A 72,089-nucleotide genomic window follows, 5' to 3' on the forward strand; every position below is an offset into this window, starting at 1 on the left:
GCTGGTCTGGATGCATATCTGTCATTTCCAAGTATTGCCTATGACTGCCCCGCGACTGAAAACATGTATGGGCAGATCGCATTTTCCACAGACACCGCACCTGCTTGTGGTCGGTGCCGTGAAATGTCAAGTAAATCACTTAAACAAACATATACTATAAGGCCTCATGCACACGACCGTTTTTCGGGTCCGCATCCGAGTCGCAGTTTCACTTCAATGGGGCCGCAAAAGATGCGGACAAATATAGCATGTCCTATTCTTGTCCGTTTTGCGGACAAGAATAGGCATGTCTACAATGGGCCGCCCGTTCCGCAAACTGCGGAAGGCACACAGGCAGCTTCAGTTTTTTGCCGGATCCGCGGTCCGCAAAAAAACAGCACGGTCGTGTGCATGAGGCCTAAATGCTTGTCTATTCACTGACCACAAGCAGAGATCAGGAAAATGGGAAAAGACTGAAACACAAAGGGGGTCATTGTTTCCCCTCTGCACTGTCGGACGATTCAGCTTATTTATGATGAGACGTGCCCCTGACTGGAGTAGTTTGGGCTATTGTTTTACGCCTGTTTCCAAGTGTTTAAAAAACAACTCATATTTTTTAAGTAGCAAAACAGGGTCTTTTTTTTTTACGCTAAAATGTGGTGTGGCTCGCTTAGTACATGACCCCCAAAGTATATAAAGTGCTGGCCACAATGCACTGGTGCATTCCCCCCTTGCTTCAGTTCTGCAAATATCTCTTATCTGTCATTTAAAAAAAAAGCCTGTAAGATGCAACCAATTTACTTAGGCCTAGTTCACACGTCAGTGTTTGGTCAGTGATTTCCATCAGTGATTGTGAGCCAAAAATCAGGATTGGAGCCTCCACAGAGATAAGCTATATCGGAAAGATCTGCACCTGCTCTGTGTTTTTGATCTGCACCTGGTTTTGGCTCACAATCACCGATGGAAGTCACTGATCAAATCACTGAAGTGTGAACTAAGCCTAAGGCCTCATGCACACGGTTGGTTTTTTTTTGCGGTCCGCAAAACCGGTTTCCGTTGTTCCGTGATCCGTGTCCGTTTTTTCTTCTGTGGGTCTTCCTTGATTTTTGGAGGATCCACGGACATGAAAAATGAAAAAAAAAATGTCAAAGTCAAGTTTGCCTTTGAAATGATAGGAAAAAACAGACACGGATCACGGACGCGGATGACAATCTTGTGTGCAGCCGTGATTTTTCACGGACCCATTGACTTGATTGGGTCCGTGAACGGTTGTCCGTGAAAAAAATAGGACAGGTCATATTTTTTTCACGGACTGGAAACACGGATCACGGATGCGGATGCCAAACAGAGCATTTTCCGATTTTTCCACGGTCCCATTGAAAGTCAATGGGTCCGTGGAAAAAAACGGAGAACGGAACAACGAGTGTGCATGAGGCCTAAGGGTTCATTCACACGGCCGTTTTTTTCCCATTCACTTCAATGGCGATGCAAGAGATGCGGACAGTGTACTGACCGGATCCGTATGTCTGTTCTGAGGCACCGCCCAAAAAAATAGAACATGTCCTATTCTTGTCTGTATTACGGACAAGGGTAGGACAGTGCTATAGAGAATGCGGAATAATGCACACGTCCAAGAGGCAAAGTTTTCCAGATTAAGGCCTCATGTACATGTGGGTATTTTGCGGTCCGCAAAAAACGGATCTGCAAAAAAATATGGATGACATCCATGTGCATTCCGTATTTTGCGGAACAGAACAGCTGACCCCTAATAGAACAGTACTATCCTTGTCCGTAATGCAGACAATAATAGGACAAGTTCTATATTTTTGCGGAACGGAAATACGAAATGCACACGGAGTACCTTCCATTTTTTTTGCGGACCTATTGAAATGCATGGTTCCGTATACAGTCCGCAAAAAAAAACGGAACGGAAACAGAATGAAAATACATTCGTGTGCAAGAGGCCTAAGGCCTCTTTCACACGAGCGTGACGGATTAGGTCCAGATGCGTTCAGTGAAACTCGCACCATTTTGCAAGCAAGTTCAGTCAGTTTTGTCCGTGATTGCGTTCAGTTGTTCAGTTTTTTTCCGCGCGAGTGCAATGCGTTTTTCACTAAAGCCACATTCACTTCTATGGGGCCAGGGCTCATTAAAAACGCACAATATAGAACATGCTGCGTTTTTCACGCAACGCACAACTGATGAGTGAAAAAAAACGCTCATGTACAAAGACCCATTGAAATGAATGGGTCCGGATTCAGTGCAGGTGCTATGAGTTCACATCACGCATTGCACCCGCGCAGAAAACTCGATCGTGTGAAAGGGGCCTAAGGCCTTTTGCACACGACCGTAAGGGCTTTTTCAGTGTTTTGTGGTCCGCAAAAAACGGAACAGCTAGCCCCTGATAGAACAGTACTATCCTTGTCCGTTATGCGGACAATAAAAGGACATGTTCTATTTTTGAATGGAACGGAAAAACGGAAATACGGAAATGGAAGGCATACGGAGTACCTTCCGTTTTTCTTTTTTGCGGATCCATTGAAATGAATGGTTCGTATATGGAACACAAAAAACGGAAAAAAAAAACATTTGTGTGCAGGAGGCCTAAGTCATAGTAAGGGCTTGTTCACATGACCGTGAACGGACAAGAATAGCGCCCTAAACGTGTTGGGTGGTGGCCCAGTTCCTGTTCGCTGAGCTCTGCCCACATTTAAAGAATGTGTCGAGTGACGTAGAAACACTAAAAGTCACGCATTTGTGTGCAAAAAATTGACAGCGTTTGTACGCATAAATGTCTAGTAAATGATCCCCAAGGTGTTGTCCTTGTGTGCTAACACCGGCGAGTGTAGTAAACAGGAGCGAGGCGCAGAGTTTTCCTGTAGCGACTCTGATGTCTGTGCCTTCATTAGTGCGATAGTTAATAGACTTAGCGGATAAAACCCAGAATCTGTCAGACCGCGCTGATCAGATTAGTCTGGATCTAAAGACTGTCGCGTTCATTAGTGGTAAGTGACGTAAAATCAGTGGCTGCACAGACAGAGGACTGGGAAATTCAGTATAAGAGCTCGTTCACACCAACGTATTTTGCGTTCCGCATACGGTCCGGAAGTCACAAATTGCGGAAGGCACACGGGCGCCATCCGTATTTTGCAGATCCGAGTGAATGAGCCCTAAGACTGTATGTCATAGAATAAATCCCCTTAAAGGTATAGTCCCATCTGTAGCATGTGATGATAGGAACGAGTCCGAACAAGCACAACTACTTCTCCATTAAATCATCGAAACTGCGGCAGCGGCAAACTGATGAACGAGAGTACAGCATTTCCACTTAGAGGGGTTGGCTACCTTTTGGAGGGTTTTGCCCCCCCCCCCCCTCTTTGCCAGACCTGCAAATGGGAAGCATACTTACCTGCTCCCTGCCGCTGACTGCCTTATCCCTTAGGGCTCATGCACATGGCCGTATGTATTTTGCAGTCCGCAAAAAACGAATCAGCAAAAAATACGGATGATGTCCGTGTGCATTCCATATTTTGTGCAATGGAACAGCCGGCCCCTAATAGGACAGTACTAACCTTGTCCGTAACGTAGACAATAATAGGACATGTCCTTTTTTTTTTTGCGGAACGGACATAAGGACATACGGAAATGGAATGCACACGGAGTAACTTTTTTTGAAGACCCATTGAAATGAATAGTTCTGCATACAGTCCGCAAAAAACAAACAAAAACAGAACGGACATGGAAAGAAAAACGTCAGTGTTCGGTCAGTTTTTTACATCAGTGATTTTGAGCCCAAACCAGATGCGCATCTTAACGAAGGACAGGTACAGATCTTTCCCTTATACCTTATGTCTGTGTAGCCTTCACTCCTGGTTTTGGCTCACTGACAAAATCACTGATGTGTGAATAAGGCCTCATGCACAGGACCGTGCTTTTTTTTGCAGACCACAAACCGCAGATCCACAAAAAATGAAGGCCGTCCGTGTGCCTTTCGCAATTTGCGGAATGGAAATGCCTATTCTTGTCCGCAAAACGGACAAGAATAGGACATGCTATAATTTTTTGGCGGGGCCTCGGAACGGAGCAACGGATGTGGCAGCACACGGAGTGCTGTCTGCATCTTTTGCGGCCCCGTGAAAGTGAATGGGTCCGCACCCGAGCCGCAAAAACTGTGGCTCGGATGCGGACCCGAAAAATGGTTGCGTGCATGAGGCCTTAGGCTAGTCGATTCCCCCACTGTCAACATCTGCTTTGACACCAAATGTGCTCTTCATTCACCCTCTCTTAGGCCTTTCACACGAGCAACTTTTACGTATGGGTGCAATGCGTGAATTGAACGCATAGCACACGCACTGAATCTTGACCCATTCATTTCAATGGGTCTGTGCACATGAGCGGTTTTTTTTTTCACGCATCAGTTCTGCATTGTGTGAAAAACGCAGCATGTTCTATATTCTGTGTTTTTCACGCAGCCCTGGCCCAATAGAAGGGAATGGGGCTTCAGTGAAAAACGCATTGCATCCGGAAGCAGGTGCGTTTTTCCCTGATGGTTGCTAGGAGATGTTGTTTCTAAACCTTCAGTTTTATATCGCAGACATAGGCCTCATGCACACGACCGTTGTTGTGTTCCGTTCTGCAAAATGGGGTTCCGTTGTTCCGTGATCCGTTTCTGTTTCCGTGTGTCTTCCTTTTATTTTTGGAGGATCACCAGACATGAAGGAAAGTAAAAAAACAGTCTAAGTCAAGTTTGCCATGCAAATGATAGGAAAAAAATGGACGCGGATGACAATCTTGTGTGCCTCCGCGTTTTTTCACGGACCCATTGACTTGAATGGGTCCGCGAACCGTTTTCCGTGAAAAAAATAGGACAGGTTATATTTTTTTGACGTACTGGAACCACGGATCACAGACGCGGATGACAAACGGTGCATTAGCCGAGTTTTCAACGGACCCATTGAAAGTCAATGGGTCCGCAATAAATCACTAAAAACGGAACAACGGACACGGAATGAAACAACGGTCGTGTGCATGAGGCCATACATCAACTGACTGAACTTGCTTGCAGTTTCCCTGAACGCATCCGGACCTAATCCGTCACGCTCATGTGAAAGGGGCCTAAGGCTTATTCCGCACTTCCGGTAATAGTTCCGCAGACTCTTCCCGCAGAGAACAGACTGCCGGAACTCTCTGGATCCAGCATTGCCAGATGCTACCACGAATACCTGCCGGCCCCATAGACTATAATGGGGTCTGATGGCGATTTGGCCGCTACCTGGCAAATATGCCAGGATTTGGCCGTACAAAGACTGCTGGGTGCATACTGAGCTCATACAGTAGGACCCCTAGTAGGACCCCTCTTGCACTTGCCAGAACAGCGTCCAACATGGCTCAGCTCAAAACCACTGTCCATTGAAAGTAATGGATTCCACTGATTTCAGTGGTTTCTGTTTCCCTGCTGAGGGACCCCCGTCAATCAGTTGGACATCCACAATTGAAAATGGAGTGAACCTAAATTAGACATTGAGACCTACATCGAGACAAGTCTTCGGACGCTCTGAAAATACAAGTCTGGGCACGCGGCCCTGCATGAACAGGCATGTTCAGCACCCACCGGGCAGTCAAAGGGCCAACTCTGCTGCCCAAGCTAAAGGACAAGAGAGGAAATTACCATGTACTGTACGGACAAGGGGCTACTTGGCCCCCAGGGCAGTTACAGGGTTTATATACGTGTAATTGGAATGCGCTCTATTCACGGGGAGCCTTTGGTTCTATGTATGAAAACACAACTTACATTAGCAAATGTATCCCCAATACACAAACCTCCTATCGAGTGACCCTAAAACAAAATGTAATGAACCATTACTGGTGCAAGGAAGGGAAGTATGGGTCTACAGGCGATTTTACATACAATACATTGACCTAAGACCACCTTAAAACCCGTAATTTACACGTGATATATTGTAATTGTCTAGTATTATATATGGCAACTGTCATCTTACAACCATATTGATCGCTACGATCGATTGACTTTAGCTGCGTTTTTATTGTTAGTTCAGCCTCACATGATCTACACCGATCAGCCTTAGGCCTCATGCACACGGCCGTTGTTTTGGTCCGCATCCGAGCCGCGATTTGCGGACCGCAAACCACACCACGGTCGTGTGCATGAGGCCATACAGACGGGTGGGAAATATTAGGCTGAAAGTGAACAGTCAGTTCTTGAAGTTTATGTGGTGGAACAAGAAACATGGACACGCGTATGGATCTGGGCGACATGGACAAAGGCCAAATGTGATGGCAAGACAACTGGGTCATGCCATCTCCAAAAATGGCTGGTCTTGTGGGGTGTTCCCAGTATACAGTGGTAAGTACCTACCAAAAGTGATCTAAGGCTACTTTCACACTTGCAGCAGAGTGATCCGGCAAGCAGTTCCGTCGCCAGAACTGCCCGCCGGATCAGGCAATCGGCATGCAAACGGAGATGCATTGCAAGAACGGATCCGTCTCTCCGTTTGTCATACGGAAATACTGATCCATTTCAATTTTTTTACAAATTTTTACCGGTCTGCGCATGTACTTTTAATGCCGGATCCGGCACTAATACATTTCAATGTAAATTAATGGCGGATCCGGCATTCCGGCAACTGATCCGGAATTTTGGACGGAGAGAATACTGCAGCATGCTGCGGTATTTCCTCCGTCCAAAACGCCGTCCAGTGACTGAACTGAAGACATCGGATTACTCTCCATTCAGAATGCATGGGGATGAAACTGATCAGTTCTTTTCCGGTATTAAGCCCCTAGGACGGAACTCAGCGCCGGAAAAGAAAACCGCTAGTGTGAAAGTACCCTAAGGAAGGTCAACTAGTGAACTGACAACAAGGTCATGGTCACACGAGGCTCATCGATGGAGAGTGAAACCTACAGTAGATTGGTCCAACCCTACAGAGGAACTACTGTAGCACATATTGCTTTAAAAAGTTCCTGCTGGCCATGATAGAAAGGGCATCACAAGTTGCTGTAGACCAGCTAGAGTATAACTTATATATAAACAGGTGCTATGTCACAGTATGGGTATCTAAGACACATAAAGGCAGTCAGAGACACCGGATGGAAGTCAAATGTTCCAAAGGTTAGAAGATATTCTATGGCCATGCACAAGGGGATTCCTAACCAGGGCTCTCTGGAGTTCCTTGGAATCAGTAGCAGCATCAACTATTATACTTTTGTGAATAGGGTTTTCCTATTCTAGATTTTTTTTGTTTTTAGCGTCATTCACAAAACAGTGTGTTTGGCAGTGAGACAGACATCTCTTTATAGCCGTCACACCGCTGTTTTCAGAACCATTGCAGTCTATGGGGCTATGAACATGAGGAGCTAGTGGATAGCAGCTGTCAAAAAATAGGACATGTCCTACTCATGGGCGTTTTCGCTGTCAGACAGACCCCATTGAAATCACTTGGACTGCTTTTAACGTCCTTTCAGACAGGAGTGCAGTCATCTCACAGCCATTAAAAATGTGTACACTAAGGAAAAATGGTCTTTCAGGGTTTAACACAAAAAAAATAAAAAAAATGCTCACTTTATCCACCTGCACACACGAGGACACGCGCGCCTCACCGGATGCAGCAGGACCTGCACTCCCAACATGACGATGTCACATGATCACACTGGGAGTGCAGGTCCTGCTGCCTGCAGTGAAGAGCGAGAGTCCCCATGTGTGCAAGGGGTTGAGTTTTTTTTTTTTAATCAGGTGTGGGGCCATTATATATCTATGGGGGCATATATATATATACACTGAGGATACTATGGGGGCATATATATACACTGAGGACACTATGGGAGCATATATATATACACTGAGGACACTATGGGGCATATATATATACACTGAGGACACTATGGGGCATATATATATATATACACTGAGGATACTATGGGGCATATATATATATACACTGAGGATACTATGGGGGCATATATATACACTGAGGACACTATGGGGGCATATATATACACTGAGGACACTATGGGGCATATATATATACACTGAGGACACTATGGGGGCATATATATACACTGAGGACACTATGGGGGCATATATATACACTGAGGACACTATGGGGCATATACAGTCACCTAAAGAATTATTAGGAACACCATACTAATACGGTGTTGGACCCCCTTTTGCCTTCAGAACTGCCTTAATTCTACGTGGCATTGATACAACAAGGTGCTGATAGCATTCTTTAGAAATGTTGGCCCATATTGATAGGATGGCATCTTGCAGTTGATGGAGATTTGAGGGATGCACATCCAGGGCAGGAAGCTCCCGTTCCACCACATCCCAAAGATGCTCTATTGGGTTGAGATCTGGTGACTGTGGGGCAATTTTAGTAGAGTGAACTCATTGTCATGTTCAAGAAACCAATTTGAAATGATTCGAGCTTTGTGACATGGTGCATTATCCTGCTGGAAGTAGCCATCAGAGGATGGGTACATGGTGGTCATGAAGGGATGGACATGGTCAGAAACAATGCTCAGGTAGCCCGTGGCATTTAAACGATGGCCAATTGGCACTAAGGGGCCTAAAGTGTGCCCAGAAAACATCCCCCACACCATTACACCACCACCACCAGCCTGCACAGTGGTAACAAGGCATGATGGATACATGTTCTCATTCTGTTTACGCCAAATTCAGACTCTACCATTTGAATGTCTCAACAGAAATCGAGACTCATCAGACCAGGAAACATTTTTCCGGTCTTCAACAGTCCAATTTTGGTGAGCTTGTGCAAATTGTAGCCTCTTTTTCCTATTTGTAGTGGAGATGAGTGGTACCCGGTGGGGTCTTCTGCTGTTGTAGCCCACCTTTCTTTCCCATTCTGACATTCAGTTTGGAGTTCAGGAGATTGTCTTGACCAGGACCACAACCCTACATGCATTGAAGCAACTGCCATGTGATTGGTTGACTAGATAATCGCATTAATGAGAAATAGAGCAGGTGTTCCTAATAATTCTTTAGGTGAGTGTATATACACTGAGGACACTATAGGAGCATATATATATATATATATATATATACACACTGAGGACACTATGGGGCATATACATATACACTGAGGACACTATAGGATATATATATACACCGAGAACACTATGGGGCATATATATACACTCAGGACACTATGGGGCATATATATATATACACTGAGGACACTATAGGATATATATATACACCGAGAACACTATGGGGCATATATATACACTGAGGACACTATGGGGCATATATATACACTGAGGACACTATGGGGCATATATATATATACACTGAGGACACTATGGGGCCATATATACACACTGAGGACACTATAGGGGCATATATATACACTGAGGACACTATGGGGCATATATATATATATACACTGAGGACACTATAGGATATATATATACACCGAGAACACTATGGGGCATATATATACACTGAGGACACTATGGGGCATATATATACACTGAGGACACTATGGGGCATATATATATATACACTGAGGACACTATGGGGCCATATATACACACTGAGGACACTATAGGGGCATATATATACACTGAGGACACTATGGGGCATATATATATATACACTGAGGACACTATAGGATATATATATACACCGAGAACACTATGGGGCATATATATACACTGAGGACACTATGGGGCCATTTATATACACTGAGGACACTATGGGGAATATATATACACTGAGGACACTATGGGGCCATTTATATACACTGAGGACACTATGGGGCATATATATATATACTGAGGACACTATGGGGCATTTATATACACTGATGACACTATAGGGGCATTTATATACACTGATGACACTATGGGGGCATATATATATATATATATATATATACACTGAGGACACTATAGGGGCATATATATATATATACTGAGGACACTATGGGGCATTTATATACACTGATGACACTATAGGGGCATTTATATACACTGATGACACTATGGGGGCATATATATATATATATATATATATATACACTGAGGACACTATAGGGGCATATATGCCACTGGCAGCACAACAGGAGGCCATGTATAATACTTGGGGCACTATGGGGGTCATAGTACATACTTGGGGCACTATGGGGGTCGGGATAAAAAAAAAAAAAAAAAAAAAAAAAGTCAATGAAATCAATCCATTTTTAATGGCCAGAAAATGGATGTGCAAACTAGTGCAATATGCCATGAAAAACGGTATCTTTTATTAATTGTCATATAATTGTCGTGTGAATGTAGCCTTAGGGTTGGGAATCTCTGATCCATGGTGTCAACATAAAATACAGTCTAATATGTTGAGGGGTTTTCCGGGACACTTGGGGCATTAATGCATTTCAATGTAAAATAACGCTGGATCCGGCATTCCGACAAGTGTTCCGGAATTTTGGACGGAGAAAATACCGCAGCATGCTGCGGTATTTTCTCCATTCAAAAACCATACAGTGACTGAACTGAAGACATCCTGATGCATCCTGTACGGATTGCTCTCCATTCAGAATACATGGGGATAAAACTGATCAGTTATTTTCCGGTATTGAGCCCCCTAGGACGGAACTCAGCGCCGGAAAAGTTTAACGCAAGTGTGAAAGTACCCTTAATAGGAAGACATGGGTCCATGTAAGTTGCCTGATCTAAATAGAAGGGTATTAAATGGCTCTCACCTTCACGTGACCTTGGTGCATTTGGGTCTGTACAATAGTAAATGTCTAACCTGGAGATATCTGTCAGGACTCGGTCAATAGAAGAGTTTAAGCTACACACACCGACCTATCTGGGGCAGGTAAGGAGGTGGCTCTTCCCAGGCTTAGGGTGAATGGTAACAGCAAGGATCAGGACACTCTATTTTGGCACCAAAGGCAAGTATGAGCTCCCCAAATCTCTGAACCCATACAGTGTAAACCACGACCCCCAGTGATGAAGAAATGGGAGTCAAAATGGAAGACATGGAGAAGCAACGCACAATCCTGGAGCCAAATGTTACACAATAATAAGTATTATCAAGAACCAGATGGGTGACACCGCCGCCATGAAAACTGGACATACCAGGTAAGGATATTGCCCTAAAAACTGGAAGTACAGGATATGGGCTTTACCCTAAAACCTGAAATTGCAGCTTGAGGCTACTATGCTAAAGGGTAGCAATACAGGGTAGGAAATAAAAGGTGGGGTTAGGGTACTTTCGCACTAGCGTTAAAGTTTTCCGGTATTGAGTTCCGTCATAGGGGCTCAATACCGGAAAAAAACGCATCAGTTTTGTCCTAATGCATTCTGAATGGAGTGAAATCCGTTCAGTATGCATCAGGATGTCTTCCGTTCCGTCTCTTTTACGGTATTTGGCATGCTGCGATATTTTCTAAGGGCTAAATTCTGAAACACTTGCCGGATTGTCAATGGAAATTAATGCCGGATCCGGTACCAAGTGTTCAGGAAATTGCCGCATCGACAGATCGGGTTTTTCCGGCCTGCGCAGACCTTTAAAAATGTTTAAAAAAAATAAATACCGCATCCGTTTTTCCAGATGACATAGGAGAGACAGATCAGTTTTTTTTTTTTTATGCATTTGTCAGACGGATCCGGAAACAAATGATATCCGTTTGCATACAGATTTCCGGATCCAGCAGGCAGTTCTGGCAATGGAACTGCCTGCCGGAATCCAACAACGCAAGTGTGAAAGTAGCCTTAGTAGCCCTGGAGATCAGGCAAGCGCATTATCATGAGGTTTGGAAGTAGCAAGTGAAGTTTCTCCAAGGACCACAGGAGCCAGGTGAGACTGGAAGGACCACGGGAGCCAGGTGAGACTGGAAGGACCACAGGAGCCAGGTGAGACTGGAAGGACCACAGGAGCCAGGTGAGACTGGAAGGACCACAGGAGCCAGGTGAGACTGGAAGGACCACAGGAGCCAGGTGAGACTGGAAGGACCACAGGAGCCAGGTGAGACTGGAAGGACCACAGGACAGGAGCCAGGTGAGACTGGAAGGACCACAGGACAGGAGCCAGGTGAGACTGGAAGGACCACAGGAGCCAGGTGAGACTGGAAGGACCACAAGACAGGAGCCAGGTGAGACTGGAAGGACCACAGGAGCCAGGTGAGACTGGAAGGACCACAGGACAGGAGCCAGGTGAGACTGGAAGGACCACAAGACAGGAGCCAGGTGAGACTGGAAGGACCACAAGACAGGAGCCGGGTGAGACTGGAAGGACCACAAGACAGGAGCCGGGTGAGACTGGAAGGACCACAAGACAGGAGCCGGGTGAGACTGGAAGGACCACGGGAGCCAGGTGAGACTGGAAGGACCACGGGAGCCAGGTGAGACTGGAAGGACCACGGGAGCCAGGTGAGACTGGAAGGACCACGGGAGCCAGGTGAGACTGGAAGGACCACGGGAGCCAGGTGAGACTGGAAGGACCACGGGAGCCAGGTGAGACTGGAAGGACCACGGGAGCCAGGTGAGACTGGAAGGACCACGGGAGCCAGGTGAGACTGGAAGGACCACGGGAGCCAGGTGAGACTGGAAGGACCACGGGAGCCAGGTGAGACTGGAAGGACCACGGGAGCCAGGTGAGACTGGAAGGACCACGGGAGCCAGGTGAGAATGGAAGGACCACAGGACAGGAGACTGGAAGGACCACGGGAGCCAGGTGAGACTGGAAGGACCACAGGAGCCAGGTGAGACTGGAAGGACCACAGGAGCCAGGTGAGACTGGAAGGACCACAGGAGCCAGGTGAGACTGGAAGGACCACAGGAGCCAGGTGAGACTGGAAGGACCACAGGAGCCAGGTGAGACTGGAAGGACCACAGGAGGCTCTTCACTCAAAGACTGAAAGTAGCAAGGGGGCTTATTTCAATATCTAAGAATGGTGGGTTAGGCCGTTACCCTGAAAACAGGGGAAAAGTGAAAATTGTGGTTGAAGCTATTACCGCAAAGAGTGTTACTGACAGGGTGCGGCTAGTACCCCACTGTTGAAGAAGATTTTGGTGCTACCCACATGCAACATACTTTGTGTGTCCTCTAACCCCAAATCCAAGGCTTCAAATGACTTTGTGTATTAGGACCCCCCATAAAGTGTGCCACAGATACTGAGTCCTCCCTTCCTCTCATTTACATCACAATGCCATACAGGGGTCCGGGCACAAGCCCCCCCATTATCCCCGCTCTCGTTTTTTAAATACAGCAGTTTCACTCAGCACCACATGAGATACACATAGAATGGATTCTCTGCCTCATCACACATCTATAAGAATACAATAATGGCATCATTAATATCCTCAATGATACAAGCGACTTACAAGAAAGAGGAGACAGATCTGTCTGTATTCAGTGATCACATATGAGCTCAGTGTGTATTGGGGGAGGGGGTGCTCTCAGAATAATAGGCACAACATGGATGATTATTTTTTTACCTGCTGCCATCCATGTCACTGCACACCACACGTCTCACTGGAATATCAGCAGATAGGTTTGCAATTTGTTTACTATTATCTATATATCATTATTTTTAGTATTATTGTTGTTATTACTAATAATAACAATATTAAGCAAAAAAAAAAAAACCTTTGTCTCATTACAAGATACATGCAGTATTTTGTCCTATTTTTCAGGAAAATAAATCTAACATAATAAAATAAAATGACATAACAACAATAATAATAAAAATAAATGACAAAACATATTAGTCACCCAGATTATAATGGTTGGTGTGTTGTTATTATTATTATTTAATAATATTCTAAAATGTAATAATTCTTTAACCTACTGTCTTCTATTCTATGCGCTCCCATTTACGGTTTTCTGCTGCTGTGACTCAGGGTGCCACCATACCGGCTCTGCTATGTGAGTCCTAACAATAATATCTAAAAAATAAATCATTATCAGTCATAATAATAATAATAATAATAGTGATTGAACCATATTATTGTATGATTATTTGAATTTGGGCATTGTTAGTGTCTACAAAATAAAAGTTGCACATTTTATTGCACATTTGGACAATGCAAAAACATCCAGCTGTGCCCAGAACCAGCAAGACACCAAGCTCCTTCCACCCCCTATAGATATATTATAAGCTGCCTGTTTCCAGCTATATCCGACCACGACTCTACCCAGAGCCCAGTGCACGGACCCCTCCATTGCTCTGACATTTCTTGTGCTGTTGCTGCTGCTGACTTGTTTTGTAGCTGATGTTTTCTGCAGATGCTTATCTGAAAGACAAAGCCCCTGCCAGCTGCAGGATAAACAACAGGAGGTCCTGGAGCAGCACAATCAGCAGCTATTGTGAGCGCTGAGGGCACTGGATGGGCGGCCCATGGGTGGGCACTTATATATATAGCCCTGCATGCAGCAGTCAATTCATTCTCCGCTGAGTGAGTGCTGATCACTGAACCTAGGACTCCCTGAGAGAGTGCACACAGTCTGCAGCCAGACACTGTCCACCCTGGAAGCAGAGGGACACACAGACATGGAGCTTGTAAGTACACCGATCAGGGGGCTCGGACTCTTCACATTGCACTGCTTTTTTTTGGAGCATTTCACCCCAGCAGAGTGGGGGGCTCTGCATAGTGCCTCCATTTACTTTACCAGCAGTTTTGCAAACCTGGCAAATACAATGATAATGCATGTGTCTATTGGGTGGGAATCCGAGGACACTGAGTTGCAAGTTTGTTACAACTTTGCAGATTTGCGATGTGCTGCATTGAAGGGATTGCCATAGAATGACTTGGATCTGTATCTACCTAACCAGGGTGTAGAGCTACCTACCTCATCCAGGAGCTGTAGGTAGCCCATGGTGTCAAGGTGAATGGTCTACTGCTCAGCTTGGCACTTCTTCTGCTTGCTTGTGCTTTTTTACCAGCAGTTTTGGATTTGGACACAGTGCTCCTGTCTGACACCTATTCCTGTATAATGTCTACTGTATAAGAGGGGCATGCTGTTCTAATGAGATATTGGAAACCAGGGCAGTGATGCCAGTGTAAAAAGTCCCTCGATGCATGGAAGAGACATGTGCTCCAGAATCTGATACAAAATTTGCATTTTTGGAAACTACCAAAGGCTTTAGAAGTGGTTAGCACTGGTACCTTGCAGCGCTGGGGTCCTAGGTTCACATCTGACCAAGGAGAACATCTGCATGGAGTTTGTATGTTCTCCCCGTGTTTTCCTTTCCCATGCTGATAGAGAATTTAGATTGTGAGCCCCATTGGGGACAGCGAGTGATGTAAAGCGCTGCGGAATATGTCAGCGCTATATAAATGAGTAGTATACATAATGAATAGAACCTGCATGATTTAGGGCAGGGTGGTCCCAGGGGGTTATACGTACCTGCTGGTAGATAGCCCCATGATGCATTTGATCCATAGTGACCACAGGTCTGTAGTATCTAGTCCAGTTTAGTCTACAGTTACACCCACACTGTATCAGTTAAGTCTATCTCCTCAGTTTCTTTTTATTTTTGTTGCTTTGCCCCTTCATACATGCAATAAACAAAGCCTTTATCCACCTTTTCAAAAATCCCGCTTTGTCTTTAGGTCACTACCCTAAAATCGTTAGTTTGTGCTATAAACTTCCCCCTTTTTTTTTTAGCCTTTTCTCAGACAGATACTGCTGGTCATACCCACGGGTATTCTGGCTGATATCACCCTACTGAGCATGTAAAATGATCAGGACAAGCTCCTAATCAACCATCAAAAACATTAGGTCCGCTGGAAACTTATCAGTAAATGGCCATTATCACTGAATTGTGGGAAATGACAAATTAATAATAATTGTGGGTAACTCCATTGATACAATCTGCATATATATATATATTTAATAACAACCCAAAAAAATAGCATGAGAGGTTTTATATCTATTTCATATAAAAATGAATTATTGTCCAGTCAGCAGGAAATTTCACAGGGAATTGAGTTACAACTAGAAATTCTGTAAATCTCAGCTAGAGGGCGACATGACAATCGTATTGTCAGCTAACCGGTAACTGCTGCCTCAAGTTACATGAGCTGTGGCTTTAACAAAAAAAGAACCCTTCATAATAGTCACTGTAACTCTTAGTTTCAGTTTGGTTGCCCATTTGTTTTTTTAGTTTCAGCCACAGTATCTGGTTAACCTGTCGTAGAAGCAGAATGACCTTCTTGTTGCACAGTCCCCATTTGCTTACTCTTTGGTCTTATGTATTGAAGCTGTCGGCACTTGCTCCACACTTGGGTTTGTGTCCATCAATCGCCATCTGCCAGCTGAAGGTTAAATGCTGATGTGTTTGCATTTGGATTTTTTTAGGAACAAATCTCAGCTGCAGCGCAGGCGGAACCTTGTGTGTGCACCATGTATTGCACACTTAGCGGTGACACCAGCCACATTGTGTGTTGTCCGAGAAGGATTACAGGGCACAGTGCTGAGGTGCTATGTGACTCTGAGGCATTGCTTGTTTCTTTTACAAAGTGTCCCGAATGTATCACATCACACCCCTGCACTCCTGGGACTACAAGGAGATTTTGTAGATCATTTTTGGTATTGTATTTGGCCTTTAGACTTTGTACCAATAACTTATTTTTCTCTCTCTTTACAGTTCTCTGGGTCATTCGATATCTTTGACGATAACAGTACAGATCTAAATTCTACTGATGACTTCTTGGATCTTCTAGGTCCATGCTTCACCCAAGAGAACAATGATTTCAACCGAATATTCCTTCCCACCGTCTACTCCTTAATCTTCCTTCTTGGAATTATCGGCAATGGACTGGTGGTGCTCGTCATGGGCTATCAAAAGAAGTCCAGGACCATGACTGATAAGTACCGGTTGCACCTCTCTGTCGCAGACCTGCTGTTTGTGTTCACACTTCCGTTCTGGTCTGTGGACGCCGCCATTGGTTGGTACTTTAAAGAATTCTTGTGTAAAGCCGTCCATGTCATTTACACAGTCAACCTCTACAGCAGCGTCTTAATTTTGGCCTTTATCAGCTTGGATCGGTACTTGGCGATTGTCCATGCCACTAACAGCCAAGGATCTAGGAAACTGTTGGCAGAGAAAATTGTGTATGCTGGTGTGTGGCTTCCAGCTATTTTGTTGACCGTGCCCGACGTTGTATTTGCCAGCGTGTCGGACATTGAAGGCAACTTTGTGTGTGACCGCATCTACCCAGTGGAGAACAGAGCACACTGGACCATTGGCTTCCGTTTCCTCCACATCACAGTTGGACTTGTCTTGCCCGGACTCATCATTTTAACTTGCTACTGCGTCATCATTTCCAGGTTGTCCCATTCAAAGGGCCATCAAAAACGTAAAGCCTTGAAGACGACTGTGATTCTCATCCTGGCATTCTTCGCCTGTTGGCTCCCGTACTATATCTGCCTTACCATCGACACCTTTGGTTTACTTGGACTCTTGAAGTTTGATTGTTACATGGATAATATGCTTCACAAGTGGATCTCCATCACAGAAGCTTTGGCCTTCTTCCACTGCTGCCTCAACCCCATCTTATACGCCTTCCTTGGGGCCAAATTCAAGACCTCTGCCCAAAATGCCTTTACATCCGTCAGCAGAGGATCCAGTTTAAAAATACTTTCCAAAAAGCGTGCTGGACTTTCATCCGTCTCAACAGAGTCAGAATCCTCCAGTTTCCATTCAAGCTAACAGCGTCTGGATGACAAGGACTTTTTTTTTGTAATATGTGTATATAGATATTTCATATTGACCGAGAGGTGTATAAACCTTATTTATGCAAAAAATTTCCCTCTTTTTGTACCTTTATCGTAGGCCGGGCCTAAGGACTATTGACTGGTTCACAATAAACTTGCTGTATTTGTCCATTACATTGCCACATTTATTGTCTCTGTACAGAGACCCCTCCAGCATTTCATGAATATGACACTGATGCTTTTATAGTATTGTACTGAACAAAGGGCAAATCTGCCCGATACCCCCCTAAACTCCAATACCCACCCCTATATCTGTATATATGTACAGAGGCAACATTACTGTCTTGTGCTATTTATTATGTGTGTACGTAGGACATAAAGGACGTAGTACAAGGCAGTTAGAGTCTTGTTTTATTGTAAGCGGGCAACGAGGATCTGTGCCAATGTAAGATCTTATTTTAGGTTCCGTATAATAGTGTAGAGGAAAATGGGCATTATGAAATATTATGAGTTCACATAGGCATACATAAAAAAGGGGGTCCTGTAGCAAAAATCAAATTGGACTTCCTCTTCCCCATCACACCAACCATATCCAGGACAGCACTTGACACTATCTCCATTCCCTTGGACAAAGGAAACCTTAAGTTGCTTACCTCATCCCATGTTATGGTGCATACCGAGAGGGTAAACCCAGCTCAAGTTGACACCACCCATTAGGAAGCAGGTTAGGACGCTTGGGTTGGTCTTGGTCCCTTGAACCCCTTGTTGGGTGACAACCCTGTATAGTTCCATATACCTTGTTAAACCATCTAACCTCATAGATCTCCTCAGGAACTGTAACGTTGGACCAATTGGATGTCTCTCACATCAATAGCGTGGCCACCAAGTCCAAGACATAGTAATACTAATGTTACTGAACCCCCCTTACCCCCTCATTATTGGATATGGTGATCTCCTCCTATTGATACTGGTGGACTGTGCCGAAGGACCACTGTGGATGTACTGTGCCATGTTGTATGTCATTGCACTTACCCGATATGATATGACTGTTAACCTAGGTCTTCTTATGTTTCTGTTTCAGTACCGCCGTCCTTACAAGCCATATACTGAACAATGTACAGAGTGTTTCTTAATAAATTCTTAAGAAATGGAATCTCAGTTGTATTTGTTTTCTTTGAGATTAGATCATATTCACACCTTTTAAAAAATGCATCCGTTAAAGTGCCCCTCTTGTCATTGGGCTGGGTCTGGTATTGCAGCTTTACCCCTATTTAGGCCAAAACCATACACAACCATTGCACAAGAGGTCTTCTGGAAGACGGCAGCCATGTTTTTGCAATCTCATACAACCCCTTGAAACCTTTTATTCTCTATAGAGCATCATAATACACACCTCAGATGCTGCAGAACCTCATAATACACACCTCAGCTGCTGCAGAACCTCATAATACACACCTCAGATGCTGCAGAACCTCATAGTACACACCTCAGCTGCTGCAGAACCTCATAATACACACCTCAGCTGCTACAGAACCTCATAGTACACACCTCAGCTGCTACAAATCATTTTTGAAAAGAATGAGGACATCAATGATGGATGGGAATCTCACCCTTACTTTTCAAAAAGAGGTTCTGCAGCAGTTGAGGTATGTAGTACAAGGAGTAACGTAAGCTCCACTGTACAGACCTGCCCACAGGACCCTCTGTGTGTGATGTGTATGTGGCCACTCTCATTTCTATGAGGCCTCTTGCACACGACCATATGGCTTTTTAAAGTATTTTGCGGTCCCCAAAAACGGATCATTAAAAAATACGGATGACGTCCATGTGCATTCTGTTTTTTACGGAACAGCTGGCCCCTGATAGAACAGTACTATCCTTGTCCGTTATGCGGACAATAATAGGACATGTTCTATCTCTGAACGGAAAAAACGGAAACGGAATGCATACGGAGTACCTTCCGTTTTTTTTGCGGATCCATTGAAATGAATGGGTCCGTATACGGAACGCAAAAAACGGAATGTAAACGGGGAAAAAAAAATTCACACATCCGTAGCAAATTGCGGATCCGCAATACACCCGGCTGGCACCCCCATGGAAATGCCTATCCTTATCCGCAATTGTGGACAAGAATAGGACATGCTCTATTTTTCCGGAGCTGCAGACTGGAAGATCGGGGCAACGCTCCGGAAATGCAGGATGCGGAGAGAACATAGTGTGCTCTCCGCATCCATTCAGTCCCCATAGAGAATGAATGGGTGCGCACCCGTTCCGCAATTCTGTGGACGTGTGAATGGAGCCTTAGGGAAAGAAAGGCTCCCTGAAGTTTCTTATTCCCCTCCAACACGAGGCTCAATCGTCTGATTTTTGTTTAATTAAGTCTAAACAGGATAATTTATTTACCCGTAAAAACAAAAGCAAAAGGATAATGGAAAAGAGTGGTCTAGACTAGAGGAGTCCTACACCAGCTAATGAGCCTGTGAGTAATGGAGATTAATTAACAGGTAACCAACTGCATTTGCATTGATTATCTAGGGAAATGCTATACCCTGAACATATGCCAACGGAGCTTCCGGAGATGGGAATATTTACCCCCGAGTCAAACAATAACTCGCTCATTTTTATTATGTTAGTCAGTAAAGAGGCAATAATGAAAAACAACTGTTCAATTTCCCTGCAGCACCCCCACAGGAGAAATGAAGCATTACACAATGCCCACCTCAGGGGCAGCAAGCGTTCCTTCCAGGCAATTGCCCGCTTGTCAGTGGAGGAGACCGCAGCGATCTCCTCCACACTATGAAGAGCAGAGATCGCTCATCCCCATACAGACTCGTTGTATGCGGCAGCAGAGCATGTTTAGACAGCACGATCTACTGCCGGCCGTTAGATGCACCCAATTCCTGTCGCCTTGTTCGTCAAGCGATTGCCTTTTTCAAGAGGCACCCAAAACTCTATCGCTTGTCGCTAGCGCATCACTGTCTTTGCAAACGTAATAACGATCATTCGTCCCCCTTTCACTTTGCATTGAAAGACACTTTAAGTGAATGCTGATCAACTCTATCGGTGCTCGTTTATTGCCCGATATCGGCCCGTAAGACCCAAAGGGATGGCTGCTTAGAATCTATCCCACCAGAGCAGTACATGGGAGGCGATGATGGCGGCTGAGTTCACGGATGAAGATGTTCATTGGGGTCTTATCTGCGGAATTATCTGTATATCTGTGTCTAGCACTAAACAGGTTTATTGTGGCTGCTCCCTGCAATGACTTGCTAATATCTGTTTGCATATGTAAAGGGAAGCCACTTGCATATGAAGTCGTCTCATCACAGTGGGATTAAAGCCTCGAGATTGTGAAACAGGAATTTCCTCCGTTTATCAATTCTCGGGGTAAAAATCCAACTGCACCCGTTTTTATAGCCGTCGTTTGGTGTTATGGTGCCTCGTCAGACCAGTACGACCGGTACACGGAGTGTGTAATGGGGTGCAGCAGAAAATTACTTCCCTGGGAAAGCGGATTAGGCTACATGCACACGACTGTGGTGTTTTTTGCGGTCCGCAAACCACGGATCCACAAAAAAACGGAAGCCGCCCGTGTGCCTTCCGCAATTTGCGAAACGGAAGGCCCATTGTAGACATGCCTATTCTTGTCCGCAAAACGGACAAGAATAGGACATGCTATATTTTTTTTTGCGGGGCCACAGAACGGTGCAACGGATGCGGACAGCAATGGATGCGGAATGGGTCCGCGTCCGAGCCGCAAAAACGGCGGCTCGGATGCGGACCAAAACAATGGTCGTGTGCATGAGGCCTTACTGCCGCAATTTCATGGTAAGGCCGGGTTCACATCTGCGCTGTGAACTCCGGCAGTCTGTTCCAGCGAAGGAACAGACTGCCGGAGTTCACCGTATCCAGCATAGCCGGATATCACCGTTGGTCCCCTATTCACTGTAATGGGATCCGCCCGCTTTCCTGGCATATATGCCAGGTTTTCAGCCAGACAAAAAAAAATGATTTGCGTAGTATTTTTTTGTCCGTCTGAAAGCCGGCGTATACGCTGAATACATTGAGTGAATTTCAGCGTCGGAGTTCACAAGTACAAAAATTGAATAAAAAACCGTAGCACTCCAACTTCTCAATGTAATATCTGTGCATGCATGTTGGGTGAGGAATAAACACAGATATTACATTGAGAAGGTGGAGTGCTACGGTTTTTTCTTCAATTTTTGAACTTTGGGGACCCAAGGTCAGGATCCGACACCACCGGCACCGCCACTGAATGGACTGACGGGGAACATCTCAACAGGTAGTGCTGTCCTCCTTTTTTCTTTGCATGGAGAAGTAGATATGAAGCCGGTCTAATGGGAGTAAACCATGACGGCTCCATGTGCATGTACCGAGCATTTACTACAATTGTATCCAGTCCACACAATGTATCATATTATATTTATGTTTGCTGTCAGTGAATAGGAACATTTGTGATTACGCACAGTTAAAATTCCAACAGTAAGTCACAAAATTGAGGATTTGCTACAATTATATCTAGTCTATGCAATCCTCTTTGAACAAAGTACATCACGTAGCCTGTTAGTTGGCCACAATATGTCAGTGTATATCTCATAGGAAAATTCTTGCTTGCATAAGCAGAGAATCCCTATAGACCTAGTACTTCCCACAACTGAGGGTTTGCTACACTTGTACCCAGTCGAAAAATGTTAAATCATTTTGAGCTATATATCGTTTTCTTCTCCATTTATTCCCAAAGTGAAAGAAATTTGTCTGGGTCTCTCTTGTATGCAGTTTATCTGCTCTCTGTATACCAAGAGTCGGCAACCTTCGTCACTCCAGCAGCCGTGAGACTACAACTCCCAGCATGCACACTTGCACAAGCTGTTCTTGTAACTTCCATAGCAGCGAACAAGCATTTCTGGGAGTAGTAGTTTGGGCTGGAGGTTTCCGATCCCTGCTATATTTGTGCATAACCGGCTTAACTATAGGGGTGAGAACATTGTGGCTGCACCTAGGCCCTGGAGACCAGTGTTAGAAATTCCGCCTAATTAGGGGTCTCATTACGGATTTTGGAATGGGGCCCAGAAACGTCATGTTAGACCTCTGGGCACTGTCATCTGAGCTCCCACAATGCACTGCTCTTTGCTAACAGGAAAGCAGCCGAATTCTGAATTTAGCTTTCTGTGTGAATGGACAGTAAAACATCCTACAATGAAGAAAAAAAAGTATCTCCCAAGATAGTCAAGATTTTACATAGATTTGCACTGGGGAAATTGTGCAAAAGTGGAGATTCCCTTTAAGGCCTCTTTCACACGACCGTATGGCTTTTTCAGTGTTTTGCAGTCCGTTTTAAACGGATCCGTTGTTCCGTTTTTTGTTTCCGTTGTGTTTCCGTTTCCATTCCGTTTTTCCGTATGGCATATACAGTATACAGTAATTTCATAGAAAAAATTGGGCTGGGCATAACATTTTCAATAGATGGCTCCGCAAAAAAACGGAACGGATACGGAAGACATATGGATGCATTTCCGTATGTGTTCCGTTTTTTTTGCGGACCCATTGAAATGTATGGTTCCGTATACGGAACGCAAAAAACGGCCCGCAAAACGGAAAAAAAAAAACTGTCGTGTGAAAGAGGCCTAAGTGAGACATATGAGTCTATGGTCAGGGGGACGGTGCAGATTTCTGCCTATAATGAATTATTTCGCTCATGGAGAATACACACATTGAATATCCCCGCAGTGGGGGAGGGGGAAGTATGTCTGTCCTCATCATTTACATAAATCACATTCTGCAACAAAGTACAGAATCCTTCATCGTCAGGGGCACATTACATGGTCAGGGACAGGAATCCGCTGATTTATACGCTGTAATAAAGGAATTCGAGGGCTTCAGTCCGTGACCTGTGGAGTCGTCTTTTGTATGAATGGGCCTCAAACAATTAATTTCTATGCACATCATGGAATCTTTACAACACTGTGCCCGGTGCTGCCGACATGAGGCTTCAAGGACACGTCCTCCTAAAAATCTAAATATAAAAAACAGAGTCACCCCCGTTTTTGCTAAGTTTTTCAATCAGGTTATTTCACCTGGGTGACAACCCCAGGGGCAGGTGTAATACAGCCATATTGGTTGTCACCCAGCTTTTCTTCTACACATGGATATGACAGAAGAAGCTTGTAAGGCTCTAGGAAAGCTTTGTGACAACGCGTCCATGTGAGCTGTAATGGAGGCCATGTTGGAGGCCGTCCAGCTTTCCAAAGAAACATATGGGGGTTATTTATTACGCCCAGCATTTTAGACGCCGGTCTTAATAAGCCCCTGCGCTGGCGGTGGATCATCGAAGTAGCAGCGCTGGCCAGTTCACATTGTTCGCCCGCGAACACATGCGGGCCGCCATCTTTTTTCACAAGTCCGGCGAGGCACAGCTAAGCCCTTACCTGTGCCGGGAGCCGGTCTGAAATCAAACGCAGTCACCGGGAGCAGGCAGTTCCCAGAACAGCCCGATGAAGGCCCCCGGCGGCTGTTCTCGGAACTACCTGCTCCCGCTGACCGCACTTGTTTTCAGACCGGATCGCGCACAGGAACAGGTAAGGACTTATCTGTGCCTCGCCGGACTTGTGAAAAAAGATGGCAGCCCACATGTGTTCGCGGGCGAACAATGCAAACTGGCCATCACTGGTGCTGGCGTCTACATAAGTTTGGCGTATTCACCGCCAACTCTAAATATAAGACGGCTTCCGTGTCTTACATTTAGAGAATTTTGTACGCCTAAATCAGGCATAGAAAATTATGACCAGAGCGGACCTGCCTTCCCCGCCCCACGCCACACACCCTTTTTAAGACCTGGGGAAAGAAGTCGCAGATTCTGCCGCAATCTGCGCCAGATATACTCCACAAAAGTGGTATATATATATATCGGTTCGGAAATGACCTCCATAATATTTGGATGTAAAGTATTACAGAAGCCAATTCTTGTGTAGGATCTCAGCCAAGCAAACTTCAATGACCAACTGAGCCAATTCTATGGAAGGATGGAGATAAGCGGCGCCCTTATAGCTCTCTGACACCGCTTATCCCAGAAAAACAAATGGTGAAGGAAGGGGCAGAAAAACTCTACATTCAATATTCTCGGTGCACTTCTGCTAGATTGATTCTGTATTGGACTGCCGGGGACTGTATTTGGCTATTCCAAGAAGTCCCATAGAAATTAATGGAGCACCGCACATGCTCAACCAGCCACTCCATTCGTTTCATGGGCACGGGGCCACCGTCCACTTGATCCGTGGGAATCCCAGTTATCCCTTCTCCTTTGGACAGGGGAGTAACTCCTTCTAACTAGAATACCCCTTTAAGATCAGAAGATAAAATAAGAAGGACTTTCCCCCTGTCCAGCCTATAGGTTTCCTCCATGCCCCAATGAGGATTGACCAGAGAGTTTGTTTATATTCCAGTGACCCTAATGAACACCCCATTCCTTTATTGTCCTCATCCAAAAGGTAATTTTCCACTTGTCCAGTTTCCCTTGATTTTATTTGTCTTTAATTGAAGCTCCTTGGAAGGAAGTTGTCCAGGTAGAGGTCCTGGCTGTGCGCTGTCATGATCCGTCTTCCTTATCTGGCCGACTTGTTAGTTTATGGCCAGTTTCATTGATTAAATTAAAATGTCACTCTGCAAATGGTCACTGGGGCATCCATTTGCTTCAAGGCCGGGTTTAAAGGGCTCTTTGTCCTTGTGGACATTCATTAAATTCAAAGAAAAGCAAACAGGGAGATAAAGATGTGATTTTCCCTCTAGTGGGACATAACAGGATGAGCAGTATAACTTCAAGGCGATTTCCAGAGCGGCTTTTGTGTATTTTCTAGCGTCAGTGCTCCTACAGACGACTTAAAGGGGTTGTCCAGGACTAATGGGCTTAGGCGACTAAAGCTTATTACTCACAATATAAAGGAAAAGTTCTGCATCTTTCGAATAGACCTTATAGTATAATTCCTCACCATTTTCAAGATATGTGTTTGCCGTCAGTGAATGAGGACACTTGTTTCCATTCAGAGGCAGTAAACCTGTCCATGCCTAAGAGGAAGCATGGTGGATACATTTCTATCCAGTGTAGACTATGCTCTGTGAGCTAAACACATCCCTGCTTGTTTGCTACAATGTATCAGTCTGGAGGGCAGAGCATTTTCTAGACTGGATACAATTGTATCCACTTCTCGGCTATAGACAGGTTTACTGACAGCGGCGTTTTCATTCATTGACAGCAAACATTGAAAGCATGTTTTTCTAGTCTTGTACAACCCCTTTAAGAAGAAGATTGATCGCCGCCCAGAAGACGTGTGATAATAGATGTTTATCACGGATTTTCATTGTAATTGGCGGCACGCATGTCAATCCCACTTTCTTGCGAGCCGTGCGGTGGGCAGAATTAGCTTCATTGGCCAGTAGTGTTCCAGTATCAAGGATGAGCATGATGGAAATGCCCATCAGATACCAGATAGATGGGAGTTAGGGTTAGGGTAGAGATCCTCATCCTTACTCTTAACAAGTTAAAGGGGTCCTCTCACTTCAGCAAATAGCATTTATTATGTAGAAGAAGTTAATACAAGGCACTTACTAATGTATTGTGATTGTCCGTATTGCTTCCTTTGCTGGCTTGATTCATTTTTCCATCACATTATACACGGCTCATCTCCATGGTTACGACCACTCTGCAATCCAGCAGTGGTGGCCGTGCTTGCACACTATAGAAAAAAAGTGCCGGCCTCTTTGGTAGCAGGGACCATGGGAGCGCACATAGGCCAGCGGTTATTCCTATAGTGTGCAAGCACGGCCACCGCTGATGGATTGCAAGGTGGTCGCAAACGTGGAAATGAGAAGTGTATAATGTGATGGAAAAAGGAATCCAGCCAGCAAAGGAGGCAATATGGAGAATCACAATACATTAGTAACTGCCTTGTATTCACTTTCTCTACATAATAAATGCCATTTGCTGAAGTGAGAGGACCCCTTTAAGTGTACAACGGCAAGAAAATGCTTTTATCACGATAAATCACTATGACATATGTTATATGTCCAGTTCAAATCTGCTACATAGATAGACATAGGCGTTGCTACAGGAGAGAGGAGCACTTCCCCCCCTTCCCCCGATTCCCCTTTAAAACGCTGGCCGCTGCCACTAGTACAGCCACGGCCGTCTTTAACGCGGGGCAAAAGGGACAGCTGCCCCGAGCCCAGTTGCTCCTGGGGGGCCCAAGGCAGCTGCCTCTTGAGCCCCGCTGGCCACTGGTGACGTGGGACGTGGGGGGCGGCAGCAGGGCACAGGGAGATGAGCGCTTCCATTGCGCTCATCTCCATAGTCATCTGTATCGCCGTCCTCAGGACAGCAATACAGATGGAAGTGCTGCGGCAGGGGAGGGAGAGGCGTGTCCCTTCCCCTTCCTCTGATAGACTACAGGCCTAGTGCCTGCAGCCAATCAGAGGCCGGTGCAGGCGGCGCAATGATGTCATCGTGCTGCCTGAGCCGTACAGAGGAGGACACAGGCCGGAAGAGGCCTGCATCGCATCGCTGCCAGCCTGATGGAGGTAAGTATAAGTGTTTAATTTATTTTTATATGGTACTACTACTGGCACATGATTGGGGGGCATCTATGGCGGCACCTGTTACTGGTACATGATTGGGGGACATCTATAGGGGCACTTGTTACTGGAACATGATTGGGGGGCATCTATGGGGGCACTTGTTATTGGCACATGATTGGGGGGCATCTATGGGGGCGCCTGTTACTGGTACATGATTGGGGGGCATCTATGAGGGCACTTGTTACTGGCACATGACTGGGGGAATCTATGGGGGCACTTGATACTGGCACATGATTGAGGGCATCTATGGGGGCACTTGATACTGGCACATGATTGGGGGACATCTATGGGGGCACTTGTTACTGGCACATTATTGGGGGGCATCTATAGGGCCACATCTTACTGACACATTAGTGGGGGGCACCTATGGGGGCACCTGTTACTGGTACATGATTGGGGGCATCTATGGGGGCACCTGTTACTGGTACATGATTGGGGGCATCTATGGGGGGCACCTGTTACTGGTACATGATTGGGGGGCATCTATGGGGGCACCTGTTACTGGTACATGATTGGGGGGCATCTATGGGGGCACTTGTTACTGGCACATGATTGGGGGGCATCTATGGGGGCACTTGTTACTGGCACATTATTGGGGGCATCTATGGGGGCACTTGATACTGGCACATGATTGGGGAGCATCTATGGGGGCACTTGTTACTGGCACATGATTGGGGGGCATCTATGGGGGCACTTGTTACTGGCACATTATTGGGCGGCATCTATAGGGCCACATCTTACTGACACATTATTGGGGGGCACTGTGGGAGCATCTATGGGGGCACTTTTTACTGGCACATTATTGAGGGCACTATGGGGGCATCTACTGAGGCCACAAAGAAGGGGTATTTTATATGGGGGCACATTATGGTGGGTACTATGGGGAAGGGGGGAGAGAGGAGTACTATGGGCTTATCTATAGGGGGCACTAAGAAGGGGTATTTTATACTTTGAAATTATGGGGGACACTGAGGGCATCTACTGGGGCACTATATATGGGGCATTTTATACTGGTACATTATGGGGCACTAGGAAGAAGGGGGGATAAAAGCACTATGGGGCATTTACTGAGGGCACTATATAGGGGTATTTTATACTGGCACATTATGGGGGCACTATGGGGACATTAGCTCAACTGGGGGCATTAAAAGGGGGTATTTTTTGCACTGTCACATTATAAGGAGAATTATTACTACTGGGGGGCATTATGGTGGGCTTTATTGCTATTGGTGGTCTATGGGGAACATTATTACTGGTATGGGCACTATGGGAGCATTATTACTTCTGGGGCACAGTGGGGACATGTTAGGGGCACTGTAGGAGCACTATTACTACCATGTGTGCTCTAGCAGAGAATTATTCCTATTGGTGGGACTTTTGGGAGCACTATTACTGTGGGGGCACCTTGGCACAGGATCAGCTTACCACAATTATTTTTGGGGGACGTTATGTTTACACTATTAGTGTCAGGGGCACTATTTGCTGGGCGCAGTTATTTGTGCCAATAATTATTGAAGGGCACTATCTGCATGGTACTGCTATTATCAGGGGGTTTATCTGTTTCTGCAGTATAGTATTGGGGAGCACAGCGGCACAGTATTGAGGGTGGTAGGATGATTTGGTATTGGTTATACCACCACACAATGGTGAGTGTGTAGCAGTATATAGTCACACCCAAATTATAGCCGAAATTATATGTGAACTGGGTATCTTTAAAACATAGCTTTTACTAATTTATTTAAAATATGTAGAATACCACTGGGTGAGAGACAACGAAATTAACAACTCCACTGTTTCAAAAGTCACAATAAAGTGAAGAAAAAGGGTGGATCTTACCACGTCTTGTGGATTCCACATCCAGTGGAGGAAGGTCCTGGTAATCGGTTATACAGGAACCAAGGTGACCATGGTGCTTGTGTCTGATGGCATGACATAAACTCCTAGTATACCGTTACTGGGTTCCCTACCTGTAGGAGGGCTAGGAGCTGTTCTTTACACCTGCCTAACAGACACAGAGCACCCGCCCCGACAGGGGCGACCCCATACGGAACCTTACCCTCAGTATGGGCCTAGTACTGCACTTTACCCTGTTTACAAAGCCCTACATGTCATGTTTCGGTCTTGTTTCTCAGACATCATCAGGGGACTTCACACAGTATTTAGGGATAACTAGAGAAAAATTACAGAAATATACTAAGTATTGATCACTTATACTTCTGAGTGCCAGATGTAAATTAGCAAGAAGAAACTCAGAATATTTACTTACTAAAATTGAAGATGGAATTACTCCGTATTTTCAATATGGATCATAAGTGCATCACATCCATGCTGCATCAAGGGAAGTGTCCCCTGTCAGCCTTTGTCTCACCTCAAATAGTGGTGATTTGGGTGAGCAACTAATAATAGTCACCCCCCCCTCCTTATATACCTCCACTCCCGGTTGGTTTACGCCCCCCGATCAGCCGCCTCACCTATCTGTAGCGGTGTGAGTCGATGTTTCTGCCTGTGGAACGCACGCCGCTCGCGTGCGTTCCACCAGACCGGAAGCTGGGATCATCTGGTGCGGGCTAACCGGAAGTGAGGTAGGGACGTCACAGCTCACACACAATGGGCCCGTTGCTGCTGAAAATGACGATTTGCCTGCTATTAAACAATTGCTTAATCGCTACATAGGATTTCATTCGCCAGGATCGCCAAATACATTAAGAGACGCAGAATAGTTTGGCTCAAACAGAGTGTTCAAAGAGGCCTTTTATTATGGGGCTTATCTTACATATCCACCTATGGGAAACCCTAGATGAACATATACACTCACCTAAAGAATTATTAGGAACACCATACTAATACAGTGTTGGACCCCCTTTTGCCTTCAGAACTGCCTTAATTCTACGTGGCATTGATACAACAAGGTGCTGATAGCATTCTTTAGAAATGTTGGCCCATATTGATAGGATAGCATCTTGCAGTTGATGGAGATTTGAGGGATGCACATCCAGGGCACGAAGCTCCCGTTCCACCACATCCCAAAGATGCTCTATTGGGTTGAGATCTGGTGACTGTGGGGCCATTTTAGTACAGTGAACTCATTGTCATGTTCAAGAAACCAATTTGAAATGATTCAAGCTTTGTGACATGGTGCATTATCCTGCTGGAAGTAGCCATCAGAGGATGGGTACATGGTGGTCATGAAGGGATGGACATGGTCAGAAACAATGCTCAGGTAGCCCGTGGCATTTAAACGATGGCCAATTGGCACTAAGGGGCCTAAAGTGTGCCCAGAAAACATCCCCCACACCATTACACCACCACCTACCAGCCTGCACAGTGGTAACAAGGCATGATGGATACATGTTCTCATTCTGTTTACGCCAAATTCGGACTCTACCATTTGAATGTCTCAACAGAAATCGAGACTCATCAGACCAGGCAACATTTTTCCAGTCTTCAACAGTCCAATTTTGGTGAGCTCGTGCAAATTGTAGCCTCTTTTTCCTATTTGTAGTGGAGATGAGTGGTACCCGGTGGGGTCTTCTGCTGTTGTAGCCCATCCGCCTCAAGGTTGTGCGTGTGGCTTCACAAATACTTTGCTGCAGACCTCGGTTGTAACGAGTGGTTATTTCAGTCAATGTTGCTCTTCTATCAGCTTGAATCAGTCGGCCCATTCTCCTCTGACCTCCAGCATCAACAAGGCATTTTCCGCCCACAGGACTGCCGCATACTGGATGTTTTTCCCTTTTCACACAATTCTTTGTAAACCCTAGAAATGGTTGTGCGTGAAAATCCCAGTAACTGAGCAGATTGTGAAATACTCAGACCGGCCCGTCTGGCACCAACAACCATGCCACGCTCAAAATTGCTTAAATCACCTTTCTTTCCCATTCTGACATTCAGTTTGGAGTTCAGGAGATTGTCTTGACCAGGACCACAACCCTACATGCATCGAAGCAACTGCCATGTGATTGGTTGACTAGATAATCGCATTAATGAGAAATAGAGCAGGTGTTCCTAATAATTCTTTAGGTAAGTGTATATCAAACTCAGCAATTATTGATTATCTACCAAGGATGCTATACGGCAGTGTACCAATCCGTACCCCCTCTTGAATCATCATATCCCCCTGCCTGCATACCTCCTGGGGCAGAAAAGCATAAAGGGAAAATCTGCAAACAATGCACTCATACGTAAGGATGAACAATGTGACAATCGGTATATTGGTGCATTGGGGTGCATCACCGGGTCACCATGAAATTCTCTAAATAATTGTTCAACCTCTATAGGGTGCCGTCCTTTCTTCATATGAAGCAACTATAATTCTGTTGCTCATTTAGGCCACTGGGGTGGACGGTCTTAAGATAAAAAAATCAATTTCGCCTCACACTGGAGGATCCTCCTGTCTACATCCCCCCGTCTCCCCAGAAGATGGGAGGATGAAAGTAGTAAACTAAGATTTTGTTTGTCAAACTTTAGAGAAGAGAAATGGCTGAAAAATGGTGGTCTGGTCTGAGGAAAGAGAACATCTACATCAGAGAGACGTCACTGGATGTAAGAGGTATGGGGCTGTATTACCCTGTATGTAGGGGTGGATGGAGGGGTTAGTAGTAGTACAGAACTATCTGCACATTGTAAAAAAAAAAAAAAAAAAAAAATGTAATCTGCAAAATACTATATGTGTCAGAAGTTGAACTTTTTAAATTTTTGGAATAATGATACAGACATTTTATTTGATACTTTTGTGCCGATTCTTTTTTCTTCTTCTCTATAATAAGGGACACTCTAGTCACCAGAACCACAACAGCTAAACGTAGTAGTTCTGGAGTCTATAGCGCGTCTCTGCAAGCGTCTTAATGTAAACACTGCCAAGGAACACCTCTAGTGGCCGCTCATCATTATTAAAGTTTACTACTCTACGAGGTGTGTGGATTTGTTTGTGTGTGTGTTGTGGTGGAGGGCGTGATTGCATGCTAGGGTGTGGGAAGGCGGGATCCAGGGGGCCCAAGTAAATTCTTGCCCAGGGTCCAATCAATATTAAAGACGGCCCTGAGTGCAGCGGCGATCTGACAGTTTTGCCAAACTGAAAGTACTGCCCATGCTGCCCACCCGCTTCACTACGGGCTCCTCGGCAGTCGGCAGCCGAATGAATCTTCCCCCACCCACCTCAGCTGCTATTGGCTGGGAGGGAGAGGGCAGCACTGCCATTGGCTGCCTGTGTATTTCAGCCTAGCAGGGCCTGCAGAGGCAGAAAAGAATGCGGCTTGGGGATTTAACATCAGGAAACATTGTTGAGCGCCTCCCCTGCCACCACGCCTAGAGGAAGAAGGCACGAGGACAGAGCACATCAGAACTGTAAGTACCTTTTCTATCTGCGATGCACCCCTGACCAGCGCCCCCTGCGTTACATGCACCCCTGACCAGCGCCCCCTGTGTTACAAGCACCCCTGACCAGCGCCCCCTGTGTTACAAGCACCTCTGACCAGGCCCCCTGTGTTACAAGCACCTCTGACCAGCGCCCCCTGTGTTACAAGCACCTCTGACCAGCGCCCCCTGTGTTACAAGCACCTCTGACCAGCGCCCCCTGTGTTACAAGCACCCCTGACCAGCGCCCCCTGTGTTACAAGCACCCCTGACCAGCGCCCCCTGTGTTACAAGCACCCCTGACCAGCGCCCCCTGTGTTACAAGCACCCCTGACCAGCGCTCCCTGTGTTACAAGCACCCCTGACCAGTGCCCCCTGCGTTACATGCACCCCTGACCAGCGCCCCCTGCGTTACATGCACCCCTGACCAGCGCCCCCTGCGTTAAATGCACCCCTGACCAGCGCCCCGTGTTACAAGCACCCCTGACCAGCGCCCCCTGTGTTACAAGCACCCCTGACCAGCGCCCCCTGTGTTACAAGCACCCCTGACCAGCGCTCCCTGTGTTACAAGCACCCCTGACCAGTGCCCCCTGCGTTACATGCACCCCTGACCAGCGCCCCCTGTGTTACAAGCACCCCTGACCAGCGCCCCCTGTGTTACAAGCACCCCTGACCAGCGCTCCCTGTGTTACAAGCACCCCTGACCAGTGCCCCCTGCGTTACATGCACCCCTGACCAGCGCCCCCTGCGTTACAAGCACCCCTGACCAGCGCCCCCTGCGTTACATGCACCCCTGACCAGCGCCCCCTGCGTTACAAGCACCCCTGACCAGCGCCCCCTGCGTTAAATGCACCCCTGACCAGCGCCCCCTGTGTTACAAGCACCCCTGACCAGCGCCCCCTGTGTTACAAGCACCCCTGACCAGCGCCCCCTGTGTTACAAGTACCCCTGACCAGCCCGCCGCATTCTGCATTACAAGCGGAATAAGTAGTATTAGTTGCACACACCAACAGCACCCACAGGGTTAGGCTACTTTCACACTCGCGTTTGGTGCGGATCCGTTCAGATAATACAACAGTCTGCATCCGTTCAGAACGGATCCGTTTGTATTATCTTTAACATAGCCAAGAGGGATTCGTCTTGAACACCATTGAAAGTCAATGGAGGACGGATCCGTTTTCTATTGGGTCATAGAAAACTGATCCGTCCCCATTGACTTACATTGTGTGCCAGAACGGATCCGTTTTGGTGTCCGCCTCCAAAGCGGAATGGAGGTGGAAAACTGATGTATTCTGAGCGGATCCTTATCCATTCAGAATGCATTAGGGTAAAACGGATCAGTTTTGGACCGCTGGTGAGAGCCCTGAACGGATCTTACAAACGGAAAGCCAAAACGCCAGTGTGAAAGTAGCCTAATTTCACAAAAGGGTGAAGAGTTTGGAGAAGTCAGGACAGGAGAAGTAAACAATTTAGGACAACATGGCTGATTTGAAAAAAATTCTCCAATTCAGCAAAACTACAACTCCCAGCATGCCCGAACAGCCTACAGGTATCAGCCTACAGCAGGGTATTGTGGGAGTTGTAGTTTTACAACAGCTGGAGGGCAGCAGTTTGAGGATGCCTGTCCTAGATTGTTCCCTTCTCCAAACTCTTCACCTTCTGTGAATAAGCCTGTGAGCGTCTGTTCATTGGTCGTCTTCAGGGACATGGTTAACACATGGGATTATTCACACAGCCCTGGCGTTTGCTGAAACTGCTTTAAAGGGATTCTGTCACCTCGTTTTAGCTTATAGAGCTGCGGACATGCACGGCTAGATCGCCGCTAGCATGTCCGCAATATACCTGTCCCATAAAGCGGTGTCCTTGTATTGTGCTTAAAAAATGATTTGAAAGAAATGTAAATGAGCCTGGTAAGGAGCCCAAGGGGCTGTACTAACCTTCTTGGCGCCCAGCCACGTGCCCCTGTGAAGGAGCCCAGCACCGCCTGCGTCCTCCGAATCTCCTCCTTTCTTCACAGTTAGATCGCCGTAATCTCACAATGCGCGAGCTCGCGCATGCGCAGTTCCTTCCCTGAGGCTGATGCCAGCACAGTAAGGAACACTATACCGGCACTGCGCATGCATGAGATTACGGCGATCTAACTGTGAAGAAAGGAGGAGATTCGGAGGACGCAGGCGGTGCTGGGCTCCAAGAAGGTTAGTGCAGCCCCTTTAGGCTCCTTACCAGGCTCATTGACATATCTTTTAAATAATATTTTTAACACAATACAAGGACACCACTCTGTGGGACAGGTATATTGCGGACATGCTAGCCCCGATCTAGCCGTGCATGTCCGCAGCGCTATAAGCTAAAACGAGGTGACAGAATCCCTTTAAACTATAAAGAAAAGTTTTCAAGAGTGTTTCTTTCTTTCTCAGGTCTGAAGCAAAACCGAGGAAGAAAGGAGAACTCTTGAACGCTTGTCTTTCAAGTATTAGGTTATTACAATAAAAAGGTATCCCTGCATACCGCAATACTCTCGTATTTTGGAATCTTATTTATATATACTTATTTTGTCTTTTTCAGTAATATGATTAAGTGGTGAAAATTATTAGTTCTACCCCCCCCCCATTTTTTACTGTGGTATCTTATGTGTCCCCCCCCCCCCCCCTTATATATTGTTCCTAGAGTCTCCACTGTAGATAGGTAGGTGAGATAGATCGATTAGGTCTATTTCCCCATCTGACTGATCCAAGCATGCCTGACACTTTAAAATAGCGCAGAAATAATCGGATGCAACAAGTGACCTTGTCAAACAGGCAGCAGAGAGCGATTCTGGGGTCCATGTTTCATTGAGTCCTTTTATTGGTCTTTTATTGGTTTGGGAAAGGAAATTGCCTGAGGAAATATATTCCTGAATAGGATATCCACAGAATAATACCGCTCTGATACTTCACAATAGTCGCCTTTTGTGCGCCGCCCTTTCATATCACACAATACTCGGGAACCAGTGAACCTGGTATAGAAAGATACTGTTTACTTTTTGGCTCAGGACCCCCCCCCCCTCCCTTCTCCGCTAGGTTCTGTATAGACATTTAACCCATCCATTCCTTGTCACCAGTGAATAAGAGCTGTCTCTCAGCCCTCAGTGATATCGCCCCTGGGGGGTCATTTGTTTTACGGGCTTTAAGTACGCGACTTCTCATTCCCAAAATGCTTTTAAAATCCTCAGTGCCCCATTAAGTGCGGCTTTTATTCAATTCCACGGAGGTCGGACCATGAAAATGTAAAACAAAGATGAGCGCCAATGGCCCACTTCATTATCTTGTCGGATTATGTGGGAGAAACAGTCATGTGAGGAGAAGCAATGCCCGGAGCCAGAGCGGCCGGATTCTCCATAAAATATCATAGAATTTCTTCTATGTCTCCAAGGGACAATTATGACACAAGATGAAACCCTTCAGTCCTGTTCTAGACAACAGAATCCATGGGAAATGTCGCGGGGACATTGTGGAAGCGCTCATCTCCATAGTCATAAGGACAGCGATACAGACGGCTGTGCTGCGGCAGGGGAGGGAGAGGCGTGTCTCTTCGCTGTTCCTCTGATAGGCTGCCGGCCTAGTGCCTGCAGCCTATCAGAGGCCGGTGCAGGCGGCGCGATGACGTCATCACGCTGCCTGAGCCATACAGCGCGAGACACAGTCCGGAAGAGGTCTGCATCGCATCGCTGTCTTGGAGGTAAGTATAAAAGTTTTTTTTTTTTTTTATATGTATAATACTTTTACTGGCACATGATTGGGGGGGGGGGCTCCTGTTACTGGCACATGATTGGGGGGGCTCTTGTTACTGGCACATGATTGGGGGGGCTCTTGTTACTGGCACATGATTGGGGGCATCTATGGGGGCACATTTTACTGGCACATTATTGGGGGCACGTATTACTGGCGTATTATTGGTGGGCACTATAGGGGCATCTACTGAGGCCTCAAAGAAGGGGTATTTTATATGGGGGCTCTGTACAGTAGCATTTTATACTAGGACACATTATTGTGGGTACTATGGGGAAGGGGGAGAGGAGTACTATGGGGTCATCTACGGGGGGCACTATATATGGGGCATTTTATACTGGTAAATTATGGGGGACACTAGGAGGAAGGGGGGAGAGGAGCACTATGGGGGCACTATATAGGGGTATTTTATACTGGCACATTATGGGGGCACTATAGGGACATTAGCTCAACTGGGGGCATTACAAGGGGGTATTTTTTGCACTGTCACATTATAAGGAGAATTATTTCTACTGGGGGGCATTATGGTGGGCTTTATTACTCCCCCGTGGTATGACCCCCTAGTAGCAGCACCAGCCTCTCTCTGACTGATAGCAATCCTAGCCCCCCCCCCCCCCCTTCATCAGCGATCTGTCTGCTAGCACCCCCAAACCCCTTCCCCCCGGTCGGCGATCTGTCTGTTTAGCCTCACCGCCACGTCAGCGGTCTGTTTACTATCCAACACCCCCCTCCCACCGTTAGCGCTTGGGTCAGTTGGCAGGCTCAGTGAAGGACATGAAAGGACGTCAGCAGCGCTGCGGCGGCAAGGCGGAGCTTGATGGACGTACTCTACGTGACTCGTCCGTTCAGGTCAGAACACGATGACCACACGAAGAAACGGTCACCAGAAGAAATTGAACAGCATTTGGTGTCTCGGTCAGACAGCCAGCAAAAGTGGGGTGACCTGACTTAGGTGAGCTGCTGCCAGCAGGGGGGAAAGGGGGTGCTGGGGCTCTAAACTTTGGGGGGGGGGGTCTGCTGAGCTAACGGATGCTGCCCCTACGGCAGTAGCACCCCCATAGCCCCCATATATGGCAAAAAAATTAGTACTTCGGTGGGGCGTGACACCATTTTCTACCACACCGGGTGACACTAGCCATAGCAACGCCACTGCGTAGTGGACTTCCCCTTTAAAGGAGTAGTGCACAGTCACCTAACATGTCCATTGGCATGAACCATTGGTGAATGAATCCATCTGCCCGAGTGGCCGGGGAAGTCCAATGCTAGTTTTTATTTTTTGTTTTTCTACAAGTTCAACTATCCTTTAGAAGAGCCGACTGGCATTGAGGTGAATAATATTTGGTACGGTTGAGAAGCATCATGCTAGGCTGTGGTTTTGAGTGACCATGTGTTCAGGCTCTGTTTCTAAAATGACGGGGCCTCAGCACTTATCCACGAGCAAACCCTTTGGGAGATTCTTTAAGAGGAAATGTTGCTTCCCGCGCATCTTGCCATATTTCCATTGTAATCGTGAGAAAGGTATGTTGGGGGATTTCCAATCATGACAAATATCGCCCACAAACTCGGGCAAGGTTATAACTAATAGAGGTCCAATAGGTAGAACTCACATCAACTAACTTCTGACAAAGTGGACTTCCCCTTTAAGGAAGTAGTGCACCTTCAACGAACATGACCATACTGGTCATTGAATCCATCTCTCCGAATGACTAGGAAAGTCCTTTGCTAGTTTTACTTTTTCTACAGCTTGAGGTCTATGAAGATACAGAGGTTGTCACAGGCCCACCCCTATTACATATCCCACTGAATACTAATATTAACTTATTTAAAGTCCTAAATATGTATAATTTATTATTAGTTACAAAAGCAGCCTTTATCTAATGATGGTTTTCTAGTTTCCAAGGAAAAGGATCCTTTAGAAGAGCAGACTTGATTGGTATTGAGGTGAACAGCTTTTGATAGGCTTGGTAAGCTTTATACTAGGCCACGGCTTTGATTAATAAACAGCTATATTTACATTCAGGATTGTTAGGATTATTTTACATTCTAGGAAAAGAAACCCTTGAAGAAAGGACATAAAAAGAGGCCCCCGGACAATGAAGGATTTGGTGGAGACGGGAATGTCAGGGATGTTGGAACGAAGAAGGTCCAACATTCCTGCTGTTAACTATGATGGGACGGAGAGATGGATATGAAGCCATTTGACTTTTCTGCCTTTTGGCCGCTGAGGCACAGCTGTGTGATGGACAGGACAATGGCAGGAGCCACAAAGGCTGACTGTGAGCCTTGGAGGCCGTGTAGACCAGGCTTAGAGCCAGCTTTTATATTGCAAACAGCTGCTGCTAATTACTAAGAAATAATAACACATCAACATGCTAAACTCCAGGACCCACTAACACACACACATAAACTTACGTAGTAGTACCTACAAAAAATGTAAAAATAGCCATGCTTTTCTAATACCTCACTTCCATACCTAGCCTTTGAAGCACCTTTTAGCCTAAACCTTATTTAGCATGCACATTCGGCCTGGACAAAAATGGCTGTTAACATGGAGGAGTAAGGAGAAGTAGCTGTCGGAGAACCCTGGTGCCACCTAGTTCTTGAGGGACAGATGAAAGGGTCGCAGTTGAGACCATCTAATTCTAGCCAACAATTATGAGAGCCAGCACTATGGATAAATATCTGGCCTGGCTATATTCCCTTGTCAAATCTTGACTTATTGGGAGCCACTTCCAATAGGTGGCACTGGTGAGATGGTTCTCTTTCTTGGGAGATACCTCTAGGCCTCTTCCGCATTCCCAATAAGTCTCCATACAGGACTGCTCTCTTCAAGAAGATTCAGCACCCTGCCTAAGCTGAACATGAGGAGCGTAAGGAGTTGCAGCAGCCACTGGAGGTGAAATGTGGTATTACCTTGTGACCATTCAGATATATAGACAACCATGTTTTAGAGAGCGAGACCTACTCTTTACAGCGAGTCATTGCTCTGGCTAATAAAGAGTTCCCAAGCATGGCACCCTAAGCCCTCTTTTATGATATCCGAATATCTAGGGCAGGGGTTGTCCTACATTTATATCTTCTTTAAAGGGGTCCTCTAGCTTGGAGAGACTCTTCTCTGTTCTGAGGAGACCCAAGTATTGATTGTTACTTCAAAACATTGCATGACACTAAATCAATAGGTCATCCATTGATTTCAATAGGTGCACCTGATCCTCCAGTATGACAGTCCTTCAGATCTCCATTCTGGATTAAGATGAAGTCTCTTTTGTATCAAAACAGTGTTCCTTTTGGAAGTCAGAGCTCAAAGTGTCCTACATTATAGGAGTCACTGGGAGAAGCTTCTAAGATCTGGTCACCACGTGAGGAGTGATAAGAAATGCATTGAACCCATCACCATAGTGCAGAGAACTGTACAATACCTTGGCATGGTCACATTCATTGTTGTCTCTGTGGTTTCTATGGGATGAAAATGCATGGGAACCACAAAAATGTGAACATACCCTAATGCTGACCACACTTACAGAAGTAGGCTTATCATACCAGAGCCAGCCTCCTGGCCCAATATCTTCTCCCTGTTTTGCATCCTGTCAATGCTGTCAGGACCTAGATAACGGCTGTCAATAATTATAGTAACTTTACCATGTCCAAATATACATTCTTAGGGCTCATGCACACGAACGTATGTCCGTTCGGTTTTCTTTGCGGACCGTATGCGGAACCATTCATTGTGTGTGCATTCCATTTCCGTATGTCCATTCTGCAAATATATAGAACACGTCCTATTATTATCCACATTAAAGACGAGGATAGGACTGTTCTATTAGGGGTCAGCTGTTCCGTTTTGCAAAATACGGAATGCATACGGACGTCATCCATATTTTTTGCGGATCCGTTTTTCGTGGACCGCAAAATACATATGGTCGTGTGCATGAGCTATCATACAAGCACCACTCTTTTGCATAGGCAGTGACAGGCATTGCAACTCAGACCCATTCCCATTATTGTGTTTGATTTGCAATACCATGTACAGCCCATTGACAGGAGTGGTGCTGTTTCTGGTAAAAAAAAATTGCTGCAATGTCATGCAACCCCATTAAAGGGGTTCTCTGATGACTGATTTAAAAAAAAATAATAATCATGTGAGAAATTAAAATTAGACGACATTATATAGGACATGACAATCTCTTTCTAACAAAACTAGAACCAGCCCTGCACCTCATATGGATCCAGAGATCTCCCCATTCATTGCTCTAATTGCCCTCTTAGATTTCTTCCAGGCTGACAGCTCAGGGGTGTGTCCTTTATGCTGAGAACTCCCTATCACAGCTCAAGGGGTGTTTTCTTTCTTAGAGGGCGGGTCCGGTCATTTTTCCCTCTAACTGTCTCATCTTCTAAGGCCTCTTTCACACGGGCGAGAATTCCGTGTGGGTGCAATGCATGAGTTGAACGCATTGCCCCCGCACTGAATCCGGACCCATTCACTTCTATGGGGCTGTGCACATGAGCGGTGATTTTCACGTATCACTTGTGCATTGCGTGAAAATCGGAGCATGCTCTATATTGTGCGTTTTTCACGCAACGCAGGCCCCATAGAAGTGAATGGGGCTGCGTGAAAATCGCATAGCATCTGCAAGCAAGTGCGGATGCGGTGCGATTGTCACGCATGGTTGTTAGGAGACGATCGGGATGGAGACCCGATCATTATTATTTTCCCTTATAACATGGTTATAAGGGATAATAATAGCATTCTTAATACAGAATGCTAAGTAAATTAGGGATGGAGGGGTTAAAAAATAAATAAAAAATTTAACTCACCTCATCCACTTGTTCGTGCAACCCGGCTTCTCTTCCCTCTTCTTCTTTGAGGACCTGGGAGGAAAAGGACCTTTGGTGACATCACTGCGCTCATCACATGGTCCATCACCCTATGTGATTGACCATGTGACGGACCATGTAATGAGCGCAGTGACGTCACCAAAGGTCCTTTTCCTCCCAGGTCCTCAAAGAAGAAGAAAGAAGAGAAGCCAGGCTGCGTGAACAAGTGGCTGAGGCGAGTTTAATTATTTTTTTCTATTTTTTTAACCCCTCCATCCCTAATTTACTTAGCATTCTGTCTTAAGAATGCTATTATTTTCCCTTATAACCATGCTATAAGGGAAAATAATAAAATCTACACAACACCGATCCCAAACCCAAACTTCTGTGGAGAAGTCCGGGTTCGGGTCTGGGTACCAAACATGCGCGTGCAAAACGTATTAAAACGCTTTGCACTCGCACAGAAAATTCGTGCATTTTCCCGCAACGCACCTGCATCTTGTCCGGCCCTCACACGTGACGCCCGTGTGAAAGAGGCCTAAGAGGAGATATGGCTGGTGGCAGTTGAAGAATGGAACTGAGCATGTGTGACCATCTTAGTAGGTGGACGTACACATTACTAGCAGGGTTCTCCATTATAATGAGGTAAAGAGAATATCTCATAACTGGAGCATTATTGCAATAAAAAGTACATTAGAAAAGTAACTAGTTGTCATGTTGAAGTTTATTAAAATATCATTTAATAGTGGCTCCGACTTCAATGATTTTTCACAGGCTATAGGTCATCCCAGAACATGACATTGGTGAAAACCCCACCCAGAATGCAGTGGAGAAAGCAGTCCAAGCCCTGTGAAAATACACCAGTGGGGGCATCCTGCAGATTGTAAGATTCCCACATTTATTGGCGTTTCTTGCAGGCCCTTTGATGACTCCGATAATATCTTCCTGTTATTCCAAATCCTAAAATACATTGTGTAAACTTTTACTTTACAAGTTGAACTATATTTCTATTAATCCCAGAGGAAACCAGGGATGACACAGAGCCGAGTCCAGAGAAATCGCTCAATTTACCGCTCTGACTACTCAGCAGAAGTGCGCAATTACTTCTTAATTCAGATTTAGCCAAGGAAAGTCCAGAATCCAAGAATTGTCAATGTTTCCATGTTCTGTAATTCTGAAAAAAAATGCTTTAAAAGGAAGCAGACGGGGCCTTCTCCTGGTGCATGTGGACTCCTGTGCAACAGACTCACAGTGGGCCCCCCGATGACAGTGAGCCCCCCGATAACCCCAACTTCAGGCCCTACAAACCCAGTGGCCCTGGCCCAGATTTGCTCTGTGCTGATGCCAACCCACCGTTTTTGGTCACGCTGTGTTTTTCTAAACCGTTAGCCATTTAGTTTCCCCATTGACTTCAATGTGCAAAGTGAGTGCTGGGAAAAAAACATGGCAGCAGGTGAATTTACTGTTAGTATGGTTTTATAAGGCAGAGAAAATTACTAAAACCTTACCCAACTTTTCAGTTTTTTCCTTCAAGGCTGTCATGCATTAGATGCTACATTAAACTCAATGTAAAACCCGTTGGGAGGAGCCAGAGAGAGAGATCATGTGGAGGGTAAAGCAGCGTCTATGCAGATCTATGAGGCCTGGGTGACCCTGTGACTAGATTCTAGCTCCATAGCTACTAAAAAGGGCTTCAGAAATTAAACTACATGTATTTCCTAAAGTCAGCTACAAGTGGTCTATAGAAAGAAAAATACAATGATAGGCAGTGATGTTACATAGTTAAGGGTACTTTCACACTAGCGTTTTTCTTTTCTGGCACTGAGTTCCGTCCTAGGGGCTCTATACCGGAAAAGAACTGATCAGTTTCATCCCTGTGTATTCTGAATGGAGAGCAATCCGTTCAGGATGTCTTCAGTTCAGTCTTTTTGACTGTTCAGGACGGAGATAATACCGCAGCATGCTACGGTTTTATCTCCAGCCAAAAAAACTGAACACTTGCCGGAATGTATTAGTGCCGGATCCGGCATTCAAAATACCGCAATGCCGGATCCGTCCTTCCGGTCTGCGCATATATTTATTATTCAGTATGTGATTTGTCTGTGTTATCTTATATTTAATTACACTTACAAAATATATTTATTCACTTAGCCTGCGTAAGCTTATTCATTCTCAAATCTTTTGAATTTACATTTTAAAACAGATCCAGACTTCCACACATTTACATAAGCATTAAAAGGGTTTTCCGGGATTTTTTTTTTACTGATGATCTATCCTCTGAATATATCATGAGTATCTGATCGGTGGGGGTCCAACACCCGGGACCCCCACCTTTCAGATGTTTTGAGAAGACAGCGGCACTCGCAGTAGCACAGCAGCCTTCTCTATGCTTTTCCTAAGCCGAGTGACGACGTGTTCATCGGTCACATGCACTAGCGGCAGCTCAGCCCATTGAAGTGAATTGGGCTGAGCTGCAATACCAAGCACAGCCACTATCCAATGTACAACTCTGTGCTTGGTAAGCTGCGAGAAGTCAGCTGCGCTCACAGGTGCACCGTCGCCTTCTTCAAACAGCTGATTGGCGGGGGTCACGTGTGTCAGCTCCCCACTGATCACTTACTAATTATCTATCCAGAGGATAAGTCATCAGTTAAAAAATTCTGCGAAACCCTTAATGCTTAAATTTGTGGAAGTCTGGATCTGTATCCAGTAAAAGATGAATTCATGAATTTAGGGACCCAGCACTGAACCTTGGGGTATACCACTTATCACTCGGGACCATTCAGAATAGGAATCATTGAACACAACTTTCCAGACACGGTCCTTAAGCCAGTTATCAATACAATTACAAACTATACTATCTAAGTCTATAGACCTCATTTTAGTGTGCCGATGCACGTACTTTCAATATACCCATACAGAACTGAAGCAGGGTATTGTCGGCAAGGGTCCTGATGGCGCCTACTGTTGGCCTGTTCTTATGGTATTGCCGCTTCCCTGGGCTCAGCACGATGCACACCAACCCGCTGCTAGAAGCAGTGCGGCCCCCCCCCCTCCCTCCCTCTATTGTAATAATAGCTTGGTGGCCAGTGTGCGCCCCCCATCGGGCCCCCCCTTCCTCCCTCTACTGTAATAAATCGTTGGTGGCACAGTGTGCGCCCCCCTCCCTCCCTCTATTGTAATAAATCGTTGGTGGCACAGTGTGCGCCCCCCATCCCTCCCTCTATTGTAATAATTCGTTGGTGGCACAGTGTGCGCCCCCCCCCCCCGCCCCCCCTTCCTCCCTCTATTGTAATAATTTGTTGGTGGCACAGTGTGCACCCCCCATCGTCCCCCCTCCCTCTATAGCAGTAACAACATTGGTGGCCAGTGTGCGGCCTCCCATCTCCCCCCCCCCCCGATCATTGGTGGCAGCGGAGTTCCGATCGGAGTCCCAGTTTAATCGCTGGGGCTCCGATCGGTAACCATGGCAACCAGGACGCTACTGCAGTCCTGGTTGCCATGGTTACTTAGCAATAGTACAATAGTAGAAGATTCATAGTTACCTGCTTGCTGCTGCGATGTTCGTGTCCGGCCGGGAGCTCCACCTACTGGTAAGTGACAGGTCTGTGCGGCGCATTGCTAAAGAACTGTCACTTACCAGTAGGTGGAGCTCCCAGACGGTCACAGACATCGCAGCAGCAAGCAGGTAAGTATGAATCTTCTACTATTGTACTATTGCTAAGTAACCATGGCAACCAGGGCTGCAGTAGCTTCCTGGTTGCCATGGTTACCGATCGGAGCCCCAGCGATTAAACTGGGACTCTGATCGGAACTCCGCTGCCACCAATGATCGGGGGGGGGGGGGAGATGGGAGGCCGCACACTGCCACCAATGTTGTTACTGCTATAGAGGGAGGGGGGTCGATGGGGGGCGCACACTGTGCCACCAACGATTTATTACAATAGAGGGGGGGGGAATTCGCACTGGCCACCAATGATATTCAAACTGGGGAGGGGGGGGTGTCTGCCCCCTGCTGCCTGGCAGCCCTGATCTCTTACAGGGGGATATGATAGTACAATTAACCCCTTCAGGTGCGGCACCTGAGGAGTTACTTGTGCTGATCACGGCCCCCTGTAAGAGATCGGGTGCTGCCAGGCAGCAGGGGGCAGTAATGTACACAGTTTGTAGTGTATTCTAACCTGAAGCGTCCCCATCACCATGGGAACGCCTCTGTGTTAGAATATACTGTCGGATCTGAGTTTCACGATGTAGCTCATATCCGACAGTATATTCTAACATAGAGGCGTTCCCATGGTGATGGGGACGCTTCAAGTTAAAATATACCATCGGATTGGAGAAAACTCCAATCCGATGGTATAAAAGAACTCCAGACTTTACATTGAAAGTCAATGGGGACGGATCCGTTTGAAATGGCACCATATTGTGTCAACGTCAAACGGATCCGTCCCCATTGACTTGCATTGTAATTCAGGACGGATCCGTTTGGCTCCGCACGGCCAGGCGGACACCAAAACGACTTTTTTTTCATGTCCGTGGATCCTCCAAAAATCAAGGAAGACCCACGGACGAAAAAACGGTCACGGATCACGGACCTACGGACCCTGTTTTTGCGGACCGTGAAAATAAACTGTCGTGTGCATGAGGCCTAAGGGATATATTGCCTTGCTTCCTGAGTAATGGCATCCAAGACATTCCCCTTGTCGCCAAGGGAGAACCACCACAGCCTGGTTGCAACAGCAAGTCCTGTATATCTCTGACTTGAGGACCTGTGACCACAGGTCCTAAAACATATATCAATAAAGGGCAGCAGAGAGAAACAAACAGTCCAGATACAGTTCTTTTCTGCAATAAAATGAAAGGATAGCAACAAGCAAACGTAGCATTTCTCAGTTTAGAATGAGTCCATTCTTGAGAAGCAAGACCCTTGTGAGCACCTTACAGTGTATTAAAGTGTTGGCTATTAATGTGGATGGCCAGCATGTATTACTACATTTCCCCTGTAGTGGCCGCTGCAGGGAAAATGTATGGCTGAAGTTGGATTGCAGCGATCAGCCAATCATTGGGCTAGCTTCAGTTATGAGAGAAAAATATATTTTTCATAAAAACAGATCAAAACCGTAAGTGTCTTATAGGTCACAGTGTAAGCTGTAAGCAGCAGCCAAAAGCAACGTAGCTGTGTGCCTATATTATCATCTACAAAAAGAGCCCGCCGTCTGCACACGCTTAATAAATGTGTCTTCAGATAAAGGGAAGATTGTATTCAGGGGCATCTTTGATATTCTTCAGTTTGATCTTTATTCCCGGCTTCTGCATAAAACCTCTTAAAAGGAGGCTATTGACAGAGAGCCTGAGGGAGCGCCGCTGAGAACAATGGACCTCATAGGACAGGCAGGTTCTCCTGCGGTTTGGGTGAGTGGACTTCTGAGCCTCTCAAGTAAATAGAAGCTTTATTTCTAGCCTCTCGTACTATTTGTATCTGGGCTTGTTCCATCTTGAAAGTCCATTTTAGAGACGCAGAAATGTTGCTAATGTGCCGAAAAAAAGTATAAGTTGGAAGTACTGGGACTAGGCAATATGGAGCACCATCTCACCTCCTCCTGTCCCACCTACCTACTCTTCTTTCCAGAAGCTCCATCCAGGTTCTCCTTCCCAGCGACGTTGGCTTGCCAATCCAACTGGTGTCTGGAGATAGAGTCCTCAAAGTCCATTCCTGCCACTGGATGCTGACTAATGATAACATGTTCTCCTGATCGGTTCTGTACTGTGTTTGGCAAATTACTGACCATCTTCTCCTCTTGTCCACTTTGAATTTACTACTGAAATTCCTCTCATATTACCATTTGGACTTCTTCATGGTACCTTTGGTTCTACACAGTTATGACTTGTTCCACAACTTCACCTGCTCTCTTACTCCATAGTACTTCCAGTTGCTGACTACTGCCTGCTCCTGACTACTGTTCCAAAACTTATACACTGTCGCCATGAACTCAAGACTTCTCCGAGCATCATGAGCTAAGGATTCCCTAGTACAAAGACCACATCCCCGTAAAGGGAGAAAATGGGGGAACCCCTTAGACTCTGCACCTCAGTTTAGCCAGCAGCTTAGAGGGTTCAACACTCTTAGGCCCCCTTCACACGGGCATCGCGGGTGAGGGCCGGATGCGTTCAGGGTGCATTTCGGGAAACCCGCGTGAGTAGGCACGCAATTGCAGTCAGTTTTGACTGTGATTGCGTTCCGTTGTTCAGTTTTCAGTTCAGTTCCACGCGAGTGAGAAAAAAATGAATGTGGTACCCAGACCCGAACTTCTTCACTGAAGTTCGGGCTTGGGATCGGTGTTCTGTAGATTATATTATTTTCCATTATAACATGGTTATAATGGAAAATAATAGCATTCTTTAATACAGAAAGCAAAGTCCAATGTCAATTGAGGGTTAAAAAATAATAAAAACATAACTCACCTCATCCACTTGATCGCGCAGCCGGCATCGTCTTCTTCTTCTTTCAGGACCTTTGATGACGTAATCGTGCTCACCCGCAGGTCCTGCTGACATGGTGAGCGCGATTACATCATCAAAGGTCCCTTTGCATTTCCTGAAAGAAGAAGAAAGAAGACGATGCCGGCTGCGCGATCAAGTGGATGAGGTGAGTTAATATATATATTTTTTAACCCCTCCAGCGCTATTGTACTATGCATTCTGTATTAAGAATGCTATTATTTTCCCTTATAACCATGTTATAAGGGAAAATAATACAGTGAATAGATTTTAATGGGGTCTGGGGATGCTCATCCCTATCATCTCCTAGCAACCATGCGTGAAAATCGCACCGCATCCGCACTTGCTTGCGGATGCTTGTGATTTTTACGCAGCCCCACTCACTTCTATGGGGCCTGCGTTGCGTGATAAATGCACAATATAGAGCTGGCTGCGATTTTCACGCAATGCACAAGTGATGCGTGAAAATCACAGCTCATGTGCACAGCCCCATAGAAGTGAATGGGTCCGGATTCAGTGCGGGTGCAATGCATTCACCTCACGTGTGAAAGGGGCCTTAGGCTGGGTTCACACGGGCAAGATTTCCGCGCGGGTGCAATGCGTGAGGTGAACGCATTGCACCCGCACTGAATCCGGACCCATTCACTTCTATGGGGCTGTGCACATGAGCGGTGATTTTCACGTTTATCACGCAACGCAGGCCCCAAAGAAGTGAATGGGGCTGCGTAAAAATCACAAGCATCCGCAAGCAAGTGCGGATGCGGTGCGATTTTCACACACGGTTGCTAGGAGACAATCGGGATGGGGACCCGATCATTATTATTTTCCCTTATAACATGGTTATATATGGAAAATAATAGCATTCTTAATAAAGAATGCTTACTAGGTCAATTGAGGGTTAAAAAAATAAAATAATTAACTCACCTCATCCTCTTGATCGCGTAGCTGCCTGTCTCTTCTTACTTCTTTAATCATAAGCTGCCGGCTAAAGGACCTGTGGTGACGTCACATCACATGGTCCAATCACATGGCCCATCACCGTGGTGATGGACCATGTGATGAGCTTAGTGACGTCACCACAGGTCCTTTGACAGGTCCTGAAGAAAGAACAGGAGACCGACAGCTCAATTGGAGGAGGTGAGTTAATTTTTATTTTATTTTTTAACCCTCAATTGACCTTCTACTTAGCATTCTGTATTAAAGAATGCTATTATTTTCCCTTATAACCATGTTATAAGGGAAAATAATTACATCTATACAACACCGAGCCCAAACCTGAACTTCAGTGAAGAAGTTCGGGTTCGGGTACCACATTCAGCTTTTTATCACGCACGTGCAAAACGCATTGCACCCGCGTGATAAAAACTGAACAACGGAACGCAATCGCAGTCAAAACTGACTACAATTGCGTACCTACTCGCGCGGGTTTGCCGCTTTGCGCCCGGGACGCATCCGGAGCCAAAACGTGACGCCCGTGTGAACCCAGCCTTAGGCCCCTTTCACACAAGCGTGACAGATTAGGTCCGGATGCGTTCAGGGTGCGTTCAGTGAAACGCGCACCATTTTGCAAGCAAGTTCGGTCAGTTTTGTCTGCGAGGGTGCAATGCGTTTTGATGCATTTTGCACACGCGTGATAAAAAACTGAAGGTTTACAAACAACATCCCCTAGCAACCATCAGTGAAAAATGCATCGCATCCGCACTTGTTTCCGGATACAATGCGTTTTTCACTGAATCCCCAGAGCTGCATGAAAAACGCAGAATATAGAACACGCAGAAATGTACACAGATCCATTAAAATGAATGGGTCAGGATTCAGTGCGGGTGCTATGAGTTCACGTCACACATTGCACCCGTGCAGAAAACTCGCTCGTGTGAAAGGGGCCTTAGCATTAGCGCACCATATCCATAGTTGCCAAAACCTGCAAATCCGGACTGTCCTGGCCTGAAAATAGGTATGTTTTGAGTAAGCTCTCCCCATAAGTAAGCATTCTTCCTGGGTTTGGGTGTATCCGAGGCTGGGCTTAAATTCCCCAAATTTTCTAATAATAAAGCTTCTATGCATCAAGAATGCACAATTATTACCCCATATAATATATCAACATGAAATCAGTGAAAAGAAGTTGTCACCATGCGCAGGTGCTGGGTGTGGAAAAGAGGGAGCAGCACTCACTTATAGAACTAAAGAAAAAAGGGAAAAGAGCAACATTGAAAACTTCAAAGATGCCAAAGGTAGGTTCGGGGAGGAAGATGGGTGGACATAGACAGCAATAACTGTAAAGCACTGCGGAATATGTCAGCGCTATATAAGTAAGTAAAATAAATAATACATTTAGTTAGCTTTTACTTTATATATCATTGCATATATCTGGAATACTTCTGCTTTTCTACACACTGATTACAATTATTACAGTACATTTGGAAAGTCTTCACATTTTTATGCTGATCCTTATGCAAAAAAAAAAAATCTAGTTTGTCCATCATTGTGCACTCAATACCCCATATAAGAAAGTGAAAACTGAATTCTAGAAATGTTTGCAAATTTATTACAAATGAAAAACTAAAATTTAGCATGGACCAGAGTGTACAGACCCTTTGCCGTGACACAACATTTAGCTCTTCCCATTCTCTCGATCATCTTTGAGATGAAGTCACCTGTGGTAAATTCAGTTGATTGGACATGATTTGGAACAACACAGCCCTGTCTATATAAGATCTCACAGCTGACAATGCATATCAGAGCAAAAACCAAGCCATGAGGAAAAAAAGAACTGCCTGTAGAGCTCAGAGACAGCATTGTGTGGAGGCACAGATCTGGAGAATGGGACAAAAAAAATGTCTGCTGCATTGAAAGTTCCCAAGAGCACAGTCGCCTCCAAAATTCTTAAATGGAAAAATTTGGAACAACTAGGACTCTTCCTAGAGCTGGCCACCCCACCAAACTAATCAGAGAAGAAAGGCCTTGGTAAAAGAGGTGACCATGAACCCAATGGTCATTCTGGCTGAGCTCCAAAGATCCTGTGTGCAGATGGATGAAACTTCCAGAAAGGTCAACCATCACTGCAGCACATGAATCTAGACTTTATGGCAGAGTGGCCAGAAAAAAGCCTCTCCACATCAAAAGACACATGAAAGCTTGCAAAAAAGCACTTAAAGGACTCTCAGACTGTGAGAAACAAGATTCTCTGGTCTGATAAAACCAAGATTTAACTTTTTGGCCTCAATTTTAAGCTTCATGTCTAGAGGAAACCAGGCACTGCTCATCACCATCGCCTGTCCAATACCATCCCTACAGTGGTTTAGTGGATTGAGGAAAAGCTGAATGGAGCAAAGTACTGAGATATTTATAATGAAAACTTGATCCAGAGCGCTCTAGACCTCAGACTAGGTTGAAGGTTCTCCTCCCAGATGCGGCAGCCAGAAAACTTGATCCAGAGCACTCTAGACCTCAGACTAGGTTGAAGGTTCTCCTCCCAGATGCGGCAGCCAGAAAACTTGATCCAGATTGCTCTAGACCTCAGACTAGGTTGAAGGTTCTCCTCCCAGATGCGGCAGCCAGAAAACTTGATCCAGAGCGCTCTAGACCTCAGACTAGGTTGAAGGTTCACCTTCCAACAAGACAATGACCCTAAGCACACAGCCAAAACACCACAAGGAGCGGCTTAGGGACAACTCTGTCAATGTCCTTGAGTGGCCCAGCCAGAGCCCTGACTTGAACCCAATCAAACATCTCTGGAGAGACCTGAAAATGTCTGTCCACCGACTTACCCCATCCAACCTGACAGAGCTTTAGAGGATCTACAGAGAAGAATGACAGAAATTCCCCAGGTATAAACCTTGTGGCATCATCCCCAAGAGGACTGGAGGCTGGAACCACTGCCAAAGGGGCTTCAACCAAGTCCTGAGCAAAAAAGGTGAATACTTATGTCCTGAGCAAAGGGTCTGAATAATTATGTCAATGTAAGATTTTAGTTTTTGCTTTTTAATAAATTTGCAAAGCTTTCTAACATTCTGTTTTCACTTTGTCATTATGGGGGATTGAGTGCAGAATTATGGGGAAAATGTGGACTTTTTTTTTTTTTTTTTAGCACAGAAGGCCACAACCTAACAAAATGTGAAAAAAGTGAAAGGGTCTAAAGACTTTTCAAATGCACTGTAAATAGTGACTGTCGTTTCAAACAACTTTGCAGAAATCAATAGAACAAGCGTGTATAAGAAACTTTGTAATATATCTTATCAGAGAAAAATGCCTTCATATTCTGAGTGGCTAAGAGACAGCTAGAAAGCAGAATCTCCTATCTCTATGTGTACTCTATGGGCAGACATGATAACAGCTAGTCTCCAAACACCAGCTCGGGATTACAACTGAGAATTAGAGATGGAGCATGAGAAGGAGAAAACTGCTAAAAATATACCAGATGCAAGTCATATTATGGTGCGATTACCAGGGTATGAGACCTAAGGGGCCTGGAACTGTGCCTTTGTCTGCTGCATACAGGCAGAGAATGAATGGAAAGGCGAACGACTCTTCCCATTCATGTCTTTAGGAGTCACAAGAACAGGCTATTCCTGTAAATACTACAGAAGTGAATGGAGAAGGCCATGCATATGCCCAGCCATACAGCCATTCGTTCTCCTCCCAGATGCGGCAGCCAGAGAACGGCTCATCAGATGATTCAAGTCTGAGGACCCCTGTTCTTGATATCGGAGTCAGGGCCTGAATCTATCAGACATTTATGTCTTATCTTGTGGATATGCCATAAATGTCTAAGATGGGAATACCTCTCCAGCTCTACAAAACTGGTTATCTACCCTTAGCATAGGCCATCAATATCCAATTGGTGGGGATCCAATTCGTAGCACCTCCACCAATCAACTGAGTGACGGAGCTGCGGTACTTTAGCGAGTGCGGTCTTCCCATCTTTGTTTACCAGGGACAGCGCCATACATTTAATGGTGGCTGTGGCTGGTACTGCAGCGCAGTCCCATTGAAGACAGTGATGGGAATGATTTCCCTTCACCCTCAAAAATATGGGATTGCTTCCTGATGCATAACTGGGCCTCAATGCAAAATTTGTAAGAAGGTCCTTTATAGTACTGTTCTCCTCATATAAGCTTTAGGGCCCTCTTAGACTTCAGGACCCTGGTGCAACTCCTTCATACTTACACTCCTGAGTCTACTGAACCTGTACATGCCTAGTCTTGCAGGAAGCCCTCTCCGTAGACAGCTGTGCCTCCGGCTGGTGTATTGTGAGTAGATTAGGAGCCATAATCCTTACCTCTCAACATCTCAGCTGGACAAAGAAGAACACTTAACGGGTAATAAGTAAAATAGCCAGTCACTCGTGTGGTTACAGGCACCTGCGAGTGCGAGCGGCGAAACAACTGCAAAGCACAATAATAGGAGTGGTGGAGGACGGCGACGGATCCAGAGGCATTGTCTGAGGCCAAATCCAGATGTGTAGCTATAGGGGGTGCAGAGGTAGCAGTCGCTACCGGGCCCAGGAGCCTGAGGGGCCCAAAGACCCTTGTGCCACATAAGAAGACACCGGTATTATAGAAAGTGCGTGCAGGTCAAGTTACACCTCTAGCTGGAGGGAAGGGGTTAGGTCAAAAATTTGGCATGGGGGGCCGTTTAAATTTTTGCCTCATGTAGCACGAAGGCTATGTGCACCCCTGCCCCTGGCCACAAAGCACTGAGGGAAGAGGGCCCCAAGCTGAACTCTTGCACCCATGAGCCTTTAGCTACGCCCCTGGCCAAATCCTATGTAGATTTATACATATCAGCACAGAGAGGGATATGGGTGGGTGAGTACAGAGACAGCGGGACGCTCCATGTTCCCTGGGATTGGTGGGTAAGGGGCATTTTACCTGTGGTGGATCCAAATGCTGTCAACCAGAATGATAATATACAATGATGATGATCCTATGGGTCACTGTGGAGATCCAGTCTGGAGCTTTCATGATACGTCATGCTCCATGAGGGATAAAACTGGAGGCACTAGGGGGGTAAAACATCGTGATAATGAAGCAATGTCCATCAGGCATTTATAGGACAGCTGACCCTGGGGGTTGGTACCTAGTTCTCCAACAATACAGTGTGGCATGTGGATCATAGTCAATAGAAGAGAATTTCAAGACCTAGAAGACCTGGGTCACAGTGACCATGTTGGTTGTCACCTAGCTTTGCAGGAACAGATATAAGGAAGGAAGGGGGTCTACCTAATCTCTTTGTCCCACAACCATATGAGTTGTAGTAAGGCTTTTTCTACTTCTTCTTTGGGGCAAAGATTTTGTTTACTGCCCTAGCCCTGTATCCAAATAACCCTGGTAAAGCCCATTGGTCTGTTGACCCTCCATGAATTCGGGCACATGGCCTGCCAAACCTTCCCCCAGTTATACTGATGCTGATGAGACCACAAGTGATCAAGATGTGATCTAAGGTGGAATCTGGTCGCAAGTGTTCAATTCCCCTGCAGCACCACCACAGGTGAAGAGAGGTATTGCACTGCTCCCATGGCTATCAATGGACTGGGTCCTCCAGGGCAAGAGACGCTTTCCAGATAAAGATCCTGAACAAAGTATTTTTCCACTTTAATAGAAAAGACGAGACGGAAATCTGATATGCCGACTCTGTAAAAGATGGCACCAATGCTGATAATATGATTTAGCTCCACGCTGCTGTTTATAAAGCGTCGGCTGCAATCTGTGACAGCTCCCGTGCCAAAGTAACCAGCAACGTCTTCCAGAAATGGAGATTACTCTTGTCTCAGACTTGACAGGCCCAGATTTGTAGCCTTGGACCTTAGACAAAAGCACAAAAGAAATTGCAAACCCTGCACTTATTGTATAGTGTTTGTCAAACACTTGTGGGCGCAGGCAGCCGTCCCCCAGGAAAACGCTGCTTCTTTCATGTCTGGGGATCGCCCCCTCCCTCGTTTCTCCAGATTGTGTTTTGCACTTTGCTGGAGGCTCTTTGTGCGCAGTTGGTGCTGTAACACGAGACGCCATAACTCTCGGCAGTAATAATAACTCCAGGTGCCTGCGCTGTGTATAATAGGCAGGTAGGACGGCTGGGCTCCAACCATGGCTGTCTCCAACCTTCTGCATGGTTTTGATGCAGGAACCTTGAAGATTCCCTTAATAAAATGGACATTGGGCAGATTTATCGTTAGAGTTGCAGGTGCTGGTTATAGCACACATTAAGGCCTGAATGCACATGGCCGTGTGCCAGCCGTGCCCGTGCTGCGGACCGCGATTTGCGCAGGCACCGACCCCATTAGAATGGGGTCTGCAATCCACATCCGACAGTCCTCACCGCAAAAAAGTAGCGCTTGCCCTACTTTTTTATGGTGCGGAGGCATGGACAGAAAACCCACGGAAGCGCTCCGTAGTAGTTCCGCCGGCTTCCGATCCGTGTCTCCGTTCTGTACTGCACAGTATCTTCCGGATTGTAGACCCATTCAAGTAAATGCTGTTTGCGGGTCACAATGCGGGCACGGATCTGCTACAGTTGTGTGCAGGAGCCCTAAGGGTGGTTTCCCATATGGTGTTTTTTGGACATTTTACCATTTTCATGCTTTATTTACAGTGTTTTGTTGTGGCTTTTAGCATTTTTTATTTTTATTTACCCAGATATTACTTTAAAGTGTGAAGTGCATTGTGAAATTATATACAGACAAAGAGGGAAAAGGTATCTTTTTTTTTTACCCACAGATTTCTGGCATACTTTTTGCCACAAAATGTTTTACATTTTACACCTCACCCTCACCACTTTTAGAAAAAGTAGGCGTGGTACAGGAGAGAGGAGGCGGGCTGTGGGCGGGATCATTTCGCAACATATACATTTCACAAACTGGGACACATTGGGTCAGTAACGGGCAGATTGGCCATAGACTGTAAGGCCCTCCTCACTGCCAGCCAGTGCAAGTGTTTGGGGCCGTATTCTGTGCTGCTGGCAGTATTTTTCTTCTGCAGCTCAGGGGATGTGCACTTTCTGCTGCAGCTCAGGGGGTGTGCACTTTCTGCTGCAGCTCAGGGGATGTGCACTTTCTGCTGAAGCTCAGGGGATGTGCACTTTCTGCTGAAGCTCAGGGGGTGCACTTTCTGCTGCAGCTCAGGGGGTGCACTTTCTGCTGCAGCTCAGGGGGTGTGCACTTTCTGCTGAAGCTCAGGGGGTGTGCACTTTCTGCTGAAGCTCAGGGGGTGTGCACTTTCTGCTGAAGCTCAGGGGGTGTGCACTTTCTGCTGAAGCTCAGGGGGTGTGCACTTTCTGCTGCAGCTCGGGGGATGTGCACTTTCTGCTGCCGCTCAGGGGGTGTGCACTTTCTGCTGCCGCTCAGGGGGTGTGCACTTTCTGCTGCCGCTCAGGGGGTGTGCACTTTCTGCTGCCGCTCAGGGGGTGTGCACTTTCTGCTGCCGCTCAGGGGGTGTGCACTTTCTGCTGCCGCTCAGGGGGTGTGCACTTTCTGCTGCCGCTCAGGGGGTGTGCACTTTCTGCTGCCGCTCAGGGGGTGTGCACTTTCTGCTGCAGCTCAGGGGGGGTGCAATTTCTGCTGCAGCTGGTGACAGTTGAAGGATGGAACAGAGCATGTGCTTCCACCTCAGTGAGCCGGACAGAAGGGCAAAAAGCAGGTGGCGCTATACAGATAGATTTCATAGAATAACTCAGGGGCTATACTAAATTTTTAATTACATGCAATTACAAAATTATTCAGATCCAGGCGCTGGTTTGAAAAATGTAGAATAATTTTCATGGGATTACCCATTTAAGACTTGCATAAGAAATGCCAATCTTAATACACCCCCTCCTCAAAGTGTTTTTTATAGGGGGGTTTCGCATTTGTACATTTTTAGCATTGCTGGTGGGTTTTTTTTGGGCATCTCTATCGAAGCAGAAAAAAAAACTAGAAAAAAAGTCTTACAACAAAAAAAGGTTAAAAAAACATTAATACACATAATACCACGCCCAAAAAAAAAACATAAAAGAAATAAAAACAAGTGAAAATGTTGTATGGGAAACCTAAAGAGTTTTCAGATGTTATGTAAATAAAGCTTAATTATTGTATAATAAAAAAAACTAACTTTTTAATACACTGTTTCAGTTTCTCACCATTATAAAAATCTGTTTTCTCTCTGTGAACAGAAAACAGCCAATCCTGCTCACAGATGAGGTTTTCTATAATGGTTTAGAGCGGGGGTACTCAAGTACTTTTTGTAAAGGTCCACATACCCGAGTCTGCCATAGGATGAAGGTCCGAGCTGCAAAACAAAAAAATATATAAGGAGGGACAACACCATTGGCGTGTAGCGCTGCATTATTATTTTTACAATAATCCACACCTCCAAGCCCACCTGATCTCCTTTCTGCCGACCAAACAGTATGAATGTCCTTTCAGTGCCCCTAACAATAATGATGCCCCTTACACAGTATGATATCCCTTTAGTGCTCCACAGAGTGTGATACCCCCAAGTGCACCCTCAAAGCAGGGTGATCCCTTGGTGCCCCACACATTGCGATGCCTCCCTAGTTCCTCACCACAGAATAGGAATACCCTAAGTGCCCCCTCATAGTAGTAATGCCCATTGTGCCCCCACCAGAGTAGAAATGCCCATTGTGCCCTCTTGACATTAATAATGCCCGTTGTGCCCCTCTGTGTTAAAAAAAAAAAAAACACAGTAACTACTTACTTTGTCTCGTTCCTGAAGCTCACATACCTCTCTCCCCTGCGGACAGAGATCGCTCTGCAGCACTGTGTGGGCGGAGCTTATGCAGATTTCCGGGCTGCAGGCTCCGCACACACAGGCCAGCAGTGCGATCCGTGCCCGCAGGCTGAATGGTGGAGCGGGGAGAAGTTCTGTGCGCCGCCGGCGCGGGGAGGGGAGCAGCGAGGGGAGCTGAGCGGTGAGTAACAGGAACGCAGCTCCCAGCGCTCATTGCTTCTGGACTGTGGCACCCCCTGAGAGCGGGCACCTGGGTGCATGCAGGGGTCCGGACAGCTGGCAACCGCTGTCTGCCAGTTTAGTATCCCTGGTTTAGAGTATATGAGGAAAGGAGGGCTCTGGAGCTACAGGAACACCCAAAAACATCATGGCACACGGCTGTATTATGGAGCCCTGCTGTATGGATCTGTAATACGGTGAACACAGAATTCTGTAGAGCCATATTGTGCCTCAAAAGCCCAGTATAGTGGGTCTGACTAACCATCTAAAGTACGTGACCCTTGGCACCTGTTGCATTTCCAGAAAAAAAATATAATAAAATTCCACTCACTAGCATCACACAAAGGGCCCTTGAAGGAAAACTGCAATGAAATAAGCAAATTTATAGAAATGGGTGTAGGCAGCTTCTGGAATAGAACGTTTGTAGAACTTTACCCTTTTCGGCATGCTCCCGTGGCCGACAGGTGTGCGCACCAAATTTTTGTATTGTATAAGGCTCCATTCACACATCCACAATTCCATTCCGCATTTTGCAGAACGGAATTGCAGGGAGGTCGGGGGGCACGAAATGCGGCCCCGATCCGGAATTGCGGACCCGCGGACCCGCGGGTCTGCAATTCTAATCCTGAAAAAAAGAACATGTCCTATTCTTGTCCGCAATAGCGGCGTATTCTCTTAGTGCCAGCAATGTGCGGTCCGCAAAATGTGTGTCTAAATACTCTGGCCAATGCACATTGGCTTGTTGGCACCCCCTCGGCATATGCCCCAAAAGCCCCCTCCCTAGCTCTCTTTCTAGCACCAAGACTATATCATAGAGGGGATTTTCTAAAGCAGGCATGCTAGACCTGCGGCCCTCCAGCTGTTGCAAAACTACAACTCCCAGCATTCCCAGACAGTCTACAGCTATCAGCCTGCAGCAGGGCATGGTGGGAGTTGTAGTTTTACAACAGCTCGAGGGCCACAGGTTGAGCATCCCTGCTCTAATGGATTTCAATGTTACATCTACTATACTTTAATTCATTTTCAATTCCATGCACAGTTTTTGGAAATTTGCACCATTTTCCAGTCTCTGTGATTCAATTTTTGCCACCTGATAACGGCTCAGAAATGACCAATTTCCATTAGCGTCTCCCGAGGCCTGGGCTATTTAGTGGCAATGACTCCGCGCCATGTAGAGCAGTTTGTTAACATTTCTTACCCCATTAGGTTTGCATAGTAAAAATGATGCATCTTATAAATCTTGTCCACGAGGCATTGAGGCGGCTTTCTATATAATGACTCGTCTCCATAATGAAGTCCCTCGGTGACCATCTCCCAATGTGTCACTCCTTAAGATTTATGCTTTGATCTGGACAATCTGATCAGGGGGCAGAAGAGCCACTTGACCTGGACCTCATTTACTTGGTGCGGCCATAAATCTGGACATGTTTTTGTAATTTTTCTGGCACCCTGACAAATAGTCAATTAGAATAAAAAGAAACAAATGTTCCCCGGTCACTTGTTTGCCGGCATCACATAGAGCCTGTAATAGGACGGCGGACAAGTCTCAGGTCCTAACAGCCTCCGAGGCTCTCAGATTACTGTACGGGACTGGACGATCTTCTATAGATTGAAGCCATTTATGACATTGCTTCAGAATGACGATTTGTGTCCTCCAGAATACAGAAAGAATGGAAACGCAGGAAAAAGTATAAGAAAATTTGAGATTAGATTAAGAGATTTCTCAAGGATAGGTGGGGGGGGGGTCATTTTATTCTTTCAGATTTAGTAGATTTATTTTAAACGTATCGGCAATGAACAAATATGAATCTTGGTAAATTTTCTTCCAGAAATAGTGCCCCCTCATGTCCATGGACTGTTTCCGGTACTGCAGCATTCACTTGACTCGGGGGGGCTGCAATACCAGATACGACCACTGATAAAAGTGGTGCTGTTTGAAAAAAACAAAAAACTTGTTTATTTATTTAAAGGGAATCTGTCACCAGCGACCTCCCTAGACACGTAGCTGCGGTTCACCTGATGATGGATTTTGTTGATCCGAGGCTCCATTTAGGAGTTAGGACACTTTTTTTTTAACTATGCAAATTAGGCCTTTGGTGCAATAAAGGTGTTGCCCTTGCTCTTGTTGAACCCAAGCTAAGCTCCTTTCTGTGGCCATCCCCTGACTCGCTACTTTGATTGACAGGGCCTGGCAGTGGCAAAGCAGACTGGCGGCAGAAAGGAGCAGACTGCAAAAAGAGCAACGGTGACACCTCCATTGCACCAAAGGCCTAATTTGCATATTAAAAAGTATCATAACTTGGGAACAGATCAAGAAAAGAAAAACATTGTTTTCATCAGGTGAACCACAGTGATGTGTCTATGCAAACAGTTGGATAGGCTGGTGACCGGATAGATTGGTGGGGGGCTAACTGATGGGACCCCCACTAATCACAGGAAAGGGGGTCCCCGTGTCCCCTGTTTGAATGGAATGGCAATTGAGCATGCAAATTGCCACTCCATTTAGGCCCCATTCACACAACCGTATTTTTGGTCCGCATTTTTTGCGTATATAGGATGCGGATCCATTCATTTCAATGGGTCCGCAAAAAATGCGGGCAGCACACCGTGTGCTGTCCGCATCCGTATGTCCGTTCCGTAGCCCCGCAAAAAGGATTGAACATGTCCTATTCTTGTCCGTTTTGCGAACAAAGGCAGGCATTGTTACAATGGATCCGCAAAAAAATAAAGTGGACGCAACACTGGACGTCATCGGTATTTTTGCAGATCCGCGTATTGCAGACGGCAAAATACATACGGTCATGTGAATGTACCTTTAGGGCTCGTGCACACAACCGTATGTATTTTGAGGTCCGTAAAAATAAACGGATGACATCCGTGTGACGTGTTGCATAGTTTTTTTTTGCGGATCTATTGTAACAATGCCTGTCCTCGTCTGCAAAATGGACAAGAATAGGACATGTTCTATTTTTTTTTGCGGAACGGACATAATACAGAGTCATTTCCGTTTTTTTTTTTGAAGCCCCATTGAAGTGAATGGTTCTGCATACAGACCTGTAAAAAAAAAGGGAACGGAAAAAATAAACATATTTGTGTGCGGGAGCCCTTTAACTGTATGGGACTGCCGGAAATAGCGTTTGGCTATATGCGGTATTACAGATGGCTCCACATCACAGCGCCCATAGACTGTTACAGGTCCTTACTTTAGGTCTTCGGGTCTATTCACGCGTCCGTAATTTGGGTCCGCATTCGTTCCGCAATCTGCGGACCCATCCACTTTCAATGGGGCTGGAACGGATGCAAATCCACATTTCCTGGATCCGCATCCGTTTTTTCGGGATCCGCAATTTCGTTCCTGAAAAAAATAGAACATGTCCTATTCTTGTCCGCAATTGCGGATCAGAAAAGGCATTTTCTATTATAGTGTCTGATGTGCGGTCCGCAAATTGCGGATCGCACATTGCAGGTGTCTGTGTTTTGCAGATCCGCAAAACACTTACGGACATGTGAATGGACCCTTATTCTCCATATTTTCATAAAATGGCACACCGAGGTATCGCCTCACAGATTCCCATGGGGGTGCTCCATGGCCGGCCGTATTATGGAGGTATTCGCACCCAGATGGACACGTTAGCTCAGAGATTGCCTATTGGCCTATAATACGGAGCCACCGGGGTTGCAAATGCCGCTATATAGGGTATAAGCCATAAAAATATAATATTATTCAAATGATATTTTATTTATTTTATCATTGAAATGTATACAAATTAAATAAATACTCTTCTCAGCATCTGCTCTCCTTCAACAGTGTGGAAAACAGGACGACGGTCATGTTAAAAGCTGAAAAAGCCCAGCAACAGGTGAAAATTAGGAGCCTATGTAACCCGATACAGTTAATGAGTGGTAGGAAGCAGCGCAGATATATACGGTCTGATCGTGTTAGGCGCAGAGGTCTCTAAGGAATGGGCCCAGATGGGGCCTTAGATGTTAGTTTCAACGCATGTGTAATTTTAACAATGTGACCTCTTCCTACAATATTCGACCACTTTACGAAAAGCCAAAAGCCACCCTATATAGATTTATTGACATCTGCACCCCCCCACCCTACTGACAGAGTGGGCGGCCGCCCCTTAGATCTTCACATGCCTCACCCTGACCTCTGACTTCACACACGGCCCTAAAAAATACACAGCGATCATAAAAGTGCACACAATAAGCATACAGTACCGTTACTGTCATGCCGTCATGCAATTATGGTAAATTAGAATGGGACGGTGTGAAACGCACAGATCCTGTTCTTCCCAGAAATCAGGCAGGGATCGCGTGCAAACCTCCTGAAGAGCATTTCCCATAAAATTCAAAATGTTCTAGTATATGTAAGTCCTTGAGTCATCCCACTTAATAGACTTCTGATACCAATATGGACGTCATGCAATGGGGGGGATTTACAAAAATATTCTCTTATGGGGTCTGTACTAGTAGCCTTTTTTGGTTATATCCCAGAACAGATCTAATTAACAGCTTGATATTTTTGCATTTGTTTTTGTTATGTTAGAGATAAATGGTCTTTAAAGGGGTTTTCTGCTTTGGACAATACCAGTTTGTTAGGAGGATCCCTGGCGATCAGGTGTAAATATGTAAACTGCTCGCTGTAAGTTTTCCTACAGCACCACCACAGGAGAAGTGAGGCATTGCATGGTGCTCACTCAGTTTTAATGGGCTGACCATGTAATACATAGACATGTCTGGTCCTCCACAGCAAGAGACGCTCTTGGTAGTTGCTAAATTCTGGCTATGAGATCAGCAGATGCCTCTATTTATGCAGAAATCTAAGGCCCCTTTCACACGGGCGAGATTTCCGCGCGGGTGCAATGCGTGAGGTGAACGCATTGCACCGGCACTAAATCCGGACCCATTCATTTCTATGGGGCTGTGCACATGAGCAGTGATTTTCACGCATCACTTGTGCATTGCGTGAAAATCGCAGCATGCACTATTTTGTGCATTTTTCACGCAACGCGGGCCCCATAGAAGTGAATAGGACTGTGTGAACATCGCAAGCAAGTGCGGATGCGGTGCGATTTTCACGCATGGTTGCTAGGAGATGATCGGATGGGGACCCGATCATTATTATTTTCCCTTATAACATGGTTATAAGGGAAAATAATAGCTTTATTAATACAGAATGCATAGTACAATAGCGCTGGAGGGGTTAAAAAAAAGTTAAAATAATTGAACTCACCTTAATCAACTTGTTCGCACAGCCCGGCTTCTCTTCTTTCTTCAGGACCTGGGTAAAGGACTTTTGATGACATCATTGTGCTCATCACATGGTCCATCACATGATCCATCATGGCCATGTGATGAACGCAGTGACATCACCACAGGTCCTTTTCCTCCTGCACAGCAAAGAAGAAGAAAGAAGAGAAGCCGACTGTGCAAACAAGTGGATTAAGGTGAGTTCAATTATTATAATTTTTTTTAACCCCTACACCCCTATTTTACTAAGCATTCTGTATTCAGAATGCTATTATTTTCCCTTATTACCATGTTATAAGGGAAAATAATAAAATCTACAGAACACCTAACCCAAACATGCCGATTTTTTTCACGCGCGTGCAAAACGCATTAAAATGTTTTGCACTCGAGCAGAAAAATCGTGCATTTTTCCGCTACGCACCAGAATCTTATCCAGCCCAAATCCATGACGCCCGTGTGAAAGAGGCCTAAAAAAGGGGTATTAAAATGGGCAATCTAAAGCAGACAATTCAGTTAAGTGTAAACTTGAATAATAGTAATCGGCGCACAGTGGAAATGAATATACGTAGTTACCAGCACCCTTGTCCAGAATAGTAAAGACCCCTTTACAAATGGCGGCGATCATTCAACAAACTAGCGAATTAATATCATTGATTAGCGCTTGCTATGGTCAGAAGCTCTTGCCATGTAAGAAGTCCCTTAAGGCCTCCATCAACAAAACATTGGAGAAGCCACGGACAGAATTCTAAAACGGAATGCAGACATCATGCACCAACTGGGCTACAAATGTTCAGTCCCGGCACCAAACTCTTGCCTAGAGTCACATTTGGTTTATAAGTTGGTGTCTTTAACATATGTACTCTTACCATACCGCCAGTCTAATCAGCTTGTGTGTAGATCTCATACAAATGAGCAGGACACCTGGAATATTATTACATATTAATACACTTTACTGTACTTTAATGGTAGCACATTCAGGTAAAAAAGTATATTTTCTAGTAAAATTCTAGCTGGTATTAACCACAGTGATACAACGTACATTCCAGAGATAAATGGTAACAAAGTAAAAGAAATAATGTCTAACTATATGCCATTCATTTGTCACTCCCATCATGCCTCAGGATAAAGCACAGATGTTGTGTTCTCCATACCCTGACAGAAGTTTCCTCCTAGGTACAAGAGTATAACTACTATAATACTGCCTCCTGTGTACAAGAATATAACTACTATAATACTGCCTCCTATGTACAGGAATATAACTACTATAATACTGCTCCTATGTACAAGAATATAACTACTATAATACTGCCTCCTGTGTACAAGAATATAACTACTATAATACTGCTCCTATGTACAAGAATATAACTACTATAATACTGCTCCTATGTACAAGAATATAACTACTATAATACTGCTCCTATGTAGAGGAATATAACTACTATAATACTGCTCCTATGTACAAGAATATAACTACTATAATACTGTTCCTATGTACAAGAATATAACTACTATAATACTGTCTCCTATGCACAAGAATATAACTACTATAATACTGCTCCTATGTACAAGAATATAACTACTATAATACTGCTCCTATGTACAAGAATATAACTACTATAATACTGCTCCTATGTAGAAGAATATAACTACTATAATACTGCTCCTATGTACAAGAATATAACTACTATAATACTGCCTCCTATGTACAAGACTATAACTACTATAATACTGCCGCCTATGTACAAGAATATAACTACTATAATACTGCTCCTATGTACAAGAATATAACTACTATAATACTGCTCCTATGTACAAGAATATAACTACTATAATACTGCCTTCTGTGTACAAGAATATAACTACTATAATACTGCTCCTATGTACAAGAATATAACTACTATAATACTGCTCCTATGTATAAGAATATAACTACTATAATACTGCCTCCTATGTATAAGAATATAACTACTATAATACTGCTCCTATATACAAGACTATAACTACTATAATACTGCCTCCTATGTACAAGAATATAACTACTATAATACTGCCTCCTATGTATAAGAATATAACTACTAGAATACTGCTCCTATATACAAGACTATAACTACTATAATACTGCCTCCTATGTACAAGACTATAACTACTATAATACTGCCGCCTATGTACAAGAATATAACTACTATAATACTGCCTCCTATGTATAAGAATATAACTACTATAATACTGCCGCCTATGTACGAGAATATAACTACTATAATACTGCCTCCTATGTACAAGAATATAACTACTATAATACTGCCGCCTATGTACAAGAATATAACTACTATAATACTGCTTCCTATGTATAAGAATGTAACTACTATAATACTGCTCCTATGTACAAGAATATAACTACTATAATACTGCTCCTATGTACAAGAATATAACTACTATAATACTGCCTCCTAAGTATAAGAATATAACTACTATAATACTGCCGCCTATGTACAAGAATATAACTACTATAATACTGCTTCCTATGTATAAGAATATAACTACTATAATACTGCCGCCTATGTACAAGAATATAACTACTATAATACTGCCTCCTATGTACAAGAATATAACTACTATAATACTGCCGCCTATGTACAAGAATATAACTACTATAATACTGCTTCCTATGTATAAGAATATAACTACTATAATACTGCCGCCTATGTATAAGAATATAACTACTATAATACTGCCTCCTATGTACAAGAATATAACTACTATAATACTGCTTCCTATGTATAAGAATATAACTACTATAATACTGCTCGTATGTACAAGAATATAACTACTATAATACTGCTCCTATGTATAAGAATGTAACTACTATAATACAGTTCCTATGTATAAGAATATAACTACCATAATACTGCCTCCTATGTACAAGAATATAACTACTATAATACTGCTCCTATGTACAAGAATATAACTACTATAATACTGCTCCTATGTACAAGAATATAATTACTATAATACTGCTCCTATATGCAAGAATATAACTACTATAATACTGCTCCTATGTATAAGAATATAACTACTATAATACTGCTCCTATGTACAAGAATATAACTGCTATAATACTGCCCCTATGTACAAGAATATAACTACTATAATACTGCTCCTATGTACAAGAATATAACTACTATAATACTGCTCCTATGTATAAGAATATAACTACTATAATACTGCTCCTATGTACAAGAATATAACTACTATAATACTGCTCCTATATGCAAGAATATAACTACTATATTACTGCTCCTATGTACAAGAATATAACTACTATAATACTGCTCCTATATGCAAGAATATAACTACTATATTACTGCTCCTATGTACAAGAATATAACTACTATATTACTGCTCCTATGTACAAGAATATAACTACTATAATACTGCTCCTATGTACAAGAATATAACTACTATAATACTGCTCCTATGTACAAGAATATAACTACTATAATACTGCTCCTATGTACAAGAATATAACTGCTATAATACTGCTTCCTATGTACAAGAATATAACTACTATAATACTGCCTCCTATGTACAAGAATATAACTACTATAATACTGCTCCTATGTACAAGAATATAACTACTATAATACTGCTCCTATGTACAAGAATATAACTACTATAATACTGCTCCTATGTACAAGAATATAACTACTATAATACTGCTCCTATGTACAAGAATATAACTACTATATTACTGCTCCTATGTACAAGAATATAACTACTATAATACTGCTCCTATGTACAAGAATATAACTACTATAATACTGCTCCTATGTACAAGAATATAACTACTATAATACTGCTCCTATGTACAAGAATATAACTACTATAATACTGCTCCTATGTACAAGAATATAACTACTATATTACTGCTCCTATGTACAAGAATATAACTACTATAATACTGCTCCTATGTACAAGAATATAACTGCTATAATACTGCTTCCTATGTACAAGAATATAACTACTATAATACTGCTCCTATGTACAAGAATATATCTACTATAATACTGCCTCCTATGTACAAGAATATAACTGCTATAATACTGCCTGCTGCATGTGCCTATGTTTGCAGGACACATTACAGTCACTGATGATTCTCTGTGTCTTGCTGACATAATAGCCTGCAGGGACAAGAAGACATTTTTGACTCCTTGACCCTGCACTTCAGCTATTTTAGTCATGAATAGTAAATCACTGGTGGACGCGGCCCCCTTCGTGTCCTAGGACCACTGCAGCGTATGTACAGTCTGACGACCCCACTAAATAGTCCCTGTATCTGTAATAATAATAATCCTTATTTACATAGCACCAGCATATTCAGCAGCGCTTTACAAACAGGGGGTTTATGTAGAAACATACAATACATAGTAACAAACAAGTCAACAATTAAAACCAGAGGAGAGGAGGGGGGGGGGGGAGGCCTGCTCACAAGAGCTCACAATCTATATCTCACCTTCCTTGACCCTTGAGAATGCGAGTTAGGTTATTGAGGTTAATGGAAATCACACCTGAATTTTGGGAAATTTAAAGTGACAGCTCCAGATGAAATTACTGAGTTTCTGAATTTCAGTTTGATGACATAAACACGGACGAGCGGATTAGGTCATTACTACTGGAAGTGAGCTTAGTATACCCGGGGGACCCGGTGAGATAGGCTTAAGGCAGCAGCCTGGCAGATGTGACCGGCCCTTTAATCACCGCCAGTGTATTAAATAGATTTGGTTATCTCTTAATGAATGAATCCATAGCCGCGGATGAGTCATGCATGGAAAGCGAAAAATGACGTAACCCTATAGGCATCACTGGAGATTGACCGAATGCAAGACAATGACTTTTGGAGATGAAGTCATATGGTACTGAAGGTTGTTATTATGTGTTATTGAACTAAACGTGTACGGCCCCTTTAAATAAGTATTGTGATCATTATCATCATGTTAAAGGGATCTGTCAGTAGGATTGTTGTTGTTAGATTAGGTTTTATTCTTTTTCCAGGTTTCTTTATTTGCAAAATTAGAAGCAATAATAATAATTGCCGGAGTCAAGGAGGCGGAGCCTTTTGAGTGAAGAGTCCAGGTGGCCAGGCCCTAAACCCACATTTCTGATAAAGCCGGGCAAGTACATGGAAGTAGAAGACAACAGCGCATGCACAGGATTGTGGATACGACTGCGATGGTAAGATTTACAGCATGGCTACCCTGACTTCTCTCTGAAGTGGCTCCACCTCCTTGACTCCATAAAGGTGATTGACATACAGCATGTGCAGCGTTTTGTTTTGTTTTTCTTTACAAAATCCAGTTACTTTTGTAATAAAGATACTTTTAGCTAATCTTATGGCTAGCAGTGATAGTTAACAGAGGAAAATGTAAGATTTAGGCTACATGCACATGACCGTATGTGTTTTGCGGTCCGCAAATTGCAGATCCGCAAAAAATGAATGACATCCGTGGGCTGCCCCCTTTTTTTTGCGGATCCATTGTAACAATGCCTAAAACAGACAAGAATAGGACATGTTCTATTTTTTTTGCAGGGCTAGGGAACAGACATACTGATGCGGACAGCACACATTTTTTGCTGACCCATTGAAATGAATGGGTCCGCATCCTATCCGCAAAAAAAACAAAACGGAATGGACACGGAAACAAACAACGTTCGTGTGCATGTAGCCTTAGGCCTCCTGTACATGACCGTAGGTGTCCCATTGCCGTATTGAGCACCACATTTGCAGATCCGCAATACACGGGTACCGTTCCGTGTGCATTCCACATCACGGATGCGGACCTATTCACTTCAATGGGTCCGCAAATCCGGAGATGCGGAACGGAAGCACGGAACAGAACCGTTCGGAAGCACTATGGAGTGCTTCTGTGGGGTTTCATCCCTTACGTCCGTTCTGCAAAAAGATATGTCGTATCTTTTTGCGGAATGGGCGGACCCATTAAAGTGAATAGGTCCGCGATCCGCTGTGGCTGTCCCACGGTCGGTGTTCAATTTGCGGGCCGCAGCACAGCCACGGGCGCACCCATTCGTGTGCAGGAGGAAAATCTCAGTTCTGATGATGCCCTCGAAATTGCTCCAGCATATGCCCGCCATGTCAGTCCTCTTCAGGCCGTGTTCCTTGTCCCCATCCCTCACTACAGGTATCGGTCATGCAGTGAAAAAAACTTCTAAAAAGAGAATCCTGGGAAGTGTTCACAGTGACGGTACAGGGAAGAAGCAAACTTCTCCTCCTACTGGGTTTCAACAGAAATCAATATGGCTGTGAGCCTGGGGCATAAGGAAAGGTAAGACGTGGGATCAGTACATGTAGCAGTTTTATTGTACACCCCGCGATGCCCCACGGACATGTCTCTGTGCAAATCTCTAGAAATACGGTTTAAGAAAAGGTCCACTGTTCTGCAGCTCCACAGAAGCCTCTGATACAAATAGTATCGATGAGCGATCAGTGATAAAAACAGTACGGCCGCACTCTCCTGTTTTAAGCAGAAGATCAGTTTAAGTATAAATACACAGCATATAACGCGTATAAACAACGGAGAACAACAAGACAAATCATCTTTACAATGTATCATATGGCTGGAAACCTCAGAAAAATAGATAGATAGACATTAGATAGATAGATACGTAGGGAGCATTCCCACGACTGTGTTTTTCTTCCGCGTCCGTTCTGCAATTTTTTCGGACAATGCACTGAACTAATAATTTCTATGGGTCCGCAGAAATTGCGGAACGCCTTTCATTGTCATCCTTGTGCTGTCTGTTGCTTTTTTATTTTAGAACATGTCCTATTCTTGGCCGCAAATTGCGGACCGTGGCCCCATAGAAAAAAAGTCATTGGGTCCGTAAAAAACGGATAGCACACGGAAATGCATCCGTATCTCATCCGATTTTTGCGGACCCCGGGACTGAAAACATTCTAGGAAACGCCACATGGAAGCACCAAGTCCGTATTATACGGACTTGCGGAATGGAAATATAACTGAAGACATACGGAACACACGGATCCGTGATTTGCGGACCGCAAAACCAACACGGTTGTGTGAATGCTCCCTTAGATAGATAGATAATTAGATAGATAGATGCATAGACAGATAGATAGATATGAGATAGATACTTAGATAGATAGATAGATAGATAGATAGATAGATAGATAGATATGAGATAGATAGATATGAGATAGATAGATGGATACTTAGATAGATAGATAGATAGATGCATAGATAGATAGATAGATAGATAGATAGATAGATAGATAGATAGATCGATAGATAGGCCTCATGCACAAGACCATGCCAATACTGTGGTCCGCAAACCACTCACATCACAAGAAATGTCTATGCGCATCTACAATACAGACCAGAATGGGACATGTTCTATAATTTGTGGAACGGACATACAGATGTGGACAGCACATGAATGTCTGTGGACCCATAGAAATAAATGGGTCCGTGTGCAATCCACAAAATATGGAAGTGTGCATGAGGCTGTAGATAAGTAAAAAGTAGATAGATAGATAGATAGATAGATAGATATGAGAAAGAGATATAGATAGATAGATAGATAGATAGATAGATAGATAGATAGATAGATATTTCCTGCTGCGGTGCCCCAAATACTCAGCAGTGAGGGAGACTGACTTCAGGAGACTGTCTGATCTCTGCCCAGACTTCACCTCCATGGAGGAGGAGGAAGAGAGACTCTCCATACTGCTGGGGGAAGAGGAGAACACAGCGGCCACAGCAGCACAATATATTACTGCCTGCCATGGACTGAGAGGAGCCTGATATACCATGGACTCCTATGTCCTCACCCTGGACGTGTCCCCACCCCCCAATCCTACCCAATTATTTCCTACTTGCTTTGGCAATGCTAAAATGTATTTAGTCCTGCCAATAAAGCTGATTTGATTTGATAGAGATAGACAGGTATGGTATGATAGGTATGAGATAGACAGATGGACAGACAGATAGATATGAGATAGACAGACAGATAGATAGATGGATGATAGACAGATAGAGTCAGATGTCATTATCAATAAAGAGACGTCGCTGCCAGGGCATTGAGAATGGCGCCTCTCAGATGCCCAGTGGGTTGTACGATGCCGCCCTTTGATGTGCTGGTTGTTATTCCGCTTGGCGGCGGGCACTTACTGCTGGTAATGTATGGGGTTTACGTTGTTTTCCTTCCACAAAGAGATATGTTCATGGCACTGATAAAACATTACTGAGGCATCGATCAGACGCTGCGCTTCTCTATGGAGGCTTTGTCCCAGCATGAAAATACATGGTTATGTGTCAGCTCCGAGCAATGTCATCTGTGTGTAATTTACACAGCAATTTGGCAGAATCAGCACCATTTCATGACAATCTCCACTCTGTTATCACCCCGTCAGCTGCTTCCACCACCGCTGGAATCAATGGCGGCCTCTTGTTACGAGGAGACAAATAAGTCTGCGGCTGTCTGACCCGGCTGTCGGTGCACGGCTCTATGGCAGTATGGGAGCTGTTTCATTTCAAAAGAAGTACGACCCGAAACTTCTTTCAAATCGGACCTCTTCATTCTCCTTGTATGTCCGTTTTAGTAAATACTTCTACTTTCTAATCGCGGACATATTTTTTTTTTTAGAACTGCCTTGTAGCATTCCTCTGTTACTCCTCCTGGAAATAGATGAATAGATTGAGGAGTGGGGATTACCATTCCGCTTGCCAATGAGGTGCGTCCCTACATAACCCGACACCGTTCAGATAGAACCTAATGTCAGACTGTGTGGAGACAATGAGAATGGCAGCACCAGCTGTGATATTATCCATACATTTCCAGGAGGATTAATTGAGGAGCCGCGCAATGCAGAGTTCTATGAAAAGATGCTCCAGAATTGCCAGTTTTTAAGACAGACGTGTTAGAAAAGCTGACTGGTCCTCATTAAATCATTCTCCTATTTTCAGTCTCCAGGAAAGCTGGGTGGCAGGCAGGACACTGACTATTACAGCTACTTTAAAGCTACCTTATTGCAAGGATAGGGTGAGACGGAGAACAGAAATAAAACATGCTTACTATAGTGAATGGGCATGA

General features: G+C 45.0%; 1 protein-coding gene across 1 annotated transcript; it reads left to right on the forward strand.

Moving 5' to 3' along the window:
* Window positions 1-14,385: 14,385 nt before the first annotated feature.
* CXCR4 (C-X-C motif chemokine receptor 4) lies at window positions 14,386-18,839 on the forward strand. Its single transcript, XM_044303340.1, has 2 exons — window positions 14,386-14,525; window positions 16,617-18,839. The coding sequence occupies exons 1-2, from the start codon at window positions 14,517-14,519 to the stop codon at window positions 17,679-17,681; spliced, it is 1,074 nt and encodes a 357-aa protein (XP_044159275.1). The 5' UTR covers window positions 14,386-14,516; the 3' UTR covers window positions 17,682-18,839.
* The last annotated feature ends 53,250 nt before the right edge of the window (window positions 18,840-72,089 follow it).

This window comes from Bufo gargarizans, chromosome 8 (assembly GCF_014858855.1).
Source record: "Bufo gargarizans isolate SCDJY-AF-19 chromosome 8, ASM1485885v1, whole genome shotgun sequence".
Taxonomy (NCBI): domain Eukaryota; kingdom Metazoa; phylum Chordata; class Amphibia; order Anura; family Bufonidae; genus Bufo; species Bufo gargarizans.